Genomic DNA, 69,270 nt, shown 5'->3' with positions numbered 1-69,270 from the left:
GGTAATAATGCTTTCAGAATCAGTGTCATTATCTCTGATTCTGTAACTGTCTTACCATATTTCTCCATATCACTCTGATACCCTTGGAAGGATGCTTAACATTTCAGAAAAACAGTTATTTCTTTGGGCTAGAAGACTACAAATGAGCTTCCACAAGATCAGAGGATTATGGGGTTAATCTTGGTGGTGTGCATGGGTGTGGACGTGCTGTCCTGCCAACTGTCTCAACTTCCCCCCGTCCCTTACCTCTCTCTGTGTTTCTGGTCTCCATCCCTCACGACTTCTTCTCTTCCTTTCATTGCTTCCCTCTGATTCTTCTCACCACAGTGCTTGCTGCTTTCTTTACCTTGACCCTTGGAGGGAGCAGGGGCCCGGACACTTGGATTTCTTGGCCCTTGATGTTGAGAGCACTGAACCTCTGCATCCCACAGAGACTGAGGCTGAGAAATACAGTCAGGTACATGAGTTTCTAAACAGGCCCAGCCCACTGTCCTAATGCCATTAAAACAGACAGTATATTGGTGTATTCTTGGGGCCATCAAAAATCAGAAGAAGCTCTGACTTCCTATTTCCTGCTACCCAGCTGGTTTCAGTTCCTTTACCCCTCCTCCTGTTCCTTGGTGTATGTTTTGTTGCAATCATTAGAGCCTGAGTCACTCTCCCCAGGAGACCCAGACCTAGAACTACCCAGAGCAAGACCACAGCTGGTGAACAGTCCAGGTAAGAAACATATTCTGGGGGACTGAGTAGCTTGACATAGACACACTTAATACACTGGTGAACACAATAGACTCTTTGGTTGAAGAAGGATGTGGAGTTGAAGAATAATTTTTTTAAAGAGGTTCTAAACAGGCCGGGCACGGTGACTCATGCTTGTAATCCCAGCACTTTGGGAGGCCAAGGCAGGTGGATAACTTGAGGTCAGGAGTTCGAGACCAGCCTGGCCAACATGTTGAAACCTCACTTCTATTAAAAATACAAAAATTAGCCAGGCGTGGTGGTGGGCGTCTGTAATTCAAGCTACTTGGGAGGCTGAGGCAGGAGAATTGCTTGAATCTGGGAGGTGGAGGTTGCAGTGAGCTCAGATTGCACCACTGCACTCCAGCCTAGGTGACAGAGTGAGACTCCATCTCAAATAAATAAGTAAATAAATAAATAAACAAATAGGCTCTAGACTTTATTGGGGTCCTGATGGGAATGATGGAATATAGAGACACTATGAGGCTGCAGGAGAGAGAAGGGATAAGTGAAGGAGGGACGTTCTTGAGTAAATGGGGGAATGAGTTTTATGGGACCAGTAGAGGGTAGTTCTTGGATGGAAACACTTGTTTTCTGGTCACTGAGATGAGGGCAGAGAACAGTGATGCAGGAGCCAGCAGGAGGAGAATCTGGTGGAGCAAGAGGCAAGGGCATCAGCTTGAGGGCTTGAATCGGGGTGGGAAAGGATGTTTGGTTTGAAGCTTTCAGGAGAAAGCAAAAGAGCCCTAACAACTTTATGATGGGTCATGGGGAAATGAGTGTAATACAGAAGCAGTCACCTTTCGGATCAGTGATGAGTCTCCACGTGAAGACACTGGTTCTGCATGGTGCATAGGACCCAGCAGCGGAATACAGCCCTGCCCTCTCATGAATCTGCAGACATTGGCTGTCATTTCTCATCAAGCTCCTAGTTTCCTCTTCTGTCACACAGTGATGATGATGTATAATCAATACTGAGTTTGTTGAGATCAGAGGCAAGAAAGTTGAGGATGTGGTACAATGATTATCAAGCATAAAGTCCTTCATCGATGGCAGCCACCAAGGCCTGTGTTCCTTGCAAATCACAGGATTTTTCCCTTGAACCATAATTGGACAAAATTGCACAGGTTTTCCTCTCTGGTATGTTCCAGCTCATTATTGCAGAATCTTCCTCATTCATTGCAACAATCTTCTGAACTGGTTGCCTTAGAGATTCTTGAGGACAAAGAGTCCTCAGGGTATTTTGGTGGTTGGATGGGTGGTAGGGGAGGGAGACATCTCTGAGTTGTTTCTGAGATTGTAGAGTATCAAAGTTCATTAGAAATGTGAGCCACATATGTAATTTCAAAGTGTCAAGTAGGCACTTTAAAAAGGTGAAGAGAAACATGCGAACTTAATTTTAATAAAATATCTAACCTAAATTTGAATAGCCAAATTATTATCATTTTAACATGTAGTCAATATAAAAACTATTAATGAGATGGTCACAATATTTTTTTCATACTAAGTCTTTGAAATCTGATGGGTATTTTACTCCTACAGCCTATCTCCAGTTGGACTAGCCACAATTCAAGTGCTTTAAAACCACATGTGGTGAGTGACTAGTGTATTAGCCAGCTCTTCTGTGCCGGTAGCATGGCAAGGCAGAGGCAGAAAGAGACTTTTGCTGGAATTCGACAGCCTGGGCTGTTGGGTGACTTTAAGGAATTAACTGAAATGCTCTAAGTCGCACTTTCCTCATCTGCAAAATGGGTACCATAAAGACAGTGACCCTCATAGTAACAATTTTGAGGAAGGCTGCTGCAAGCATTAGAAGAGAAGACCAGGCCGGGCACACTTTAGGAGGCTGAGGCAGGTGGACTGCCTGAGCTCAGGAGTTTGAGACCAGCCTGGGCAACATGGTGAAACCCCATGTCTACTAAAATACAATTAAAAAAAAAAATTAGCCAGGCACGGCGGCGTGCACCTGAAATCCCAGCTACTCAGGAGGCTGAGACAGGAGAATCGCTTGAACCTGGGAGGCGGAGGTTGCAGTGAGCTCAGATCACGCCACTGCACTCCAGCCTGGGTGATAGAGCGAGACTCCATCTCAAAACAAATAAATAAATAAAATAAAATAAATTAAAAAAAAGAGAGAAGGCCAGCTCTTGGCAAGAACCTGACATGCACTTTGCATACCTGATCTAATGAAATGTCATATCCAATACATATTTGGACTATTATTTCTATCACGGTCTTCTACATCCCCAAGAGTGCTGAGCCCATCCAATGGATGGAGAAGCACCTCCCATCCATCTGGCCAAGGTAACCGCAGAGACGAGAGTGGAAACAGAGTCTGTTGTTCTGACTTCTTCTAGCACAGAATCCATTGGATATAATACTTGATTATACGTCATTTAGTATCACTCACGGATCCATTTGACCTATGTTGGAAAACTAACCAAGTACTATGCCTTGCTTCCCATGATGAGAGAGGAAAGGGAGATTTCATGACCTTAAAGAGAGAGAGGGAGCAGAATTTGGAGTGGAGAAGTTGCATATCTTTTTTTTTTTTGAAACGGAGTCTCGCTCTGTCGCCCAGGCTGGAGTGCAATGGCGCAGTCTCTGCTCACTGCAACCTCCGCCTCCCATGTTCAAGTGATTCTCCTGCCTCAGCCTCTGGAGTAGCTGAGACTAAAAGCACCCACCGCCATGCCTGGCTAATTTTTGTATTTTTAGTAGAGATGGGGCTTCTCCATGTTGGCCAGGCTGGTCTCGAACTGCTAACCTCGTGATCCACCCGCCTCGGCCTCCCAAGGTACTAGGATTACAGGCGTGAGCCACTGCGCCCGGCTGAGAAGTTGCATACCTTTTAGTTCTTATGCAGTGTCATGGGTGAGAGAAAGTCTTAGTCCACGTTTGTGTGACACTAGGTCACTGAAGCTGTCGCCCACTGATTTTCTGATATCTTATGCTCTTATTTTTTCTTTATTAAACTGATGGTAACATACACATAACAAAAAGTTAACCATTTTAGGCTGGGCACAGTGGCTCACGCCTATAATCTCAGCACTTTGGGACGCCGAGGCGGGCAGATCACCTGAGGTCAAGGAGTTTGAGACCAGGCTGGCCAACATGGTGAAACCCCATCTCTACAAAAATATAAAAATTAGCTGGGCATGGTGGCAAGTGCCTGTAATTCCAGCTACTCAGGAGGCTGAGGCAGGAGAATCACTTAAACGCGGGAGGCGGAGGTTGCAGCGAGCCAAGATCGCACCACTGCACTCCAGCCTGGGTGACAGAACGAGACTGCATCTCAAACAACAATAAAAAAGTTACCCATTTAAATGTACAATTCAATGGCATTAAGTACAACTACAGTGTGTTGCAACCATAACCATTATCTAGTTCCAGAACTTTTTTATCACACCAAGCAAAAACTGCATATGCATTAAGCAACAATTCCCCACTTCCTAGTTTCCCCAGTCCCTGGCAATCACTAATCTGCATTCGGTCTCTGTGAGTTTGGCTACTCTGGATATTTCATACAAGTGGTCTCATACAAAATGTGACTTGTGGTGTCTTCCTTCCTTCTCTCCTTCCTTCCTTCCTTCTTTCCTTCCTTCCTCCTTCTTTCCTTCCTTTCTTTTTTCTTTCATTTTAGACACAGGGTCTCGCTTTGTTGCCCAGGCTGGAGTGCAGTGGCTCAATCATAGCACACTATTAACCTTGAATTCCTGGGCTCAAGTGAGCCTCCCATCTCACCCTTCTGAGTAGCTAGGACTACAGGTGTGTGCCACCACATCCAGCTAATTTAATTTAATTTTGTTGTTGTTGTTAGAGATGAGGATCTTGCTATGTGGCTCAGGCTGATCATGAACTCCTGAGCTCAAGCAATCCTCCTACCTCAGCTTCCCAAAGCTCTGGGATGACAGGCATGAGCCACCACATCCAGCCCTCTTTTGTTGCGTAATGTTTTCAAGGTTCAGCCACGTTGTAGCATATATCAGTGCTTCATTGTTTTTTATGGCTGAATAATATTCCATTGGGTGGATAAACCACATTTTGTTTATCCATTCATCTGTTGATGGACATCTGGGTTGTTTCTACCTTTTGGCTATAGTGAGGAGTGTCTCTATGAACATTTTTGTTTGAATACATGTTTTCTCTATACATCTTTGGCCCCATATTCTCCTCTTGGAGGTCAAGGACCCTATCTTCCTTAGCCATTTAATCTCCCTGGTAGGGGCTTGCATGTTAGCAATTATGAGGATGTGTCATAAGACGCAATCTTGGCCACGTGCGGTAGCTCGCGTCTGTAATCCCAGCACTTTGGGAGGCTGAGGTGGGTGGATCACCTGGGGTCAGCAGTTTAAGACCAGCCTGGCCAACATGGCAAAACCCCACCTCTACTAAATATACAAAAATTAGCCAGGACTGGGGTGGTGCATACCTGTAGTCCCAGCTACTCAGGACGCTGAGGCAGGAGAATCGCTTGAACCCGGGAGGTGGAGGTTGCAGTGAGAGATCACGCCACTGCACTCCAGCCTGGGTGACAGAGCAATATTCCATCTCAAAAAAAAAAAAGATGTAATCTTGCCCAACAGGTACAATAAAAGATTGCCAATGTATAGATGTGGGCATGTGTAAGGGACAGTGGTGAGGATGTTCCGGCTGTTGTGGGAGCTCTAGGGGAAGGTGAGAAAGCTAGGAGTGGGAAAACTGGCAGGGGCAGAAATGAGGGGGTGGGGAAATGGTACGGAGGTTCATAACTGAGGAATGACCACGACTGCACTATTTCAGGAGCAGACAAGATGGAGACAAATTCCTCTCTCCCCACGAACATCTCTGGAGGGACACCTGCTGTATCTGCTGGCTATCTCTTCCTGGATATCGTCACTTACCTGGTATTTGCAGTCACCTTTGTCCTCGGGGTCCTGGGCAACGGGCTTGTGATCTGGGTGGCTGGATTCCGGATGACACACACAGTCACCACCATCAGTTACCTGAACCTGGCCGTGGCTGACTTCTGTTTCACCTCCACTTTGCCATTCTTCATGGTCAGGAAGGCCATGGGAGGACATTGGCCTTTCGGTTGGTTCCTGTGCAAATTCATCTTTACCATAGTGGATATCAACTTGTTCGGAAGTGTCTTCCTGATCGCCCTCATTGCTCTGGACCGCTGTGTTTGTGTCCTGCATCCAGTCTGGACCCAGAACCACCGCACCGTGAGCCTGGCCAAGAAGGTGATCATCGGGCCCTGGGTGATGGCTCTGCTCCTCACATTGCCAGTTATCATTCGTGTGACTACAGTACCTGGTAAAATGGGGACAGTAGCCTGCACTTTTAACTTTTCACCCTGGACCAACGACCCTAAAGAGAGGATAAAGGTGGCCATTGCCATGTTGACGGTGAGAGGCATCATCCGGTTCATCATTGGCTTCAGCGCACCCATGTCCATCGTCGCTGTCAGTTATGGGCTTATTGCCACCAAGATCCACAAGCAAGGCTTGATTAAGTCCAGTCGTCCCTTACGGGTCCTCTCCTTTGTCGCAGCAGCCTTTTTTCTCTGCTGGTCCCCATATCAGGTGGTGGCCCTTATAGCCACAGTCAGAATCCGTGAGTTATTGCAAGGCATGTACAAAGAAATTGGTATTGCAGTGGATGTGACAAGTGCCCTGGCCTTCTTCAACAGCTGCCTCAACCCCATGCTCTATGTCTTCATGGGGCAGGACTTCCGGGAGAGGCTGATCCACGCCCTTCCCGCCAGTCTGGAGAGGGCCCTGACCGAGGACTCAACCCAAACCAGTGACACAGCTACCAATTCTACTTTACCTTCTGCAGAGGTGGAGTTACAGACAAAGTGAGGAGGGAGCTTGGGGACACTTTCGAGCTCCCAGCTCCAGCTTCGTCTCACCTTGAGTTAGGCTGAGCCACAGGCATTTCCTGCTTATTTTAGGATTACCCACTCATCAGAAAAAAAAAAAGCCTTTGTGTCCCCTGATTTGGGGAGAATAAACAGATATGAGTTTATTATTGACTTCTTTTTTGATTTTGGACCTCAGTCTCGGGTGGTCAGGGTGGGAAATGATAGGAAGAAGCTGTCATCTGCATCCTAGTTTGCCTGCAATGAACCCAAATAATACCCATTATTATTAGTCCTGAATTATGAGTAGTGAATGATACCCATCATTCTGGCATCATGATGAGTAGTGTCCACTTCCATTCTGAAAAATGCCCTGCTGTGAAAAATAAATTATATAGTCATCCTAGGTAAATGAAGGAGGAGGGAGAAGTGTGAAAGAGTATGGCTTAAATCAGACAAGATATACAAGAAGATACTTTATATAGGGCAGGAGCGGTGGCTCATGCCTGTAATCCCAGCACTTTGGGAGGCTGAGGCAGGTGGATCACCAGAGGTCAGGAATTCGAGAACAGCCTGGCCAACATGGTGAAACCCTGTCTCTACTAAAAATACAAAAATTAGCTGGGCGTAGTGGCGGGCTCCCGTAATCCCAGCTACTTAGGAGACTGAGGCAGGAGAATCGCTTGAACCTGGAAGGCGGAGGTTGTAGTGAGCCAAGAAAATGCCACTACACTCCAGCCTGGGTGACAGAGTGAGACTCCGGCTCAGAAAAAAAAAAAAAAGAAGATACTTTATATAAAGTCCTCAGCCTCTTATCGGTCAACAACTCAGTAAAAATATAAAGTTATCGAGATGTCAGCTGAAGACCCCTCATCCCCTTGAGATCTACCTGATGCCTAATCTTTTATATAATAAATTTTGGGAAACAGATTGTCCTCCCCACAAGGGAGGGCCCCCAGGGCCCGTGTTTTTACCTGTGGCTCTAAGTCTTGCTTCAACTGAGTTAGTCCAGTTCACACAATGTCTGGTGGTTGCTGCCCTGATGAAATTAACCCAGAGAGGAACTCAGACATTTCCTTCAATTTACTGAAAAGCTACCTGCACAAGGTATTTAAATATGAAACACACTTTACAGAAAGAAGCTTGGAAATGTTAAGAGTATGCAACTGGCCAGCAACGGACAAACATGAAAGCTTCCAGTTGAACTTAAGACATCCTTTTAAAAATCACCCTCCCTCTTATCTCCTCACCTCCAGATTCCTGCTTTTTTTTTTTTTTTTTTTTTTTACAACGCAGAGAAATTTAGCCATCCTACCCTTGACTCTGACTCTTTATCCCTCAGGTCTCCTTTCCTAACTGAAGTCATTTATCAATAACAGCATCCTCCTTAAGAAGATTTCTGGTGCCAGCTCTTTTTTTTTTTTTTTTTTTTTTGAGACAGAGTCTCACTCTGTCGCCCAGTCTGGAGTGCAGTGGTGCGATCTCAGCTCACTGCAACCTCCGCCTCCAAGCGATTCTCCTGCCTCAGCCTCCAGGTTAGCTGGGACTACAGGCGCCCGCCACTGCGACCAGCTAAATTTTTTTGTATTTTTAGTAGAGGTGGGGTTTTGCCATATTGGCCAGGCTGGTTTTGAACTCCTGACCTTGTGATCCACCCGCCTCAGCCTTCCAAAGTGCTGGAATTACAGGTGTGAGCCACCGCACCCCATCAAGAAGATTTCTGTTGTCGGCTCTTGAATAATCATTTAATTACCGTTACAGACATCATCATTTTATTGTATTTTATTTTATTTATTTATTTATTTTTGAGACAGAGTTTCACTCTTGTTGCCCAGGCTAGAGTGCAATGGCGCAATCTCAGCTCACTGCAACCTCCACCTACTGGGTTCAAGTGATTCTCCTGCCTCAGCCTCCAGAGTAGCTGGGATTACAGGCATGCATCACACCCGGCTCACTTTGTATTTTTAGTAGAGATGGAGTTTCTCCATGTTGGTCAGGCTGGTCTCGAACTCTTTACCTCAGGTGATCTGCCCGCCTCAGCCTCCCAGAGTGCTGGGATTACAGGAGTGAGCCACTGCGCCTGGCCATCATTTTATTATAAACAAGAAACAGAAGAGAAATGGAGAGAGAATGAATAGAAAGAAGAGAGATGAAGGAGAAGCTTGGAGCATCCAGAATTAACTTACAGCAGAACCTGTCTTTGGGTGAGGGGCTGGGTGATGAGGGCTAATTTCCTCTCAGTGCAAGGGCAGATTCCTGAGTTTTGATGACATGATGTGGTCCTTGGGAATCTAGCTCTTCTCTAGACTCCCATGATGATTTTTTCTGCACACCCCCCACGAAGCTCTGCAAGCCTTACTCATCAGCATCCAATGCATTTATTTAACCTATGCCACTGACCCCAGAGCTTCTGGAGGGCATCGTGTCATCCTTGCCTTTTCCCTGCATACAAAAGGCTTCAATGAATGATGGTTTAACTAAACCTTTTGCTTCTGTACCTCTTTTATAATTACGCAGGATACTTGCAAATCCTGGAACCCCTTCAGTCACCAACTCCATTAAGTCAGAGAGTTCTTCCTATGCTGACACATGGAGAAATTGAGGCCCAGAAGGAGAGTGTAGTAAAATAGGACCCTGCTACAAAGTTAGAGGGCAGACCCTTCATACAAGACCACCCTCGCTTCTGACACCAGCTGCCAATTTGCAGAATCTCCAGAACACCCTCCGGCTGCATCATTTGCTAGAAAGAGTCACAGAGAGAGAACTGAGCGGAGGATTTGAACAGAGAAAAAGTGAGAGATGATGAAGCCCCAGATTGCAAGGGGTAGGGAGAAGCTACCAGATAATGTTCCAGTTCCTCTAAGGTCTAGACGCACTGTCTGCAGTTGGCTTCCTTTAAATTCCCTTGTGTTCTTCCAGCAAGCAGGTTTAACTTAAGCCAGCTTGACCGAGTTTCTACAACTCACAACTCAACCATCCGTTCCTAAGCTACCTATAATAATCATCAGAATGAATCAACCACTGGGTGGTTCCCGTGACTGAGGCTGAGCAAGAGAATGGGGAGAGACTTGGCTTGCGGGGGATGGGTATTACCCTTCCGGCCACTTACTGGAGGAGCTTCTGGTCTTGCATGAACCAGCAAACAGAGAAGAGGCAATGGCCTATGATGTGGTCAAAGAACGAGAATAAATGATAGCCCCTGTCGGCTCCCAAATCCTAACAATATCCAGCTCACCCTGAATGGTGCCTCTATGGGGAAAAAATCCCTCTTGTAGAATTTAGACGTTAAGAATACAGACCCTCCTAACAAGTTGACTGGATTGGAATCTGGACCTCATCTCTTATAAGCTCTGTGATCTGGGGAAAATCAATAACCTTTTCTCTCTCTCTTTTTTTTTTTTTGAGATAGGGTTTCACTCTTGTTGCCCAGGCTGGAGTGCAATGGCATAATCTTGGCTCACTGTAACCTCCACCTCCCAGGTTCAAACGATTCTCCTGCCTCAGCCTCCCGAGTAGCTGGGATTACAGACGCGCATCAACACGCCCGGCTAATTTTTGTATTTTTAATAGAGACAGGGTTTCTCCATGTTGATCAGGCTGGTCTCGAACTCCTGACCTCTGGTGATCTGCCTGCCTTGGCCTCCCAAAGTGCTGGGATTACAGGCGTGAGCCACTGTGCCTGGCCTCAATTACTTTTTCTGTATCAGTAATGGTCCCCTCAAGAAAAAGGCAGTACACTAAAATGATTTCGTTGAAGAGAGCTGGAGACCCAGGAATGCTGGTGGTGCAGTCCCAGTCCTAGTCTGAAGGGCTGAGAACCAGGAGAGACAATGATGTAGTTCCAGTCCAAAGGCTGGCAGGCTTGAGACCCAGAAAGAGCTAATGTTTCTATTTTATGTCCAAAAGCAAGAAAAAAAACTCATGTCTCAGCTTAAAGTTTGACAGGGAAGGAGTTCCTTTTATTCATAGGAGGGCCAGCCTTTTTGTTTCATTCAGGCCTTCAAAAGATTGGACGTGGCCCGCCCACAATAGAGAGGGTAAGCTGTGTTACTAAGTCTACCTTTTAAATGTTAATCTTGGGTCTGGCATGGTGGCTCACACCTGTAACCCCAGCACTTTAGGAGGCTGAGGTGAGCAGATAACCTGAGGTCAGGAGTTCGAGAATAGCCTGGCGAACATGGCAAAACTCTGTCTCTACTGGAAATACAAAAAGTAGCCGGGTGTGGTGGTAGGCACCTGTAGTCCCAGCTACTTGGGAGGCTGAGGCAGGAGAATCACTTGAACCAGGGAGGTGGAGGTTGTGGTGAGCTGAGATTGGGCGACACAGAGACTTTGTCTCAAAAATAATAATAATAATAAAATTAAATAAATAAATAAATGTTAATCTTATTAAGTTTAGCCTAAAGCTGTATTCTCACTTTTTTTTTTTTTTTTTTTTTTTGAGACAAGGTCTTGCTCTGTCACCTAGGCTGGAGTGCAGTGGTATGATCATAGCTCACTGCAGCTTCAAACTCCCACCTCAGCCTCCCAGGTAGTTAGGACTACAGGTGCATGCCACCATGCCCAACTGATTTATTTATTTATTTATTTATTTATTTGCAGAGATGGGATCTCACGATGTTGCCCAGCCTGGGTGACAGAGTGAGACCCTGCCTCAAAACAAACAAACAAAAACAAAAAACAAAAAACAAAATTATTGCAATGGTTTGGATACAGAAGATAAGAGAGTTCATCTGTCCTTTATTAAACCAGACATTGTAAAAATCTGCAAAGAGGCTGGGCATGGTGGCTCATGCTTGTAATCCCAGCACTTTGGGAGGCTGAGGCAGGTAGGTTACCTGAGGTCAGGAGTTTAAGACCAGCCCGGCCAACGTGGTGAAACCCCATCTCTACTAAAAATACAAAAATTAGCTGGGTGTGGTGACACATGCCTGTAATACCAGCTACTCAGGAGGCTGAGGCAGGAGAATCACTTAAACTTGGGAGGCAGAGGTTGCAGTGAGCCAAGATTGCACCATTGCATTCCAGCCTGGGCGACAGAGCGAGACTCCAGCTCAAAAAAATAAAAACAAAAAATAAAATAAAAACTAGTACTGGATTTTGCAAGAAATAGCAAGTCACCCTGAAGTTATAATTGTATGGCATTTACAATAAAGAGAATTTTAGATTATATTATTATTCTTTGTAAAGTGTGTGGTACATATCCTTTATAATCAGTATAATTACAAAATGTATTATAAACATATGTGTTTATACACAGACATACATTTTTCCCCTTGGAGAGCCAGTTGTTAAACATCTACCAGCGCGTCACAGTGTAGAAAGCACATGTATTTTGGATCCTGTAACAGTCATGTTCAAATCCTGGCTGTCACTGCTTGTGTGACCTCAGACAAATCATTTCCCTCTTCGAATGTCAATTTTCTCTTCTTTAACATGGGAGCAGTAATAGCTGCCTGAGGGAATCTTTTGGTTAGAGCTCATGAACATGAGATGGGAAGCATAGAGCTGAGCATCTGTATCACGGCTGGCCAGGCACAGTGGCTCACACCCGTAACCCCAACATTTGAGGCCAAAGCAGGTGGATCACTTGAGCCCAGGAGTTCCAGACCAGCCTGGGCAACATGGCAAAGCCGAGTCTCTACAAAAATAAAAAAATACAAAATAAAAAAGATCAGCCAAGATTGGTGGCGCACACCTGTAGTCCCAGCTACTCAGGAGGCTGAGGCAGGAAAATCGAGGCTGGGCCTGGGAGGTCGAGGCTGCAGTGAGTCATGATCATGCCAATGAACTCTATTCTGGGGAGTAAGAGCAAGACCCTGTCTCAAAATATAATAAAATAAAAACATACATATCATGGCCACCATCAACATTATGACCATTTCCACCTGCTGGAGACAGGGTTGTTTTCTCTGTCCTCTGCAACCAGAGTGACGTGACACTTCCTGTATGACCCGCCCTCTCCCATTCTCATAGTCTTTTTTCCCCCTTGCACCTCCCTTTGTCAAGCAACAGTGGTAGGGGTCATTTAGTAGGAATTACTCTGAAGTCCCTGCACCTGGGGTTAGGGGAGCGGAAACGCTTCCTCAGTGATCTGCTCTGATCACGTGCACCTTAGAAGCGCATGCATGGTCCCTGTGAGCCTCCCCAGGGCACAGAGAGGAGCTTGTTCATCATACGCTCCACATGTACCCCGCACTGGGCTGGCATGTTAGTTTGCTAGGGTGCTGTAACTCATCACCACAAACCAAGTGGCTTCAAACCACAGAAATGGATTATCTCACAGTACTGGAGGCCAGAAGTCTGAAATTAAAGTGGCGGCAGGGTTGGCTCCTTTTGGAGGCTCTGGAGGAAAATCCCTTCCACGCCTCTCTCCTAGCTCCCGGTGGCGGCTGCCATCCTTAGCATTCCTTGGTGGTAGGGATGTAATTTTGTCCTCTCCACACCCTCCATTCCTACGTTGAAGTCCTAACCCCCAGCCCCTCAGAACGTGTCCTTATTTGGATACTGGATCATGGCAGATGTAATTGTTTAAGTTAAGGTGAGGTCATACTGGACTACGGTGGACCCATAATCCAACATGACTGCTGTCCTTATGAAAAAGGGAAATTCGGATGCAGGTGCGCACACGGGAAGAACGCCATGTGACGAGGAAGGCAGAGGTTGCAGTGAGGCTTCCACAAGCCAAGGAACACCACAGACTGTCAGCAAATCACCAAAGATTGTCAGTGTCAGGCACCAGAAGCAGCCAAGTGCAGTGGCTCATGCCTGTAATCTCAGCACTTTGGGAGGCTGAAGTAGGAGGATTGCTTGAGCCCAGGAGTTTGAGGCCAACCTGGGCAACATAGCAAGACCCTGTCCTTACAAAATATTAAAAAGTGAGCAGGGTGTGGTGGTGCACACCTATGGTCCTAGCTACTTCGGAGGCTGAGGCGGGAGGATCACTTGAGCCCAGGAGTTCCGAGTTGTGGTGAGCTACGATCACACCACTGTACTCCAGCCCAGGTGACAGACCAAGACCCCGTCTAAAAAATAAAAATAGGCAGGGCGCTGCGGCTCATGCCTGTAATCCCAGCACTTTGGGACACCGAGACAGGCAGATAACAGAGGTCAGGAGTTCGAGAACAGCCTGGTCAACATGGCGAAATCCCGTCTCTACTAAAAATACAAAAATTAGCCGGGTGTGGCGGCGCATGCCTGTAATCTCAGCTACTCAGGAGGCTGAGGCAGGAGAACTGCTTGAATCCAGGAGGCAGAGGTTGCAGTGAGCTGAGATTGCGCCACTGTACTCCAGCCTGGGCTACAGAGGGAGACTTCCTCTCAAAACTAAATAAATTAATAAAAATAAAAAACAAGCTAACCAGGTGAGGTGTCTCCCACCTATAGTCCCAGCTACTTGGGAGGCTGATGGGGGAGGATTGCTTGAGCCCAGAAGTTCAAGGCTAGCCTGGCAATGTAATGAGACCTCATCTCTACAAATTTTTTTTTTTTTTAATTAGCTGAGCATGGTGGCCTGTGCCTGTAGTCCCAGCTGTTTGGGAGGCTGAGATGGGAGGTCGGCTAAAGCCTGAGAGGCAGAAGTTGCAAAGAGCTGATTGGGGCTGGGTCAGCTCACTGGCTCAGAGGTTAGTGGGCAGTGAGCTGACTGTACTCCATCTTGGGCAGCAGAGAAAGAGCCTGTCTCAAAGAAAGAAAAAAAAAATCACCAGAATCTAGGCAAGAGGCATAGAATAGATTCTGCCTCACAACCCTCAGAAGAAACCAAGCCTGCTGGAACATCCTGATTCTGGACTTCTAGCTGGCAAAACTTTGAGACAGTAAATTTCTGTTGTTTAATCCCCTGAGTTTGTGTCACAGCCGGCCCTTCATATTTGTGGTTTCTACATGTAAGGATTCAACCAATCACGAATAGAAAATATTTGAAAAAAGTAATAAAAAAATACAAATTTTAAAAATACAGTAGAACTATCATTTATATTGTATTAGGTATCATAAGTAAGCTAGAGATGGTTTAAAGTATATGGGAGCACTTTGGGAGGCCGAGGCAGGCAGATCTCTTGAGGTCAGGAGTTCGAGACCAGCCTGGCCAACATGGCAAAACCCCATCTCTACTAAAAATACAAAAAATAGCCGGGCATAGTGGAGGGTGCCTGTAATCCCAGCCTCTCAGGAGACTGAGGCAGGAGAATCGCTTGAACTCAGGGGGCAGAGCTGAGACTGCACCACTGCACTCCAGCCTGGGTGACAGAGCAAGACTCCAACTCAAACAAATAATAATAAATAAATAAATAAAAATAAAGTATATGGGAGGATGTGCATAGGTTATGCGCAAATACTACACAATTTTATGTAAGTGTCTTGAACTCATCTGTGCATTTTAGTATCCACAGGGTCTTGGAAGCAATCTTCAGAGAATACTGAGGGACAGCTGTACTTTTTTATTACAGAAGACTTAGAAAACTAGTACACTTAGTTTGTGATACATCACTCCAATCTCCGCCTATGTCTCTGCATCACTTACTTTTTCTTTTTGATACAGGGTCTCCCTCTGTCGCCCAGGCTGGAGTGCAGTTGTACAATCACAGCTCACTGCAGCCTCGATCTCCTGGGCTCAAGTGATCCTCCCACCTCAGCCCCTCATGTAACTGGAACTATAAGCGTATGCCACCACATCCAGCTAATTTTTAAATTTTTTGTAGTGACAAGGTCTCACTGTGTTGCCAGGCTGCTCTCGAACCCCCTGGGGCTCCCACCTCAGCCTCCCAAAGTGCTGGGATTACAGGCATTCAGTCTTCTTATTTCACTTTGGGAGGCATTTTTTTTTTCCTAATCAGATGGTTCTCAAACTGTACGTAAGAATTACCTGGGGCATTTGTTTAAATCATTTCCATAGCCCTGAGCTCACAAAATCTGAATAAATGACAGTGAAGACCAGTAGTCGTCATGTTTAGCAAATGCACACAGATGATGTGGATGCTTTGGGCTCCACGGACCAGTTTTGCAGAACACTTGAACTTACGATGACAAGAGCTGATGGCGGAGGCCGTGTCTCATGTGCTTTGGGGCAGCTTCCTTCATCTCTGTGTTATCTCTCAACATTTGGAAAATGGAAATTATCACAAGGACCAGAAGGGTGTTGGCCAGGATGGTATCAGTGTTGAAAAGCCAGATCTCATATCAAAATCCTTAACTTCATGACACCTGCAAAAGCTCTTAAAACCCTTTATCCAAATAAGGTCACATCCATAGGTTCTGCAGGTTAGGACTTAGATGTATCTTTTGGGGGCCACCCGTCAACCCCACTACATGTGGAACCAAGGACACCGAGGGACAGATGTATTTTGTTATTACAGAACCCTTAGAAAACTAATACACTTGGCTTGTGGGTGCATCACTGCAATCTCTGCCGCCGTCTTTACATCACCTTCTTCTCTGTGTTTAGTGTCTACCTCCCTCTGCCTCACTCTTATAAGGACACCTGCCATGGCGTTTGGGGCCGACCTTAAATCTAGGATATGCTCATCTTGAAATTCTTAGTTTTATGACATTTGCAAAACCCCTCTTTCCAAATAAGGTTGCAGTCAGAGCTTCTGGGGGTTAGGACATCCTCTTAAGTAATCCCCTCATGGGAAACCACGGCAGCGTTATTTCCTCTTCATCTTACAGCATTCACTGGGAATGACAGCATTGTGGTTTTGAGCCTCTGGACTGTGGGTGCCTGCAGCCCAGGTCACAGAAAGGGGCCGCCGGACTTCTGCAGCTCTGTGTCCTCTATCTGGAGCCCACAGGTGTGCCCCTTTGATGACACACTCTCTGTGCTGCACAGTCTGGCTGTTCACCAAACTGTTTGGAGCTTTCTGCTATGTCCCGGGTAAGAGGGTCTATTCACCCCATGCTTGAGAGACTAGGAACCAAACAGAGTTCCACTCACCTGCATCAACATGGGGAAGGGTTCTCCTTGTCTGCAGGTGGCTAAGGTGGAGGGGGAGGCTCAGAGCCAGGAGTTGGCTTGCGCAAGGCTGCCTGCCTTGGAACCCAGGGGTGTCTGATGACAGAGTGTGGGCTCCTCCCAGCTCCAACCTGGCTTACTCCTCAGAGGAGAGGTGGGGTATCCAGGGAGGGTGAAGGGGTGGGGTATCCAGGGAAGCATCCCCCTGTTGCCACCTGAGTTAGTCTTGGAGACCTTCAAACTCTGCTCTTTCAGGAATGGCTAAACTCACCGCATATTCCAATGTGCCAGACAGACTCTCTCTCTTAATCTTCAGGGCTATCCTATGAAGGACAAATTGAGACAGTCCCATTTTACAGACGAAAAAAGAGAGGCTCAGAGGAATGAAATGGCTCCACGCCAAGAACAGGCAACTAACGGAATAAGTGTTCGGGTCCCCTAAACTTCATTGTTGAAATCCTAATCCCTAAGGAGATGTTATTAGAAGGGAGCATGTTTAGGAGGTGATGAGGTTATGAGGGTGGAGCCCTCATGCATGCAATTGGTGCTTTTGCAAAAGGAGCCCGAGAGAGAGGACCCTGCCCCCACCACCATGTGAGGACACAGCAAGAAGACCCCATTTATGAATCAGAAAATCCACTCTCACCAGACACCAAATCTGTCAGTACCCAGGTCCTGGACTTGCCAGCCTCAGAACTGTGAGAAATAAAATTTCTGTTGTTTATAAGCCACCCAGCTTAGGGTATTTTGATAGAGCAGCCAGAAGGGACAAAGACAATAAGAAATATATATCTGGGGCCGGGCGCAGTAGCTCATGCCTTTAATCCCAGCACTTTGGGAGGCTAAGGCAGGCGGATCACTTGAGGCCAGGAGTTCGAGACCAGCCTGGCCAACACGGTGAAACCCCGTCTCTACTAAAAGTACAAAAATTAGCTGGGTGTGGTGACACACGCCTGTAATCCCGGCTACTCGGGAGGCTGAGGCAGGAGAATCGCTTGAACCTGGGAGGTGGAGGTTGCAGTGAGCCGAGATTGCACCACTGCACTCCAGCCGGGATGACACAGCAAGACTCTGTCTCAAAAAATAAAAAATAAAAAGAAAGAAATATGTATTTGGGCCGGGTGAGGTGGTTTACAACTGTAATTCCAGTGCTTTGGGAGGTCGAGGTGGGAGAATCGCTTGAGACTAGGAGTTTGAGACAATATAGGCAATATATAGTGAGCCTGGGCAATATAGTGAGCTCCTGTCTCTACAAAAAATAATAAAATTAGCCGGGCACAGTGGCACAGTGGCACAGCCTTTATTTCTAGCTACTCAGGAGGCTAAGGTGGGAGGATCACTTGAGCCTGGGAGGTTGAGGCTGCAGTGAACAGTGACTGCACCACTGCATTCCAGTCTGGGCCACAGAGTGAAAACTTGTCTAAAAATAAATAAATATATATTTGTTTTCTGCCCCTAATTTCTAGCACAGAGCTCCTAAAATTCTTGTAACTTCCTGAGTGAGGAGGTGAGAAGAGCATATTTTGTTATTCATAATTAGCCCCTATCAGCCATACCTGAGTTTATGCTAATGAGGAGGATCTGGGCGGATCGGGGATGGTTGCCAGAGAGACGAACCCTGTGATCCCAGTGGAATTTTTAGCCTCATGCCCTAAATTCCAAGAAGGGAGAGGGGCTGGAGATTGACTAATCACCAGTGGCCAATGATTTAATCAATCATGCTATAAAATAAAAATAAAATCCTAAGGCCCTCCCTCCAGCCCACTCACCACCACCACCACTGACTCAACAAGACCCTTTCTTAGCCAAAGGGATCCCAGAGAAACCTAAAAACTGAGTTCCTGGCCATGACTTTAAGGGAGGTGGGACACGCCTTCTTATGCCCCTTCCCTTTTGGAGTTTAGGAACACAAAAGACCAGCATTATAGTTAAAATAGATGTCATAAGATTGACAAAACAGACTCTTTGTGATGATAAGATACCAAATTACATACAAGACCTAAGGCAAGTGTTAAGTCACTTCTAAGGGCCATCAATCTTGCTACATCCCTCATCCTTATCTTAAAACATTCTTTTTTGCAGACTCCAGGTTTTGCAGACTCCAGGTTTTAAGCAGACCTTACTCCTTTAACCAACTGCAAATTAAAGAAGCCCTGAATCCATCTGTAACCTGTCAGCCCGCCCCTCTTCAAGATATTCTGCCTTTTCAGGCCAAACCAGTGTATGTCTTCCATGTATTGATTTATGACTTTGCCTGTAACTCCTTCCTCCCTAAAATGCATCAAATCAATTTTTACTTTAAGTTCTGGGATACATGGGCAGAATGTGCAGGTTTGTTACATAGGTATATGTGTGCCATGGTGGTTTGCTGCACCATCATCTAGGTTTTAAGCCCTGCATGCATTAGGTATTTGTCCTAATACTCTCCCTCCCTTATCTCCCACGCCCCCTCCCTTGACAGGCTCCGGTGTGTGATGTTCCCCTCCCTGTGTCCATGTGTTCTCATTGTTCAACTCATGATCGCATGAGTGAGAACATGCGGTGTTTCGTTTTCTGTTCCTGTGTTACTTTGCTGAAAATGATAGCTTCCAGCTTCATCCACGTCCCTGCAAAAGACATGAACTCATTCTTTTTTATGGCTGCAACATCAAACCAAACTTAATCTGGCCAACCTTGGGCATACCACAGTCACTGAAATTGTCCCAGAATAAACTTCTTTAAAATATTTTACAGAGTCCAGGTGTGGTGGCTCACGCCAAAAATCCCAGCACTTTGGGAAGCTGAGGCAGGAGGATCACTTGAGCCCAGAAGTTTGAGACCAGCCTGGGTAACCTAGGGAGACCCCATCTCTACAAAAAATTAAAAAAGTAGCTAGGTGTGGTGGCACACGCCTATAGCCCCAACTACTCAAGAAACTGAGGTGGGAGGATCACCTGAGCCCAGAAGGTTGAGGCTGCAGTGAGCCATGATTGTGCCACTGCACTCCAGAGTGAGATCTTGACTCCAAAAATTAATAAATAAATAAAAATAAATAAAATAAAATACTTTATAGAGTTTGGTTTTTCTGTTAACAATGCCCAGGTAAAGGAACATCCACAAAAACCCTAAACAATAGGGTTCCGAGAAGTTCCAGGTTGATGAAGACGTCCACATGACGCCATCGCAGACAGAAGCTCTCACACTTGGAACCCTTCTGGACCTCACCTTATGTTCCCCCTCATCTGGCCACTCACCTGTAACCTTTATAATACTCTTTATAATGAACTGGTACATGGAAGTAAAGCACCTCCCTGAGTTCTGTGAGCTGTGATAGCAAATTATGGAATGTCAGGAAGGGGTTGTGGGACCCCTGATTTGTAGCCGAGTCAGATAGAAGTGTGGGTACCCTGTGGTCCCAGTGCCTGTGACTGGCATGTGAAGTTGGGGGCACTCCCGTGGGACTGAGCCCTCAACCTGTGGGGGCTGTGCTAACTCCAGGGAGTTAGTGTCAGAACTGAAGTGAGTTGTTACACATGCAGTTGCTGTCCAGAGAGTTGGAGAATTGATTGTTGGTGGGAATGCAGCCCGGCCTCTTTGGTGTCAGAAGTGTGGAGTGGAGAAACAGGGTCTTCTTGCATTTATTCATGTTTTTCAAGACACAGTTTCACTCTGTCCCCCAGGCTGGAGTGCAGTGGTGCAATCTTGGCTCACTCCAACCTCCACCTCCCGGGTTCGAGCGATTCTCCTGCCTCAGCCTCCCGAGTAGCTGGGATTACAGGTGCCCACCACCACACCCAGCTAATTTTTGTATTTTTGGTAGAGGTGGGATTTCATCATGTTGGCCAGGCTGGCCTCCAACTCCTGACCTCACATGATCCACCTGCTTCGGCTTCTCAAAGTGCTGGGATTACAGGCGTGAGCCTCCACGCCTGGCCCAGGGTTTTCTTTCAAACCTACTCCTCCCTGGCAGCACCAGAGGTCCAGGCCACCAGCCCTGGGCCCTGGATCCCCACCTTTGGATCTATTTTCTGAATCTGATTGCTGTGTTTGTCCTACAGAGACTCCTCTGCCCTGACTGTGGTGGAGGCCGATGCAGGAGGCAAGGTGGACAATGGGAACTTACAGAGAGGAAGGGGTAACCCACAGAGCTAAACCACATGTGCAAGAGGAACCTGGGCTTGGGAAGTTTTCTGTCAGGGCTCGGTGTTGTGGGAAGCCAGGGACCCCAAATGGAGGGACCGGCTGAAGCCATGGCAGAAGAACGTAGATTGTGAAGATTTCATAGACATTTATTAGTTCCCCAAATTAATACTTTTGTAATTTCTTATGCCTGTCTTTACTGCAATCTCTAAACATAAATTGTAAAGATTTCATGGACACTTATCACTTCCCCAATCAATACCCTTGTGATTTCCTATGCCTGTCTTTACTTTAATCTCTTAATCCTGTCAACTGAGGAGGATGTATATCGCCTCAGGACCCTGTAATAATTGCATTAACTGCACAAATTGTAGAGCATGTGTGTTTGAGCAATATGAAATGTGGGCACCTTGAAAAAAGAACGGGATAACAGCAATTGTTCAGGGAATAAGAGAGATAACCTTAAACTCTGACCGCTGGTGAGCCAGGCAGAACAGAGCCATATTTCTCTTCTTTCAAAAGCAAATGGGAGAAATATCGCTGAATTCTTTTTCTCAGCATGGAACATCCCTGGGAAAGAGAATACGCGCCTGGAGGTATAGGCTTATAAATATCCCCCCCAGGTGCTCCTGTCTCTTATGGTCGAGACTGCAGGGGTGAAATAGACTCCAGTCTCCCATAGCGCTCCCAGGCTTATTTGGAAGAGGAATTTCCCTCCTAATAAATTTTGATCAGACCAGTTGATCTCAAAACCCTGTCTCCTGATAAGATGTTATCAATGACAATGGTGCCCGAAATTTCATTAGCAATTTTAATTTCACCTCGGTCCTACGGTCCTGTGATCTCGCCCTGCCTCCACTTGCCTTGTGATATTCTATTACCTTGTAAAGTATGTGACCTCTGTGACCCACACCTATTCGCACACTCCCTCCCCTTTTGAAAATCCCTAATAAAAACTTGCTGGTTTTTGTGGCTTGTGGGGCATCACGGAACCTACCGACATGTGATGTCTCCCCCGGACACCCAGCTTTAAAATTTCTCTCTTTTGTACTCTGTCCCTTTATTTCTCAAGCTGGCCAACGCTTAAGGAAAATAGAAAAGAACCTATGTGAATATCAGGGCAGATTCCCTGATAGCTCGGAACGCAGTAGAGCTGAGAATCTAGGGGTCCAGGCCTCATCTTGAGCCCACTGGATATGCCAGCCCCCCCACCCCCTCCTCTCTCAGACCCAGGAGTCCAGGTCCAGCCCCTTCTCCCTCAGACCCCAGAGTCTAGGCCCCCAGCCCCTCCTCCCTCAGACCCAGAAGTCCAGGTCCCAGGCCCTCCTCCCTCAGATCCAGGAGTCCAGGTCCAGCCCCTCCTTCCTCAGACCAGGGAATTCAGACCCCAGCCGCTCCTCCCTCAGACTCAGGAATCCAGGCTCTCAGATCTTAGTCTAAGCCCCCAGCTCCTCCTTCCTTTGTGACTGGCAGGGCATAGCCTAGTGACCTAATGCCTACCACCTGATTTCTGTTACCCAGCCATGCTGCCTGTGTGCTGTATCACTTGTCCCAGGAAATGATTCTTCTTGTGCCTCAGTTTCCCTATCTGGAAAATGGGTCTCCTCCTCTCTTGCTTCCCTGGAGAGGATAAACAGCTTTTGCAAAAGGAAGCCCCTCCCTCCCTCTCCCTCTGTCTGGCTCTTACTGTCTCTGTTTCTCTCCAGGGAAAGCGGCAGGAGAGATGGTGCGTGCTGGGTTAGAAAGTGCCTTCAACTGGATACAGGCAGGGCTCTCCCCCTCCAGGCCTTTCTCTCCCTCCTCCCAGCTCTGGAAGTCCTACAGTTTCTCCCAGAGGCACTAGCTGGAGGCAGAAGGTGGATGTAGTCATCATTGCTGGCTAGGCTCCCTCCGTCCCTCCCTGGATTTCGGCAGAATCATGGAAGCCTAGGGGTTTCCCAGAATATGCATGTGGGGGAGAAAAGGTCCCGTCTAACTCCAGCCCATCCAAGGTTCTGAGTTCCTGGAAGTCCAGAGGCAGTCTCTTTACAGACTTGGGGTCTTTGCTGATCCTGGAGTCTTTTTCGTCTAAGGTCCCACCTCCCCGGAGCTCCTCAACCCATCCTCCCAGGACTGGCCACTCTGAGTGGTGTCCATAGAACTATCACGTAAGAGTCGGTTGGGGGTCCCAGCTGCTAGGCCCTTTCTCCCCAACTTCTCTCCTCCCCCTCTTCCCTATCCTTCCCTCTCTCTCTCCTTCCTCCATTCTCCTCCTCCTTTTCTGATCTTCCTCCCCCTCCTTCTCTCTTTCCCTCCCTCCTCCTCTCCTTCCTCCTTCTTCCCTTATCTTTCCTTCCCCTCCGTCCTTCCTCTCCATTTTTTTTTCCCCAGGCAGAGTCGCTTTGTCACCTAGGCTGGAGTGCAGTGGCATGATCTCGGCTCATTGCAAACTCCACGTCCCAGGTTCAAGCGATTCTCCTGCCTCAGCCTCCTGAGTAGCTGGGACTACAGGCGTGCACCACCACGCCCACCTAATTTTTGTATTTTTAGTAGAGATGGGGTTTCACCATGTCAGCTAAGCTAGTCTTGAACTCCTGACCTCAAGTGCTCCACCTGCCTTGGCCTCCCAAAGTGCTGGGATTACAGGCGTGAGCCACCGCGCCCGGCCGCTCTCCTTTTTCTTTCCCCTCTCCATCTACCAATCTGACTTTCTATCCTGACCTCACACATTGTTCAACACATATTTGTTGAGCACCTACCTAGACACAGGTCCAGGCTCTGAGGAATGAGCCATGAACAAACCAGATAAAGACAGCTGCCTGTCTAGAGCTTGCATTCGAACCAGGAAGACACACATTATACAAAAAAGATACTAAACGTATCTTATGCAGGTTATACGTTATATAGGAAGGGGACCAATGCTATGGGGAAAAAGAAAAAGCAGAGGAGAGTAAAGGGGGTCAGGAATCCAGAGGTAGGGCAGTTTTTCGCTGCGGAAGCCAGCTTCTGTCTTTCATTCCTCTCCCTCCCTCCTTTTCTCCTCTGTCTCTCGGTATCTAGATCCCCGCAGTGTGCATTTCCCTGCCCAACCCAGGACACCTGGCAAAGAAACCATCTACTGGGATTCAAGCATTTAATAAAACAAGGATCTCTTCAGGTTACTGCCCAGGGGCCCCTTGCCCTCACTGGTTCCTCATTAGGTACCTGCTTGAGATGGAGCAAAGCGAGGAGCAACTGTAGCCAGAACTAGCTGAGGTTAGGGGCTTGGCAAGTTAGCCCGCCATGTCTGTGTCCATCCCCCAGTCTTCTTGGTCCTGGCTCCTCGGGGTCCTGCACCTCTGCCCAACCTCACTCACACTTCCTCTCTAGCCTGGAAAAGCCCCAGGGATCTCTGATGCAACCCCACCCCCCAGCAACTCATCCTGGCCCAGAGCCCCCTGTCTCTCCCTCCAGTTTGTCCCTTACTCAGACAAAGAGCTGATCCTGCCCCTCCCTTGCTCACAGCCCTTCCATGGCTCCCCATTGCCACCAGAGCAAAGTCCTAGCCTCTGATTCCTGCATTCAAAACCCGACACGTTGCATGTGTTAAATAGCTTGATTTAGCCATTTCACAACGAATATATATATATGTATATAGCAAACGTCATGTTGTATACCATAAATATGTATAATTGTTACTTAGTTAAAAAAAAATTTTTTTTTTGAGACGGGAGGCTGGAGTGCAGTGGTGCAATCTTCGTTCACTGCAACCTCCGCCTCCCGTTCAAGTGACTCTCCCACCTCAGTCTCCTGAGTAGCTGGGATTACAGGTGCACACCACCACGCCCGGCTAACTTTTGTATTTTTAGTATAGACGGGGTTTCACCATTTTGGACAGGCTGGTCTCAAACTTCTGACCTCAAGTGATCTGCCCGCCTTGGCCTCCCAAAGTGCTGGGATTACAGGCATAAGCCACTGTGCCTGGCCAAAAAAATTTTTTTAAACCTAAACGAGTGGACCTCACTAGGGACCCTACAACCCCCCAGCCCCTTGTTTCACCCTTTGTGCTTCACAGCATCAATCCGCCCTTACTTTTTTGACTGGCCACACCATTTCTTGCCTTGGATGCCCCTTTCTTGCCCCACCTTCCACCACCACCCTGACCACGGCTAACGCCTCATCAGCCAGCATCACCTCCTCCAGGAAGCCCTCCCTGACTCTTGGGCTGGGTTGGTGCATCCTTATACTGTTTTGTGGCCCTCTGTTTACACAGCTGTCTTCTCCACCAGATTGGCATCTCCCCAAGGGCAGGGCCCAGGGCTGAGTCATCTCTGTGTGCCCGGCATCGCCCAGCCCAGCCCTGTCCACCAGGGCTCAGGAGATGTCCCCAAAATGAATGAATGTTCTCTCCTCTGCCTTTGCTCCATTTTTGCCTTACCTCTCCCACCCTGTGCTCCTTCTGTCCAGGTATTCTGTAAGCTGTACCCTGAGGTTTCCTGATGATGGCTGAAATGCTGGGAAGGCCACTGTGGACCCAGGGCAGGAACTGGAGAGCAGCCACCACAGGAATGGGGATTTCCAGGAGCCATGGGTGTTAGCGAGGGGTGCGGGGTCCCTACCTGTCCCTCCACCACCAGCCCCGGCCTGCTGTGGGAGTGTGTCCAGCTTCACTGCTCCCTGTCTTTCAGCACTTCTCTGGGCTGCTTCCAGCCTTGGTCATCTCTTCCTGCAAGAAATTCTGGGGGCTGGACATGTAGGTCTAAGGGAGAAGGAAGCTGGGAGTTGAGACTCCTGGGTCTGAGGGAGGAGGCGCTGGGGGCCTGCATCCCTGGGTCTGAGGGAGGAGGGGATGGGGGCCTGGACTCCTAGGTCTGAGGGAGAAGGGGCTGGGGGCCTGGGCCTGGGCTCCAGGGTCTGAGGGATGAGGGGATGGGGCCCGGACTCCTGGGTCTGAGGGAGGAGGGGATGGGGCCTGGACTCCTGGGTCTGAGGGAGGAGGGGATGGGGCCTGGACTCCTGGGTCTGAGGGAGGAGGGGATGGGGTCTGGACTCCTGGGTCTGAGGGAGGAGGGGATAGGGGCCTGGACTCCTGGGTCTGAGGGAGGTGGGGCTGGCAGCCTGGACTCCTGGGTCTGAGGGAGGGGGTGCTGGGGACCTGGACTTCTGGGTCTGAGGGAGGCGGGGCTGGAGGCCTGGACTCCTGGGTATCAGGGAGGAGGGACTGGGGGTCTGGACCCTGGGTCTGAGGGATGAGGAACTCTGAACCTGTACTCCTGGGTCTGAAGGAGGAGGGGCTGGGTGTCTGGGATCCTGGGTCTGAGGGAGGAGGGACTAGGTGTCTGGGATCCTGGGTCTGAGAGAGGAGGGTCTGGGGGCCTGGGCTCCTGGGTCTGAGGAAGGAGGGACATGGGAACCTGGACTCCTGGGCCTGAGAGAGGAAGGGCTGGGGTCTGGACTCTTGGGTCTGAAGGAGGAGGGTGCTGGGAACCTGGACTCCTGGGTCTTAGAGGACGGAACCGTTGAGGATTAAAGCCCTGGTTATCCTTCCTCAACCGCACTCTGGTTTTAGAAACATCTGGTTTTATACAGCTGCTCCACCCGAGCAGGGCGGGGTGGGGGCTGGGCAGCCAAATGCCCCACTTCTGGGGAGGAGCCTGCGCTGCCCCCTCCCACTGGGCGGAGGACTCACCCTCCCCTTCTGCTCTGGGCTGGCCTCAGATCATCTGAGGACCCATCATCCTGACACAGCCAGACACCAGGCGGCCCGGCTCCCGGCAACAGCGTCAGACACAGCCCGGCCCGCCCTGGTGGGTGGGAAGGGCGTTCGAGCTCCTTGGGAATGCACCTTCTCCCTGACAGGCCCAGGCAGAGGCTTGGCCTGGCGCAGCCTCCTCGGGGAAAACCCCAGGGTGTGAGGACTTGGTGTCTGGCAGGGGAGAGCTCCGGGACAGGCTGGAAGAGATGGAACTGCAGGGAGAGACGAAGGTGTAGAAACAGAGAAATGGAGAGAAACTGAATGAGAGAGACAGAGACAGAGAAACACATACAGAGATAGAGCCTTACAAAGAGATAGGTGCGGTGGCTCACGCCTGTAATCCCAACACTTTGGAAGGCCAAGGCAGATGGATCACTTGAGGTCAGGAGTTGGAGACCAGCCTGGCCAACATAGTGAAACCCCATCTCTACTAAAAATACAAAAAATTAGCCGGGTGTGGTGGTGGGCGCTTGTAGTTCCAGCTACTCGGGAGGCTAAGGCAGGAGAATCGCTTGAACCCGGGAGGCGGAGGTTGCAGTGAGCCGAGCTCACGCCACTGCACTCCAGCCTAGGTGACAGAGTGAGACTCCGTCTCAAAAAAAAAAAAAAAGAGAGATGGGGATGCAGAGAGACGGAAGGAGGATAGAGACAGAGCTAGAGAGGGAGGGAGATAGAGGGAAAAAGAGACAGAGAGAAAGAGACACACATACATGGACATACAGTGAGAAAGTCAGGGAGAGGCACTCAGAAAGAAAGACAGCCACACAAGAAGAAAGTCAGGGAGACTTCAGAAATGCAAAGGGACAGACACTCCCAGGTAAAAGCAGAGAGAGAATGGCTGTGAGGGGGGATGAGGAGGAGAAACAGACAGGAATACACAGAGGCAGAGACCCAAATAGAGGGACCGAGAAACAGAGATGGGGTGACAGATACAAAATGACAGAGATTTGGGGAGGGACAGACGAGGAGAGAGAAGCACGGGTCTCTCTGCTGCTCCATGTCTTTCAGCCTGTCCTGGAGCTGGCCCGTGCCAGACACCAGAGGTTGTTAGAGTCACAGGCAGGGAGAAAAGAACGAGGCAGCTACCAAGGCAGAAAGTGAGAGATCAATAGTTCACAGTAAGAGGAGCAGAGAGAAGAACAGAATTAGATACAGATAGTTTTTTAAAAAAATTCATGGAAAGAAGGGCATGTAAACAGACATTTATCACCGATCTGGTCCTGAGGGGCTGGGGTCTGGGCACCCCAGGTCCTGCATCTCTTTTCACCCTTCCTCTGACTCAGTTTCCCTGATGGGTGACAGCACCGACAGACCCCGGCTGGCTCCCCAGGGTCAGCTGACCGCCAACTCTCTGTGTTCATCCCTGAGTCCCTGGGGATACAAATCCCAGCGCCCCAGCTCTCCACCCCAGACCCTGGTGCACACACGCAGACCCACGTCAGTTAGGCGCTGAATGGACAGACGTTCACTCACAGCTCCGGTCCCAGGCAGCCGTGCCTCGGGCCAGCGTACACACAGGCACACCCACAGCACACACGTGTGTGTGTTTCGTTCCATCTACCAGTTGCTGAGACATGTCCCTGGGGGGGCCCAACCCAGAGATGGATTCTGGGGACAGGAGAGGCGGCTGTGGGGAGAAGCAGGGCGGGGGTGACTGGGGAAGGTGAGAAGGGGGAGGTGGGGAGAGCTTTAAAGCAAGAAGAGAAAGAAATGAGGGTGAGAGGAGGCAAGAGAAGTGGAGAGGAAGAAAGGGATGGAGAGAAAGACAGAAACTTGGAGAAATGTGGTAATGGGGAGAGAGATGAGGGTACCAACAAAGAGATGAGGAGAAATAGTGGGTTAGGGAGAAAGAAAGGGATGGAGGGAAATACAGGGATAGGGGATGGGGGGATGAGGGGAACCCCCAAAATGCAAGTGAGGTGGAAGAGAAAAATCAGGCGAGACAAGGGACGAGAGCGGGGAGGAAGAGAGAAGAAGACATAGAGGAGAGAGGGAGAGGAGGGGGAGCGATGGCAGAGAGGACTAGAGGAGGGGCGCGGGTAGACATGGGGGCCTGGGAAGGGAGGCCCGTCTGGCTGAGGGGGGTGGGAGTAATAGCGGGAAGCGGGTGGAGCTGCCCGGCTGGGCCGTGACCTCAGAGCCCCTGGCCCAGCTTAGCCTGACTGACGTCAGCGCTCGCTCCCGCCCCCGCCTGCGCTGGTCTTCAAATGACCCCCCTCCAGCTCTCTGGCCACAGAGAGGCTGGGAGAGCAAGCCGGAGAGAAGAGAGAGCCCGACCAGACCCACTGCGATGAGACAGGTGTGTGTGTGTGTGTGTGTGTGTGTGTGTATACAGCCATGTGGGGAAAACTACTGCCATATGTGTGACCACGTGTGTTGGGGAACTGTGTGTGCATGATTTCATGTGTGTATCCATGTGCCTGACAGTGACCATATGTGTGTAGGGGACAGTGAGCATGTGAGGCTGAGTGTGCAGGTCTGTGTATACATTGCCCTGTGTGAGCGGCCATCCCAAGTACATGTAGGTGAGACGTGCCATGTCCGTATTTCTGTATCTGCGTATCTTGCTACAAACTTGTGTATGTCTATGTTCCCTGGGAGGCAGAGAGAAAGAGGGAGTGAGACTGTGAGCGAATGAAAGAGACTGAGTGAGAAAGAGAGTTGGATTTGCCTGTGGCACGTGGGAATGGATTTCTGTTTCATGCGTTCAATAGCTATTAAGTTGAACCAAATGAAATCGCCGATACTGAGCCACTCTAAACTTGGAAGAATAGCAATTTCATCTGGTTCAGTATCAGCTTGACAGCAACTACTATTTCTCTTGAAATCTTCCCTGTGCGTCCCATTGCCCCAGACTCTCAGCTGGGGCTGTGTGTGTTTGTGGCCACGTGGACATCCTTTGCTGGTGTTGCTTTTTCCTGCTGAGGGGTGTGTGTCTGCAGGTTCACCTGTGTGGCCGTCGGTGGGGGTCACGGGATCGCTGTGTTTGGCCTGAGTGGGTGTCTCGGGTCATCCTGTAGAACACGAGTAATTTCATTCTGTGTGTCACTCATCATGTGTGAGTTCACGTGTGGGGGAGTGTGTCTACACATGTGTTCATCTGTGTTTCTGGAATCAACTCTCTGGATCCCCAGCATGAATTGAGCCATCCTTAGGAACTCAGGCAAGGCCAGGTTTGAAGCAAAGGAAGAGAGAAGGGGGATTCGAGAAGAAAGAATAATGTTTAATGTTGAGAGTTTAAAAGCTGTACCTCAGTTTTGTCCTCTAGAAATGTAACGAAAACCACAATATCTAATTTAAAATTTTCTCGTGGCCACAGTTGAAAAAGTAAAAACAAACAGGTGAAATTAATTTTAATAATATATTTTTATTTAACCCAGTGTGTCAGGGGCCAGCACATTTTTTTAAATAAAGGGCCCAATATTAAATATTTGAGGCTTTTGGGGGCCATCTGGTCTCTTTTGAAAGTACTCAACTTCGATGTGGTAAATGTAGAATCAGCCACAGATGATGTATAAACAAATGAATGTGGTTGTATGCAAATAAAACTTCCTTTAAGGACACTGAAATTTGAATTTCATATTTTTCATGCTCCACAAACTATTATTCTTCTTTTGGCTTTCAAAAACCATCTAAAAACACACACACGAATTCTTAGCCTGCAGGCTGTAGCAGGTCTTAGCATGCCGACCCCTGCTACATATAAGATATGATCATTTCAATATGTAATCAATACATAAATGTTAATGAGCTATTTTACTTTCTTTTCCCCAGACTTGGGCTTCAAAATCCAGTGTGTTCATAGCACTTCTCACTTAGATGCTACCTTTTCACTGGAAATACCTAATCTGTGTTTAGATTTTATAAGATTTACAATTATAAAAGGGGCATCGTAGATGCAACTTGTTCCAGACATATTTAAAAGCTTTCCAATAACTGAATCAAGTAAGAGTTTTTAAATTTAAATGAATTAAAATTAAATAAAATTTAAAATTCAGTTCCTCGGTGATACTGGCTGCATTTCAAGTACTCGGTAGACACATGTGGCTGGTGACCCCTGTGTTGGACACAAAGATCTACATCTTAACGACGCATTTAAATAACCCACAGTAAGCCTTGAGGCAGGAACTGGTGGCATAGGAGGCAGTTTAGCGTAGAGGGGACGCCAGAGCCAGACTGCCTGAGTTTTACTTCTGACTCTGCTTATTACCTGAGTGACCTTGGGTAAAAGTATTTGCCTCTCAGTGTCTCAGTTTCCTCATCTGTAACAGAAGACAGTGAAGGTACCTGCCTTATAAGATTGTTGTAGAGACCGGGTGCAGTAGCTCACGCCTATAATCCCAGCACTTTAGGGGGCCAAGGCAGGAGGATCGCTAGAGCCTGGGAGTTCGAGACCAACTTGAGCAACACAGCAAGACCCTGTCTCTATTATTATTATTATTATTATTATTATTATTATTATTATTTCAAGATGGAGTCTCACACTGTCACCCAGGCTGAAGTGTAGTGGTGCCATCTTGGCTCACTGCAACCTCCACCTCAGGGGTTCAAGCAGTTCTCCTGCCTTAGCCTTCTGAGGAGCTGAGACTACAGTCGTGCGCCACCAAGCCTGGCTAATTTTTGTATTTTGCTTTCGCCATGTTAGCCAGGCTAATCTCGAACTCCTGACCTCAGGTGATCCACCCGCCTCCGCCTCCCAAAGTGCTGGGATTACAGGCGTGAGCCACAGTTTCTGGCTCCCTGTCTCAATTAAAAAAAAAAATTTATATATATATATTAAGGTTGTTGTACAGTAGTGTCTGGCACACAGAAAGTACTTTTTCCTCTGATTCTGGGCTCTTCCAGCAACATTTACTGGGGCACCTGGCTCTGCTGGGGAGTTGGGCAGTGGAAAAGGAGAACCAGGCTATGCCTCTGGAAAGTCAGAGAGAAGAATCCTCTACCATGGGCTGCTGATCTTGTGCAAGCCACTCCTTCTGGCCAATCAGTCCTCAGTTTGGCCACCTGTATGGTGGCAGAGCACTATCTGTCCCCCAGGGCTCTCCCGAGGGCTAGAGGCTTAGAGATTCAATTCCTAGGGTTCAAATCCAGGTTCCTCTGCTTTCCAGGGACAACCTTAGGCAAATTGCTGAACCTCTGTGTGACTCAGTTGCCTCATCTGTAGAACGGGGATAATAATAACAGTACCTACCTTACAGTGCTGTTGTAAAGATTAAAATAAATTCATTCATCTTAAAGGCTTAGAGCAGGGACTGGTACATAGCATTTTGGTTTTTTAGTACGTGTTATTATTATTACTGTCTCAACCCTAAGAAACCTTTGATTGGGAGATAAATCCTCATTGTATGTGCCACTAAGAAAGAGGAGGGAAACGCCCTAGTAATTAAATTGTGACACTGCATCGCATGCAATCATCCTCACGGATTTAAGAGATTTCAAAACGTGGAAAAAAGTTGTATTGGAAGAAACAAAATCAGGCTGGGCTTGGTGGCTCATGCCTGTATTCATAGCACTTTGGGAGACTGGGGCCTAGGAGACATAGTGAGACCCCTCCTCTAATTGTTTTTTTTTAGTTAGCAAGGCATAGTGACTCCAGTCTTGTGGTCCTAGCTTCTTGGGAGACTGAGGTGAGAGAATCGTCAGAGCCTAGGAGTTAGAAGCTGCAGTGAGCTATGATGGTGCCACTGCACCCCAGCCTGGGCGACAGAGCAAGACCCTGTCTATAAAAATAAATAAATAATAATGAAAAGAAGGAATCTAATCAGCATGAAGCCTAGATAGCTATTTGCTCCAATTATTTTCGTTAATGAAAATAATTTTGAGGCCCGGCGAGGTAGCTCATGCCTGTAATCCCAGCACTTAGGAAGGCCGGGGCAGGCAAGTCACTTGAGCCCAGGGGTTCCAGACCAGCCTAGGTAATGTAGGGAGACCCCCGGCTCTACCAAAAATTTAAAAATTAGCCAGGAGTTGTGGCACACTCTTTGTAGTCCCAGCTACTCGGGAGGCTGAGGTGGGAGGCTGCGCCTGAGCTCGGGAAGCTGAGGCTGCAGTGAGCCTAGATGGCGACACTAGGCTGGAGTGAGACCCTGTCTCAAAAGAAAAAAAAAAAACAAAAAAAAACGAAAGGAGAGAGAGAGAAAGGGAGAGCGAGAGCGAGCGAGAGAGACACAGCGAGACAGACACAGAGAGAGAGAGAGAGAGAGAAAGAGAGATAAAGAGAAGGAAGGACGGAGGGAGGGAGAAAGGAAGTGAGGGGACGGAAAGGGAAGGAGGGAAGGAAGGAAAGGATTTTTAATCTTCTCTCGGAGGAGGCTCATGCGCCCGGGACTCATGCCCCTTCCTTTCCCCTCTCGCTCCCAGCAGGACGCGCCCAAGCCCACTCCTGCAGCCCGCCGCTGCTCCGGCCTGGCCCGGAGGGTGCTGACCATCGCCTTCGCCCTGCTCATCCTGGGCCTCATGACCTGGGCCTACGCCGCCGGGGTGCCGCTGGCCTCCGATCGCTACGGCCTCCTGGCCTTCGGCCTCTACGGGGCCTTCCTTTCAGCGCACCTGGTGGCGCAGAGCCTCTTCGCGTACCTGGAGCACCGGCGGGTGGCGGCGGCGGCGCGGCGCGCGGCGGCGCGGGGGCCCCTGGATGCAGCCACCGCGCGCAGTGTGGCGCTGACCATCTCCGCCTACCAGGAGGACCCCGCGTACCTGCGCCAGTGCCTGGCGTCCGCCCGCGCCCTGCTGTACCCGCGCGCGCGGCTGCGCGTCCTCATGGTGGTGGATGGCAACCGCGCCGAGGACCTCTACATGGCCGACATGTTCCGCGAGGTCTTCGCTGACGAGGACCCCGCCACGTACGTGTGGGACGGCAACTACCACCAGCCCTGGGAACCCGCGGCGGCGGGCGCGGTGGGCGCCGGAGCCTACCGGGAGGTGGAGGCGGAGGATCCTGGGCGGCTGGCAGTGGAGGCGCTGGTGAGGACTCGCAGGTGCGTGTGCGTGGCGCAGCGCTGGGGCGGCAAGCGCGAGGTCATGTACACAGCCTTCAAGGCGCTCGGAGATTCGGTGGACTACGTGCAGGTGAGTAGAGGCGCCTTCAGCCCACTCGTGACCCGAACACCCAAATCCCACTTTCCTGGGGTCTTTCCTTCAATGTACAGATTTGAATGCCTCTCTCCCTTTCTTTATTCTTTCATCCATGCAGTGGAGAGATTCTTCCCTTCACTCGTTCTTTCATCCATCCATCTATCCCTTTATCCAATATGGAGATCATTCGTTCATTTATTCATTCATTTACCCATTCAATGTAGAGGCGTTCTTTCCTTTCTTCATTCACCTACGCATTCCAGGAAGAGACAATTTCACTCATTCTTGACTCATCCATTCATCTATCCATCCATTCAATATAGAGATTCATTTGTTCATTCATCCACTGATTCAGTTATCCATCCATTCAATGTAAAATTAAGCCCTTCCAGCCGGCCACTTTGAGAGGCTGAGGTGGGCGGATCACCTGAGGTCAGGAGTTCTAGACTAGCCTGGCCAACATGGTGAAACCCTGTCTCTACTAAAAATACAAAAATTAGCCGAGCATGGTGGCGAATGCCTGTAATCCCAGCTACTCGGGAGGCTGAGGGAGGAGAATCTTTTGAACCCGGGAGGCGGAGGTTGCGGTGAGCCGAGATCGCACCATTGCACTCCAGCCTGGGCAACAAGAGCAAAACTCCGTCTCAAATAAATAAATAAATAAAAGTTCTTCCTTACTTCATTCAGTGTAGAAATTCTTTTTCTTTACTCACTCATGGATATACCATCTGTCCATCCAATATGGAGATCATTTACTCATTTATTCATTCATTTATCTATTAAATGTGGAGATTTGTTCCCTTTCTTCTTTCCTTCTTCCCTCCTTCCTTTCCCCTCCTTCAGTGTTGAGATTCTTTCATTCAACCACTCAGCCATCTATCTATGTATTCAATATACAGATTAATTTCATTTATTTACCTCATTCATCCATCCCATTTGGTGTAGCAATCTTTTTTTTTTTTTTTTTTGAGATGGAATCTCACTCCGTTGCCCAGGCTGGAGTGCAATGGTTCAATCTCGGCTCACTGCAATCTCTGTCTCCTGGGTTCAAGTGATTCTCCCACCTCAGCCTCCCCAGTAGCTGGTATTACAGGCACCTGCCATCATGCCCGGCTAATTTTTGTATTTTTGTACGAACAGGGTTTCACCATGTTGGCTAGGCTGGTCTCAAACTCCTGACCTCAGGTGATCTGCCCACTTCAGCCTCCCAAAGTGCTGGGATTACAGGTGTGAGCCACCACACCCGGCCTGGTGTAGCAATTCTAATGCATTATATTAGTTTTCCATTGCTGCATAACAAGTTACCATATGTTTGGCAGCTTGAACAAAACACATTTATTATCTCATAGTTTCTATGAGCCCAGAGTCAGCACAGCTCAACTGGATCCTCTTTTCAGGATATCACCAGGTTGCAATCAAGGTGTCAGCTGGAGCTGGGTCTTTTTTAAGGCTTGGGGTTATCTTTCAAGCTTATGTATTTGTTGGTTGGCAGAATTCACTTTCTTGCAGCCACAGAACTCATGGTAGCAGTAGCTGGCCTCTTCAAGGCCAGCAAGGAGACTCTCGGACTTCTAGGTCTGCTTTTAAAGGTTCTCCTGATTAGGTCAGGCCCACCCAGGATAATCTCCTTTTGATTAACTTATAGTCAAGAGATTTGGGGACTTAATTACATTGCAAAATCTATTCACCATTTCCATACTAGGTAATATAATCATGGCAGTTATATCCCATAACTTCTGCCATATTCTATTGCTTAGTAGCAAGTTAGGGGTCTCACTCACACACCAGAGGAGATGGTATATGTCTTATTGTTCATGTTCATACAAGGATGTGCATCTTGGAGTACATGTTAAACTGCGATTACACATTGAAAATGACTTTAAAAAATCTCAAAATTACGTTCAGATCGGTTGCAGAGTGCCCCAGCTGCATTGCACCCCTTGGTGCCTTCCTCTCAAGCATCAGCCTGATGCAGGGGTCTGTGCTGACACTGGCCCGTTCCACCTTACAGGTCTGTGACTCGGACACAAGGTTGGACCCCATGGCACTGCTGGAGCTCGTGCGGGTACTGGACGAGGACCCCCGGGTAGGGGCTGTTGGTGGGGACGTGCGGATCCTTAACCCTCTGGACTCCTGGGTCAGCTTCCTAAGCAGCCTGCGATACTGGGTAGCCTTCAATGTGGAGCGGGCTTGTCAGAGCTACTTCCACTGTGTATCCTGCATCAGCGGTCCTCTAGGTAAGCAGGGGCAGAGATTGGGAGGGCTGTGGATGGGGTGGAAAGGGAGAAGGGAAGCCGGATGGGGCTGAGGATGTGACTGGGGTTGGGAACAAAGATGCAGCAGGGCAGGAATTGGGGATGGGATAAAACTGGAAGCTGGCGGTGAGGATGCTGCTTGGGCTCAAGCTGAGTTTGGTGTGGGGAGTGAGGTTGGAGAAAGGATATGGATGACGATTGGGGCTGGGGCTGGGGAAGAAGATGGGATAGGCTTGGAGTCAAAGACAGAGTTGGAGCCAGGTTTGAGGTTGCAGTGGGTTTTGGATGGGGCTGAGAATGGATATGGGATTGTTGATGAGACTGGGGTGGGCAGGTTTGCAGTCACAGTGGGTATAGTTCAATGACAGGCACGTTGGAGTGCGTATGAGGTTGAGGACAGGATTCGGGCTGGAGATGGGATTGGAGATAGTGCTGAGATTGAGATTATGATGACTGAGGATGGGGTTGGAACTGGAGATGGGGTTGGGGCTGGAAACAGCATTGGAGTTGGTGTTGGTGACAGCAGAGGCTGACAGTCTTTCACACCTCCCCTCCACCCAGGCCTCTATAGGAATAACCTCTTGCAGCAGTTTCTTGAGGCCTGGTACAACCAGAAGTTCCTGGGCACCCACTGTACTTTTGGGGATGACCGGCACCTCACCAACCGCATGCTCAGCATGGGTTATGCTACAAAGTAAGCTGAGGGGACCAGGTGGTCGGGTATGTGTGGAGGCCAATGAATATCCTAGCGTGTGTGCATGCTGAGAGTTCTCCAAATCCAAAGTAACTCACCAGACAATGGGCTCTATCAAGTGAGACTTTAGAGGAGAGAGGAGGATACCATAATGGGCAGAGGGGCCATTTGCATTGAGCCAATGGACTCTACCAAGTGAGATATTAGGGAAGAGGGGAAGATACTATAAGGGACAAGGCTGGCATTTGCATTGAACCATGGAATGCGGTGAACTCTACCAAGAGAGGCAAGGTGAGGGTAGAGAATTCCACCTAGAATTGAGATAGGGTGAGTTGGTTCTGTCATGGAGACCAAGGTAGCACAGTGGGGAGTGAAGTAGGAAGGGCAAGAGACAAATGGATAGAGTGGGATCTAACTAGTGAGAGAGCCATGGAGAAAGAATCAAGTGAGAGAAGAGGAGCACCTGAACTCTAGTAAGTTCTTCAAGAGAAGACAAGTAATTCCATGAGACTCAGGGGAGGATGATCTAGACCAAGTGAAGTTCAGGGGAGAGTGATTTCTGCAAAGCCAGGTCCACTGAAAGACCCAGAGGAAACTTGGGATAATCCAAGGGAATCCATGCATTAATTCACTCAACAAATATTCACTAGGTGCCTAGAATGTTTAAGCTGCGGGGATACAGCAATAGGCAGACAGGACACCAATTGATTACATCAGTTGGGGAGACACACAAGAAATAAATAAGTAGAACATACAGTATGTTCATGATATGTGTTATGGAGATAAATAATGCCAGGCAAGGGTGGTGGATGGGAAGTTTTGGGGTTGGGGGTGAAGTATTAAGTGGAGTGCCTGAGGTAGGATGGGGCTCAAGGCTGAGAATAGTGTGGCTGGAGCACTGAACTGGGGGAGTATTAGGAGAGCAGGATGGAGAGTTAAGGAGTGGTCCACTCATGAAAGGCTTATAGGTCTAAGGACTCTGACTAAGATGAGGGAGCCATGGGAGGGTTTTAAGCAGAGAAGTGACACGTTGTAATGGGATCCCTCTGGCAGCCGTTTTGGGTACAGACTACAAAAGGCAAGGTCGGAAGCAGGGAGGCCACTGAGGATGCCAAGTGACACAGGGGAAGGAGACTGGACACTGTCAAGTAATGCCCGGGATTCTAGTCTTGTGTGGGCTTGGCTGGAAACCATGCAGGGATTGATTAATGATGTCTGCCACAAAACAGGAAGGAGGCCTGATGGTTCCCTTGAGAAGTTCTAATACATAGACTACCCTGGGTAGCAACCACGCCCATCTTGCTCCTCCCTATAGGGCCTGCCAGTAATAGTAAGCATGGTAGTATTAGTAATATGTTAGTGATAGTATTAGTAATAGTGTCAGTAACCAACATGATTTTAGTAACAGCAATAGTAATGGTATTAGTCATAGTAAAAACGGTAGTAGGTAACATTTATTGAGCAAATAGTATCTACTGGTCCTAAGCACTTGGCGTTTAATTTCATTCAATCCTTACAGTATCCTTGTCTTATGAGAGCCTTTTTTTTTTTTTTTTTTTTTTTTTTTTTTTTTTTTTTTTTTTTAGATAGAGTCTTGCTGTGTTGCTCAGGCTCAGGCTGGAGTGCAGGGGCACGACCATGGCTCACTGCAGCCTCAAACTCCTGAGCTCAAGTGATTCTCCCATCTCAGCCTCCCAAATAGCTGGGACTACAGGCCACCACGCCCGGCTAATTTTTTTTTTTTTTTTTTTTTTTTTTTTTTTTTTTTTTTTTTAGAGATGGGGTCTCACTATGTTGCCTAGGCTGATCTCAAACTCTTAGCCTCAAGTGATCCCCCTACCTCAGCCTCCTAAAGTGCTGGGATTACAGGCATGAGCCATTGCAACCCACCCATTGGTGCTTATTTATTTATTTAGTAGAGATGGGGTCTTGCTATGTTGCCCAGGCTGGTCTTGAACTCCTTATCCCTCAGCCTCCCAAAGTGCTGGGGTTACAGGAGTGAGCCACCGCGTCCAGGCCTAGGAACCATTATCCACCCTATTCTACACATGAGAACACTGAGGCCTAGAGAGGTTAAGAAACTCGCCCCCAGTGGCCGTCCACAGTGGTCATTTCTGCCTCCAGAATCCTGCCCAGGCCCCAGGGAGCACGCGATGATGCCCTCATTCCTCGCCCCCGTGCAGGTACACCTCCAGGTCCCGCTGCTACTCAGAGACGCCCTCGTCCTTCCTGCGGTGGCTGAGCCAGCAGACACGCTGGTCCAAGTCGTACTTCCGTGAGTGGCTGTACAACGCGCTCTGGTGGCACCGGCACCATGCGTGGATGACCTACGAGGCGGTGGTCTCCGGCCTGTTCCCCTTCTTCGTGGCGGCCACTGTGCTGCGTCTGTTCTACGCGGGCCGCCCTTGGGCGCTGCTGTGGGTGCTGCTATGCGTGCAGGGCGTGGCACTGGCCAAGGCGGCCTTCGCGGCCTGGCTGCGGGGCTGCCTGCGCATGGTGCTTCTGTCGCTCTACGCGCCCCTCTACATGTGTGGCCTCCTGCCTGCCAAGTTCCTGGCGCTAGTCACCATGAACCAGAGTGGCTGGGGCACCTCGGGCCGGCGGAAGCTGGCCGCTAACTACGTCCCTCTGCTGCCCCTGGCGCTCTGGGCGCTGCTGCTGCTTGGGGGCCTGGTCCGCAGCGTGGCACACGAGGCCAGGGCCGACTGGAGCGGCCCTTCCCGCGCAGCCGAGGCCTACCACTTGGCCGCGGGGGCCGGCGCCTACGTGGGCTACTGGGTGGTCATGTTGACGCTGTACTGGGTGGGCGTGCGGAGGCTTTGCCGGCGGCGGACCGGGGGCTACCGCGTCCAGGTGTGAGTCCAGCCACGCGGATGCCGCCTCAAGGGTCTTCAGGGTAGGCCAGAGGAGACCTGCTGGGCCCCGAGCCACGAACTTGCTGGGTGGTTCTCTGGGCCTCAGTTTCCCTCCTCTGCAAAACGAGGGGGTCAGCCCAAGATTCTTCAGTCTGGACTATATTGGGACTGGGACTTCTGGGTCTCCAGGGAGGGTATTTATTGGTCAGGGTGTGGGATTTGAGGAGTGGAGGGGAAAGGGTCCTGCTTTCTCCTCGTTCTTATTTAATCTCCATTTCTACTGTGTGATCAGGATGTAATAAAGAATTTTATTTATTTTCCCCCAGCCTCCTCCTTTTTGAGAACTAACGGGACTGGATGATTGAGAATTGGGGACGCTGGGCTCAGTGCTGGGTGCTAGCCGTTTGAACCTGGACAAGACACTCTCCTTCCTTGGAACCTGGGGTTCCCTCTTTTGAAAACAGGGATTATTAATCCCATGGGGCAGGGTTGGTGTGAGGGTTAAATTACTCAACTCATTCACGGGTACTTACCAAGCACCTGCCACCTGCTGCACACTGGCAGGTACTGCAGATGGTGCTTTTGTCTCTGGTCCGTCTACTTAGAAAGGTGACACATCCCTTTTCTCCTCAAACCTCCAGCACCTCCTTCCCCAGCCTCTTAGCTGGCTTCCTATCTCACTGAGAAAATAGGGGTTAAAAAAGAAAACTTTTGCTGGAGTCCCCATCTCCACATCTTCCCACTCACTTGCCCCTGTGTCCATACACTCCACCTTCTTCCTGTTGCTGAGGGTGACCTGTCTGTGCTCCAAGCCAGTGCCAACCTCTTCCATCAGGGCACCAGACCCTATGTCCTCTTTGTCTGCTCAAAGACTTCACTCCAGCAGTTCTTCCCACCTGATCCTCCGTCAGTTCTCCTTTCCCTTCGGAGCCTTTCCCATCAGCATCTGAACGTATTGTTACTCTCCCATTTTTCAGACCCCCACTCTTGACCTCAGTTTCCCTGTAAACAACTGTTCCGTTTCTATTTCGGTTAATAGCAAATTTCCTTGGGAGAGTTGTCCATATTTGTCTCCAATTTATCTCGCACAGAGTTCACTCACTCAAAGTGTACAATTTGGCTGGGCGCGGTGGCTCACACCTGCAATCCCAGCACTTTGGGAGGCCGAGGCAGGGAGACCACTTGAGGTCACGAGTTTGAGACCAGCGTGGCCAACATGGTGAAACCCCATCTCTACTAAAAATACAACAAAAATTAGCCAGGCATGGTGGCATGTGCCTGTAATTCCAGCTACTCAGGAGGCTGAGGCAGGACAATCGCTTGAACCTGGGAGGCAGAGGTTGCAGTGAGCTGAGATCGTGCCACTGAGCTCCAGCCTGGGTGACAGAATGAGACTCCATCTAAAAAAAAGAAGTGTACAAGTCAATGGTTTTTAGTTAAGTTTACAGGTTTGCACAGCCACCACCATAATCTAATTTTAGAACATTTTCATCACCCCACAAAAGGAACCCCATATCCATTGGCAGCTCACTTCTCCTTTCTCACCCCTTTATCCCCCTAAGACCTGGGCAGCTGCTCATCTGCTTTCTCTTTATAGATTTACCTATTCTGGCTATTTCATATCAATGCAATCCTGCAGTATGTGCTTTTTTTGTGACTTCCTTCACTTAGCATATCAAGGTTCATCCATGTTGTTGCATGTATCACTGATTGATTCCTTTTTATGGCCAAATAATATTCCACAGTATGGCTATATTGCATTGTGTTTATGTATTTATCAGTTGATGGACATTTGGGATATCTCCACCTCTTGGCTGTATGAATGATGCTACTATGAACATTCGTGTGCAAGTTTTGGTGTGGGCACAGCTTTTTAATTTTCTTGGGTATATACTTAGAAATTGAATTGCTGGGTTTATGTTAATTCTATGTTTAATTTTTTTGAGGAACTGCTAGCCTGTTTTGCACAGGGACTGTACCGTTTTACATTCCCACCAGCAATGTATGAGGGTTCTAATTTCTCTACACCCTTGCTACATTTTGTATTACCCGACTTTTTGATTACAGCCTTCCTGGCAGGTGTGAAGTGGCTTTCATTGTGGTTTTGATTTGCCCTTCTCTAATGACTAATGATGTTGACTTCCATTAACTCTTAAACCCAAGCCAATCAGATGGTCATGCTTTCCCCTAGCTCTCCATAGAAACTGCTCTTGTCAAGTTCATCAATGATATCCACGTTGCTAAAACCAATAGCCAATTCTCAGCCCTATTTCATGATTTGGCTGTGTCTGACACAGTTGATCACTCTTCCTTGAAACGCTTTCTTTACTTGACTTCCTTTTTTTCTTTTTTGAGATAGGGTCTTGCTCTGTCGCCCAGGCTGGAGTTCAGTGGTGTGAACTCAGCTCACTGCAACCTCTGCGTCCCAGGTTCAAGCAATTCTCCTGCCTCAGCCTCCCAAGTAGCTGGGATTACAGGCATGTGCCACCACACCCAGCTGATTTTTCTATTTTTAGTAGAGATGGGGTTTCACCATGTTGGCCAGGCTGGTCTCAAACTCGTGACCTCAAGTGATCCACCAGCCTCAGCTTCCCAAAGTGCTGGGATTACAGGTGTGAGTCACCAAGCATAGCTACTTGGCTTTCAGAAAGCCACAGTTACCTTGATTTCCTCCACCTTGTTTTCTTTCCTGGATCCTCTCATCTTCGTCTCTTACCCATCTATACCCATTTCCCTTGTGCCTCCAGTGTTATGGCTCTGAATACTTCATTCATGCTGCCTGTATGGAGACGGGACTCCCAAACAGATCTTCAGACCAGACCTCACCCTTAAATTCCAGGCTTGTATATCCAACTGCCTCCAAGACATTTCCACTTGGATGCCTAATAGGCATCTCAAACCAGACTCCTAATATCTTCTCGCCTTCCTCCCTGCTAATCCCCGTGAAACCTGCTCCTCCATCAGTCTATCTCAGTAAACAGAACCTCATCCTCCCAGCTGCTCAGGCCAAAAAATGCTAGAGCTGTAACTGTCCATCACTAGCCACTACCGCATGGAAGTCTAAAACATTTTTTTCCCATTCATGCATTCTTTGATTCATCAGTCACCAAAACATTCACCAAGTACCTGCTGAATGCCACACACTCTGCCAAGTCTGCAAGTATAGAAACAATTAAGAAGCTTGCCTTCAAGGAGCTCTTAGTCAAGTAAACAAAGAGTTAAGAGTGATCCACAGGTAAGAATACTCACATAGGCCTCTATGATGCTGTTGTCATAGAGCAGGAACTATGTAATGTTAAAGTAATTAAAGCTACCTGAGTTGATTTTTTTCTTACTTTTATTTTTTTTGACACCCTTTCTTGCCTGAAGAGCTACCTAAGATTATGGATTCAGTTCCTCAGTTGCACAGGTCACCTTTCACATGCTTCACGGCCACATGTGGCTGGTGCTGTGCTACTGGACGGTGCAGATCTAGAATGTTTCCAACATGGCAGAGGGTTCGACTGCACAGTGCCACTGTGGTTACTCTTGGCCTCTCTCCTTCTCTCATCCAACATTCTGAACCATCAGCAAATCCCACTGATTCTACCTTCAAGACATATCTAGAGCCACTGCTCCTCACGACCTTGTTCCCCAGGGCTGCATCTCGTCCCTGGATTACTGCAGCACCTCACAGCGATGCCTGCTTCCACCTTGCCCCAGTCTCTTAGCCACACAGTAGCCATGGAAATCAAATCATGACCTGCCCTTGCTTGGCTCAAAAGCCACCCGTGATGCTCATCTTTTATTTCTTTCTTTTTTTTTTTTTTTTGTGACAGAGTCTCGCTCTGTAGCCCAGGCTGGACTGCAGTGGTGCAGTCATGGCTCACGTCATCTCTCTCTCTCTCTTTTTTTTTTTTTTGCCTTTTTTTTTTTCTGAGATGCAGTTTTGCTCTTTTTGCCCAGGCTGGAGTGCAATGGCGCAATCTCAGCTCACTGCAACCTCCGCCTCACGGGTTCAAGCAGTTCTCCTGCCTCAGCCTCCAAAGTAGCTGGGATTATAGGCACCTGTTACCACACCTGGCTAATTTTTTATTTTTAGGAGAGATGGGGTTTCACCACGTTGGCCAGGCTGGTCTTGAACTCCTGACCTCAGGTGATCCGCCTGCCTCGGCTTCCCAAAGTGCTGGGATTGCAGGCATGAGCCACTGCACCTTGCTCTTTTTTTTTTTTTTCTGAGTCAGGGTCTCACTCTGTAGCCCAGGTTGGACTGCAGTGGTGTAATCATGGCTCACTGCAGCCTTGACCTCTCAAGCTCAAGCCTCAGTCCCGCAAAGTGCTGGGATTACAGGTGTGAGCCACCACACCCAGCCGACCCTCATCTCTTACAGAGGTAAGTCTAGACTTTACAGCAGCCAGCAGCACCATCTGGTCCCCATGGTCTCTGACTTCACTGTGTATTCACTTCCTAAGGCCCTGTTCCAGCTACACTGGCCTCCTGGATGTCCTCCCAGCTGTCCTCCCATGTGCCTGGCACTCCTGCCTCAGGGCTTTTCCCTTTTTAAATTTTTGCCTGGAACAGTATTTTTTTTTTTTTTAGACAGAGTCTCACTCTGTTGCCCAGGCTGGAGTGCAATGGCACAATCTCAGCTCACTGCAACTTCCGCCTCCCAGGTTCAAGCAATTCTCGTGCTTCAGCCTCCTGAGTAGCTGGGATTACAGGCATGTGCTACCATGCCAGGCTAATTTTTGTATTTTTAGTAGAGACAGGGTTTCACCACGTTGGCCAGGGTGGTCTTGAACTCCTGACCTCAGGTAATCCACCCGTCTCGGCCTCCCGAAGTGTTGGGATTACAGGCATGAGTCACCTCGCCTGGCCACCTGGAACACTCTTCACACAAATATCCATAATGGCTCATACCGTCATCCCCTTCAAGTTTTTATTCAAACGTCACTTTCTCAGTGAGGGCTTCTCCACAGATCCTACTGCTACTTCCCCCGGCCCCATATTCCATTTCTCTGCTTATCTTCTCCATCACACATATTACCATATTTCGTATTTTACTTTGTTTTCTTATTGTCTGTGACATAGTAAGAAATACATACTTGGTGTTTGTCCCTGGTTTCTGACAGTCTTAAACCCTTGTACTTTCTGGAGTGATGTGGGCAACAGAAGCGTCTTACATAGAGCTCCTAATCTCTTGAATTTCCTGGGTGATAACAGCATCGTTTGTTCTACTCAAGTGACTCTTGGTGGTCTCCTGGATGAGCGCTGGTCACCAGCAAGACTAGGCTATGATTAGGAGCTTGGAGCTTTCGGCCTCACCCGCCGCCCCCTCCAGTCCTTGGGGAGGGAAGAAGGGGTGGAGACTGAGTTAACAAGCAATCACGCCTACATGGTGCAGCCTCCAGAACAATCCCTAAACTATGGAGTTTGCAGAGCTTCCAGGCTGGTGAGTGCATCCACGCACTGACAGGCCGCTGCATCCCAGCTCCCATGGAGACAGAAACTTCCGCACTTGGGACCCTTCTGGACCTCACCCTATCTACCTCTTCATCTGGCTATTAACTTATTTCCTTCATACTCTCCTTTATAATAAACCAGTAAATATGTTTCCCTGAGTTATTCAAGCTATTCTAGCAAATTACTGAGCTGGGGGACTGCAGGTTGCAGGAGCCCCTGGCTTGCGACTGGTGTCTGAAGTGGGGGCAGTCTTGTGGGCCTGAGCTCTTAAAACCTGTGTAGTGTGACGCTAACCCTGGGTTGTTGATTTTAGAATTGAATGAATTATAGGACACTCAACTGGTGTTCGGGAGAGTTGGGGAACTGGTTGGTATGGGGGCAGGAGGTAGAATCCCATACATGTAGTGTCAGAAATGTTGGGAGTAGAGAAACAGTTTTCTGGCCAGGCGCGGTGGCTCACGCCTATAATCTCAGCACTCTGGGAGGCTGAGGCAGGCAATCACTTGAGGTCAGGAGTTTGAGACCAGCCTGGCCAACATGGCGAAACCCCGTCTCTACTAAAAATACAAAAATTAGCCGGGCATGGTGGCACACGCCTTTGTAGTCCCAGCTACTCGGGACACTGAGGCACGAGAATTGCTTGAACCCAGGAGGCAAAGGCTGCAGTGAGCCAAGATTGTGCCACTGCACTCCAGGACTCCATCTCAAACAAAACAAAAAAAAAAAAAAAAAAGAAAGAGAGAGAGAAACAGTTTTGTTTTACTGTCCACTAGAATGTAAGTTCCATGTGAGTACTATACAAACTTTTTGTCTCTTCTGATTTCTTCATTGGGATCTCTACAGTGCCTTGAAAATACATGACAAAATAGTAAGCACTCAATAAATATTTGCTGAATGAACAAATCAATAAAGGGAAATAGACCAGTGAACAAGAATGAGTACATGCTCAAAAGGAGCTTCCCTTTCAGGTAGGAAAGGCAAAACCAAATTAAAAAATGAGTTAACGGCCGGGAGCAGTGGCTCACGCCTGTAATCCTAGCACTTTGGGAGGCTGAGGCAGGTGGATCACCTGAGGTCAGGAGTTTGAGATCAGCCTGGCCAAAATGGCGAAACCCTGTCTCTTCTAAAAATACAAAATTAGCCAGGTGTGGTGGCGCATGCCTGTGATCCCAGCTACTGGGGAGGCTGAGGCAGCAGAATCGCTTGAACCCGGGAGGCGGAGGTTGCAGTGAGCCGACATCGCGCCACTGCACTCCAGCCTGGGCAACAAGAGCGAAACTCAAAAAAAAAAGTTAACGTTAGGTCCAGATGAGCTCAGTGAACAAGGTGAAACTGGGCAATGTCAAACAGGGAGAGAGAGGTAGTTAGAGAAGGAGACATTTGATCTGGGATCTGTGCAATGAGAGAGGTGGGTTTGTGATACTCAGAGGAAAGTCATTTCAAGTATGAAGCACAGCAAAGGCCTGGAAATGGGACTGAGACTTGCATGTTCCAGGGACCTAATAAGGAGGCCACTGGGGCTGGAAAGTAGCAAGGGGCCTGAGGGAGAGGTAGAGTCAGTTAAGTCAATACAGTGCCAGCCGTGCAGACTTGTCAAGTGGATTAGCGGGGTTAATAGATGTAATGGCTACTCAGGGGAAATCAGGAGTTAACTAGACAAAAAAAAGGAGAAAATATCATTCTAGGCAGGAAACAGTGTGAACCAAGACCCTAGAGAGGGCAAGAAGTATCATGATGAATGCAAGGAAGGAGGAAAGGCCAGAGAAAAACCGCAGGGTGGCAAGATCAAGAAGGAAAGGGGTATGGGACAAGGCTGCTGGTGAGGTCAGCAAAGGCCAGACCTGTGGAACCTCTGAGGCTTTGACAAGGAATTGGATTTTGTCTCAATGGCAACAGGGAGTCACTAAAGGATTCTGGGCAGAGGAGTAACCCAATCTGACACACTTGAAAACCTAAGTCCTTGGCCGGGCTCGGTGGCTCACGCCTGTAATCCCAGCACTTTGGGAGGCCAAGGCGGGTGGATCACTTGAGGTCAGGAGTTCAAGAACAGCCTGGCCACATGGTGAAACCCTGTCTCTACTAAAAATACAAAAATTAGCCGGGTGTGGTGGTGGGCGCCTGTAATCCCAGCTACTTGGGAGGCTGAGGCAGAAGAATCGCCTGAACCCGGGAGGCGGAGGTTGCAGCGAGCTGACATCATATCACTGCACTCCAGCCTGGGCCTTGGAGTGAGATCCTGCCTCCAAAAAAAATAAATAAATAAAATAAAACAAGTCCTGCTGGTATGCAGAGAATGGGCTACAGTGGAGAGAGGCCAAGGAGGGCGGGGGGCTGCTCCAGTGATCCAGACATGAGGTGGGGGTGACTGGGACCACAGAGAAGGCAGCTTCATGAGATATTTAGGAGTTAAAAAGTCTGAGGGTTGGAAATGAAAATGAATTGGAAGTAGAGGAGAAGTTAGATTCCAAGGTTTCTGGTTTGAACTGCTAGGTGGATGGTGTTGCTCTTTCTGGTAGGAGGAAAGCCTTGGGGAGGAACAGCCTCTGAGGGCAACATGGAGGACTCTATTTGAGGGTGCCTTCTGCAGATGGAAATGTCAAGGAGACAGCCAGTAACCTGAGGGGGTATCTGGGTTCCCACCTAATTTGCACTGGGATAGCTATGCCTATCACTGTCATTATGCGGGCCATATTCATCTGGGCATGTGTGGGCTTGCTGCACCTCCTCCTACCTGAGTTAGTAGTGACCACCTTCAGAGATGAAACAATCTAGAGTTGAAATATATTCTTTATTTTCAGGATGGAAATAGGATAGGGAAGGAGGAAAGAGATACCTTTGTTAGTTGCCACTGCAGTACCATCGAAAGAACATCCTGGGGAAACAAAGAGGTATGTGTGTTACAGGAGGGGTTGGTGACTAGAAACTTAGGTCCCGGAGGCCTGAACACCAGGGTCGAAAAGGTGTACAGGGCCCGGACTCCTGGTTCTGAGGGAGGAGGGGATGGGGGCCCCGACTCCTGGGTCTGAGGGACGAGGGGGCTGGGAGCCCAGACTCCTAGGTCTGAGGGAGGAGGGGGCAGGGGGCCTGGGCTTTTGGGTCTGAAGGAAGAGAAACTTGGGGGTCTGGACTCTTGGATCTGAGGGAGGAGGGGCTGGGGACCTGGACTCCTGGGTCTGAGGGAGGAGGGGGCCTGGGGGCCTGAACTCCTGGGTTTGAGGGAGGAGGGGCCAGGGGCCTGGATGGAAACCTGGGTCTGAGGGAGTAGAAGGCTGGGGCCTGGACTCCTGGGTCTGAGGGAGGAGGGTCCGGGGCCTGGATGGAAACCTGGGTCTGAGGGAGGAGGGGGCTGGGGGCTTGGATTTCTGGGTCTGAGGGTGGAAGGACTGGGGGCCTGGATTCCTGGGTCTGAGGGAGGAGGGGCCAGGGGCCTGGATGGAAACCTGGGTCTGAGGGAGGAAGGGGCTGGGGTCCTGGACACCTGGGTCTGAGGGATGAGGGGCTAGGGTCATGGATTTCTGGGTCTGCGGGTGGAAGGACTGGGGGCCTGGACTCCTGGATCTGAGGGAGGAGGGGCTGGGGGCCTGGACTCTTAGGTCTGAAGGAGGAGGGGCTGGGGCCTGGGCTTCTGGGTCTCAGGGAGGAGGAACCTGGGGGCCTGGACTCTTAGATCTGAGGGAGGAGGGGCTAAGGACCTGGACTCCTGGGTCTGCAGGAGGAGGGGCTGGGGGCCTGGACTCCTGGGTCTGAGGGAGGAGGGGGTCCGGGGGCTTGGACTCTTGGATCTGTGGGAGGAGGGGACTGGGGACTTGGACTCCTGGGTCTGAAGGAGTAGGGGCTGGGGGCCTGGAATCCTGGGTCTGAGGGAGGAGGGGCTGCGGACCTGGACTCCTGGGTCTGAGGGAGGAGGGGCTGGGGGCCTGGACTCTTAGATCTAAGGGAGGAGGGGGCTGGGGACTTGGATTCCTGGGCTAGTAAAGAGGGGCTGGGACCTGGACTCGTGGGTCTGAGAGAGGAGGAACTGAAAGCCTGACCTCCTGGGTTGGAGGTTGCTGGGAACCCAGACTTCTCGTTTGGATCTGAGACAGCGGGGAGCTAGATGCTGGGGCTCCGGAGTCCCCAGAACTCACCACGCCAACACTGTCGCACTCGCTGATGCGAGGGCCCCAAGGACTGCAATCAGGAACAGGTTGCTGGGCGTCAGAGCCTCGGGCCTGGCCAGCAGCTCGCCCAGGCTGGGCCTCCAGGGCTCGATCAGCTCGGCATCCCGCGGCGCCCAGCGCAGCACTTCCCGGAACGAGGCCTGCAACTCTGTCTCCGCCCGCGGGGGCGGTCCCGTCACTGCGGGGGCGCGCACGTCAGCCAGGCACGAGCCCCACCCCTCTCCCCACCCCGCTCACTCACGCCGCCGCGCCCCGCCCCACCGTTAAGAAAGAAGTAGAGCCGGGCCAGGGGGCGCTGGTCTTGCTTGATCACGCAGGAGAACGTCCCGCGGTGCGTGAGCTGAGCCGGCCGGATCCGCGCCAGGTATCCTTCGGCCCGCGGCATATCTCGGAAATAGGACAAGTCCTGAGTCCGGAGCTGCGGGACACGCGGGTTTAAACGCCTCAACCCCGGCTTGCCACTGAGTAACCTACAAGCCTCGCCCCCCGAGCCGACCACGCCCCCTGGAGTCCTGGCCCTGAGCCTTGAGCCCGCCCCCGAGCCTTCTCGCTCCCCTGCCCTAAACGCACCCCTTCCCCTCACTCCTTAAACCCTTACGCATAACCTACCCCTAGAAACTGCTTTTATTTATGTATCTTTTTTTTTTTCTTCCAGACAGGGTCTCGTTCTGGCGCCCAGGCTGCAGTGCAGTGGCGCGATCATAGCTCACTGCAGCCTCGAATTCCTGGACTTAAGCAGTCTTCCCGCTCAGCCTCCCCAGTGGCTGGGACTATAGGCGTGCACCACCACGCCCCGGCTGTTTTTAACATTTTTAGGCAGAGGAGGGGTCTTAATGTTGCCGAGGCCGGTCTCAAACTCCTGGGCTCAAGCCATCCTCCCGCCTTGGTCTCCAAAAGCGCTGGGATTACAGGCGTGAGCCATCGCCCCAAGTCCTTGGTCCTGCATTCTGATCTTCGAGCTCTCCCCTAAATCCCGCGACCCTCCTCTTGCTGATGCTTGTGTCTAGACGGAGATTCTCGGAGTCCCGTCCCCGCAAGCTGACTCCCCAACCTCTAGTGAAGGCTAACTCGCCCGTCTGAACTCTTCGCGCCGGCCCCGCCCCGACTCACACCTCCTCCTGCGAACTTCCAGGAATAGGTGATCTCCTCCTTTGGCAGCTGGAAGTTTACGATGCAAGAAAACATAGCCTGGTCGCCCCGAGTCACTGTCACATCCTGAACTGAAGACGGAGCAGGGTTCACTCGCTGGGCCCCGACCACGTCTGGCCTCGCCACCAGCTTATGCCCCTCGGTGCTCTGGTCCCGTTTCTCAGGTTGGCCTCCTGCACCCCGAGGCCCCGCCCCCTCACCTGGGCAGTCCAGCGGGAGGTCGCAGACCCTAGAGTAGCACCCGCTGCAGAGGAAACGCCGGGCGAACTCCTGGAGACCTGTGGAGCGGGAACGCTGGGTCTAGGCGCCACCTGCCCTTCCAAGCCCGGGGCCCTTGGCCCATTTGAGATCCATGCAGCTTCCCGGGGTCCATCGGCCAGGTGGCATCTTGACCCCGCCCTCCCTGCTGTCTTTGGCCGACTCTCACTCCTCTCCGCCCTCTAGGATTCCTATTGGTTTGCTTCGGCTCTCACACACACCTTCTGAGGATTTAGAGCAATACTTGGTTTCCTTCCTTTTCTCCAGGGATCTTATTGGCCTCCTAAGGATGTGAAGCCCACCCGCTTTCCCACAGTTGATGTCGTACGTTTCGTCCCCGACCGCCTCCCTTACCCCGCAATTCCAAGTTTTAGATGAAGTCCTTACCGCAGGGAGGGATGCAAGCCTGGGCTGTGGAGGAAGAGGAAACATCACTACCTTACAGTCATGGGAAGAACCCTGCCCGATGCTCCCCTAGCAAATGTTACAAGGCCCGACGCATTGCTCCGAGGGGGCGGGGCCAAGCTTTCGTCATAACCTGGGGGCGGGGTCAAGCTGGCTGGGTTCCACCTGGGGGCGGGGCCAAGCCTGAGCATTCCACTAGGAGGTCAGGCCCAGGACTGCTGCCAGCCTTCTACTTGGGGTTTAGAGGGAAACACACTGGTTTTCTGTAGGCCCTGACGGGGATGGGCAATCCAGGTGTATTCCACCGAGGAGGCGGGGCTAGATCCTGGGCGATCCTTGCAGGAGACCAAGGCTAAGGTGGTGGCCCAGTTAGAGAAGAGGCGTGGCCAGGCTAGTAGTAGTCCCGGAAAGGGGCTCAGTTGGAGACGAAACCTTTCATCGAAGGGGCGAGGCCAGATCAAAAATGGTCCACGCGGGGAAATAGTCGTTCCTCAAGGTCTGAGGCTCAGAGATGGGGCCAGGGGATTGTACGGGGAGTGGATGGGGGGGTCTCAGGAGTGGGTTTTGTTTTGAGATGGAGTCTTGCTCTGTCACCCAGGCTGGAGTGCAGTGGCACGATCTCAGGTCACTGCAACCCCGCCTCCAGGGTTCAAGCAATTTTCCTGCCTCAGCCTCCTGAGTAGATGAGATTACAAGCATGCGTTACCACGCCCAGCTAATTTTAGTATCTTTAGTAGATATGGGTATCACCATGTTGGTCAGACTGCTTTTGAACTCCTGATCTCAAGTGATCTGCCCGCCTCAGCCTTCCAAAGTGCTGGGATTACAGGCGTGAGCCACCATCCCCGGTCAAAAGTGGGGTTTTCTAATTGTGTGTGTGTGTGTCTGGGGAAGGAGAGATGGAGTGTATTTTACCTTCTTTAAGCTGTGTAATGACCTTCTTCATTTTCTCCGCAGCATCAGGGAAGGCAACCTCAAAGGATCCTGGAGAGTGGAGAGTGGAGGGGAGGACGGCCTGTGTAGTAAAGCCCTTCCCTCTAGGGCTTGGTCCTTGGTCCTGCATTCTGATCTAGCCTGGCTAGGGCTAGGCTGGCCCTAGCTCACAGGACGTGCTGTCATGGTATCTGCCCTTCCCTGGCCTCTCTTCACCCCTCTCATTACCATATTCTCTGCTCCTCTTCTCATCACCCGCCCTCTGTAGTTGAAGGCTAACAAGTCCCTAAGTCTCCTTTCTTCTGCCTCCTGAATCTCTCCAGGATGGAAGCCCTCCTGGACATCACCTGCATGTAGCTTGTTGGGGGGAGAAGGGGAGGATAAAGATCAAATTCCTCACCAAGGCCTATTAGGTCTTACATGGTTTGGCCTAGTTCCCCCTCCCTCCCTGTCCCATCCCTACTGCCCACCTTTCATTTCCTTTATTTTATTTTATTCAGACAGTGTCTCACTGTCACCCAGGCTGGAGTGCAGTGGCGCGATCTCGGCTCACCGCAACCTCCGCCTCCTGGGTTCAAGTGATTCTCCTGCCCTAGCCTCCCGAGTGGCAGGGACTGCAGGTGTGCACCACCACTCCTGGCTAATTTTTGTGTTTTTAGTAGAGACGGGGTTTCACCATGTTGGCCAGGCTGGTCTCGAACTCCTGACCTCAAGTGATCCACCCACCTCAGCCTCCCAAAGTGCTGGGGTTACAGGCATGAGCCACCATGCCTGGCCTCATTTCCTTTAATATGAAAACAACAACATTCCCTAGCACCTCAGGGCCTTTGCACATGCTGGCTTGTTTTTAGCACATTTTTCCTTCTCCTAGTCATCCTTTCATCACCACAAATCTAACCAAGTTCCCTGTTTTTGTCTCTCATCGCAATCATTTCATTCCTAGCTCTCATCTGTCTGCAATTACATATATTTATATATAGATGATGATCACTTATGTCTGTCTCGTAAGTAAATAAACATGTTCTTCTGTAGCACTGTGTCCTCTGGATCCTGGAGAGGGCCCTCAGTCTTAGAAGTGCTCAGTAAGTATTTGTACAATGAATTCCAGGATCCAACTTGAACTGGAGACCCCAACTGGTGGCCTATGACCCAAATCCATCCCTGGGATGTGTTGTATTTGGCCTGGAAAGTGTTTAAAAGAAAATGAACCAGTTGCCAACATATAAAATTTGGAATGTCAAATAAAACGTTTGGCATCTCTTTTTTACAAAGTTGGAAGAGCTGTAACACAGAGATCGCATTTCCATAAGGCAGCAATTAGCTGGAGATGGGTAGCAGTCACTCCCTTGAAATGGGGCACACACCGGCCACTTCTCCATAGTCCCCAGCCTCTATTCACTTCTATATTTACCCATCTTTTACTCTTTTATGTTCCTTGTCTTTGTACGTGTTTGTTTTGTTTTGAGATAGTCTCGCTCTGTTGCCCAGGCTGGCGTACAGCGGTGTGATCTTGGCTCACTGCAACTTCCACCTCCCAGGTTCAAGCGATTCTCCTGCCTCAGCCTCCCCAGTAGCTAGGATTACAGGCACCCACCACCATGCCCGGCGAATTTTTATATTTTTAGTAGAGATGGGGTTTCACCATGTTGGCCAGGCTGGTCTCAAACTCCTGACCTCAGGTGATCCACCTGTCTCGGCCTCCCAAAGTGCTGGGATTACAGGTGTGGGCCACCATGCCTGGCCTTGTGTTTTGACCACTGCAATGGCCTCCAAATTGTATGGGTTTGTGGCTTGTTCCAGTGGAATAAGAATAGACAGCTGACTTGATCTCGTGGTGATTTGTGGAAATCAGAAATGTGGCAAGGTTTTATGGGCTAAATCGTGCCGCCCACCCCCCACCCCCTGCAACCAAACTTGTATGTTGAAGTCCTAACTCCCAGTACCTCAGAATGTGACTGTACTTGGTTCTTAAAGAGGTGATTAAGTTAAAATGAGGTCATTAGGGTGGGCCGTAATGCAGTATGATTGGTGTCCTTATGAGAAGAGGAAATTAGGACACAGAGATGCACACAGGGACATATGAAGGAAGGCATCTACAAGCCAAAGAGAGAGGCGTGAGAACAAACTAACCCTGCTGACACCAAAACCTTGGTCTCAGACTTCTAGAAGGCAGAAACTTCTGTTGTTCGAGTCACCCAGTCTACGGTACTTTGTTACAGTGGTCCTAGCAAACCAACACACAGGAATTGTCCACTGCCTCCAAATACCTATATATCTATAACCTATATCCACAGAACACAGATAAAAAGCTTCATCGCCCAGCCTTCCTTGCAGTTGTGGTCATGTGACCAAGTTGTAGCCATAGGATGCAAATGGATGTGTTATGTGAGTCACAGGAGGTGGCCTTAAAAGGGAGGTGGTACCGCACCTGGAATCACAGCTACTCGGGAGGCTGAGGTGACAGGATCACTTGAGGCCAGGAGTTCGAGACAAGCCTGGGCAACATATCCAGACACCATCTCTAAACAAATTTTTATAAATTAGCCAGGTGTGATGGTGTGCCTGTAGTCTTAGCTACTCAGGAAGCTGAAGTGGGAGGATGGTTGAGCCCAGGAGTTCGAGGCTGTAGTGAGCTATGATTGCACCACTGCCCTCCACCCAGCCTGGGCAATAGAGCAAGACCCTGTCTCTAAAAAACAAAGACAGAGAAGGTGGTGCCATCTTATTGTTCCCCTCATCCATCCTGCTGCCTGAAAATTTGTTTTGATGGTTGGAGCTCTAGCAGCCACACGGGACCATGAGGACAAGGGCTACTCCCTGGGATATTAAGTCTTGAAGGAGCTTGGATCCCCAAGAAATGGAGGTGCCATACTAGCCTTAAGTGCCTACCACAAGACTTACTTTATATAGGAGAGCTAAACTTCCTATGGACTTAAGCCATTGCAGGGACAGGGGAAAGCGTCCTCTGTGATTAAAGCCATACAAAAAGGGAGGGAACTGAGGATATTGGCAAGAGAGTGCCTGAAACAATGATCACTGGAATATACACTTGGAGAGAGGAAGCACTGATGCCCAGAAGTGGGTTCCAAATGAGGACCCAGTGGTCTCTCCTTGGCCACAGAGCAGGAGTGTGGTCTCAAGATGGCAGGATGATCAGGAGCATGTGGTCAGACTGGGGTGCACAAATGAGAGGCCAGGATGTTGGAGGAGTCATCCAAAGAATTTCTATGGGCCAAATCAAATGACTCATGGGCAGGGTGAGCGTGGGATATACCAAGTAAGCCATGGTGGCGGGGTGGGCTTATAACCCACCAGGGGAGTATAAGTGGAGTGAAATGTTCCAAACAGGCCAAGCGGCCTGGGTTATAGCAAGCGGGCCATAAAGCGGCATGGGTGGGTGTTGTAAAGTCTCCCCCAGAGGAGTTGCATATCGTCAGGAGCTCTGACCCTGGTTCAGATCATCTGGGTCTGAGTCCTGGTGCTTCCGTCTTGAGCACACCTGTCTCAGATCTGAGTATCAATCACAAGCCCTCCTCCCCATATGACCTTGGCCAAGTGACTTCACCTTCCTGATCCTCAGTTTCCTCATTCATCAAATGAGGATGATAGCAGTGTCTGTATCACAGGATTAGCGGGAGGATGAGACGCCATACAACCATGAAAGCATCCTCATCCCCACTCTTCCGTGGCATCGTTTAATGATTGTATGAGATGGTGTCACTAAGTGTGTAGAATGGCTCCTAGCACGTAGTGAGTGTTCGAGAAGGCTGGCAAACTTAGGATTGCCATCTCCAAGTTTGAGATGGGGAAACGGAGGCATGGGGAGATTAGAGAAGTGGTCCAAAATCACATGGCTACATTTGACCCTGGTGGTCAGGCTCCAGAGCCTCCACACCTAATCGCTGCATACATAATCTCCACACCTAATACTGCATCCAGTCTGTACCAGGTCATCTACTCCATGGTTTATATAAACATATATACAAATAAGATCACCTGGGATCACCAAGAGGCAGTCAGCCTACATCAGCTCCTCCATCTCCCTGCTGCTCCCTCTGGAGGAGACGCAAAAGTCATCCTTGATTCTTCCCATTGCCCTCACCCACCTACATCTGGTCCAGTCTATCTCCAAATATATCCTGGGCCTACTGTTCTTGTCCAGAAGAGCCCAGCATTCCCGTCTGATAAGCGGGGCTATAAAACCCAGCCTCACAGGGCCGGTAGAGCATGTCCTTTAGGAAGATACTTAATATGAATGACTCTGTGTATGGCAAACACAGCCTTTTGCACGCATGGGCAAGCCTGGCACACGGTCAAATCCTTATGCCCACCCCACTCTGCTCAGACCTCATCTGGGCCCCCGGACCACTGTGACTGGTCCAAGCCACCATGGGCCGGCCTCTCACTGGAAGTCTTCCTGCCTTTGTCCAGGCCCCATACAGCTGCCAGAGAGATCTTGTTAAATCCCAGTTCAGATCCTGTCTCTCTGTGTAAACTCCTCCAATAGCTCTCCCATTTCAAGAGCAAAAAACAAAAGTCATTCCAAGGGCCTACAACAGTGATTCTCAAAGAGTGTTCCCGGAGCAGCAGCATCAGCATTCCCTGGGATCTTGACAGAAACGTCCATATCTGGGCCCTACCTTGGACCTCCTGGTCAGAGGTGGTGAAGCCCAGAAATCTGCATTTTAAATAAGCTCCCAGGGGATTCTGATGTACACTGGGGCTTGAGAACCCCCTGTCTATGAGGATCTACAGGAGGTGGCCCCTTGCTATCTCTCTGATTTCACCTTTACTCCAGCCCCACGGGCCCCAGGGTCTTGCCCTGGCTATTCCCCGTGGCCTGAAAATCTCTTTCCACAGATTATCTGCATGGCTGTCACTGTCACTGCCACCTTGCTCAGGTCTTTGCTCAACTGGACCCTGTCATTTCCACCTGCCCTGACCAACCTATTTAAAATTATCACCCAGCCAGGTATGGTAGTTCATGCCTGTAATCCCAGCACTTTGGGAGGCTGAGGTGGGAAGATCACTTGAGCCCAGGAGTTCAAGACCAACCCATGCAACATAACAAGACACCATCATTACAAACTATTTAAAAAATTAGCCAAAGATGGTGGCACACACCTATAGTCCCAGCTACTTGGGAGGCTGAGGCAGGAAGATCGCTTGAGCCCAGGAGTTTGAAGCTGTAGTGAGCTATAATCACGTCACTGCAATCCAGCCTGGGTGACAAAGTGAGACCCTATCTCAAAAAAACAAAAAAACAAAAAAACTATCACCCCTTTCTCTTCCCCTTCTCTGTTTTCCTCCACGGCAGGGATCACCAACTGACATACTAAGATACTAAGATATTTTATTGATTATGTTTCTTGTCTGTCTCCCCAGACTCCACCCCAATATAAGCAACCCGAGGACAGGTGGTTTGCAGTTTTGGTCACTGCTGTGTTCCCAGGGTTGTTCCCGGCACATTCAGTAAATATAATTGAACGTATTGCACCAGCTTCTCCCGGCCTCCAGACTCTCCCTCTGGGTTCTTTCTACACCCAGAGCTGCCCCTACTTCTTCACTGCTCACACTCCTGCTGCAGCTCCCCAGCGCCCTGAGGACAGAGACTCAAAACTCTCTGACTTTTCTGCTGAACTCTGCACCTAGGTATCTAGCTGCCTCCTAAATGTCCCTGGGACCCCTCAAAGTCACTACCTTCTAACCCAGCTTATCATCTGCCCCCGGCTCTTTCTCTCAGGCTCCTCATTTCAGTGATGACCCACCGCCCAACAGGCACAGAGCAGGACCTGTCTCAGATGCTGTTCTCTATGCTTCCCAAAACAGCCCAGCAGACCTAACTCTCTGGCCCTGGCCCTTCTCCACCTTCATGGCCCCAGCCCCCACTCGGGCCTCCGCTCTGGCCTGGACCCTCACCCAGCCTCTTCTCTCTCCCCTCCAAGTTTGTCCCCCATGCGGCCCCACAGAAGGCTTCCATTCCCAGATCCAAAGGTTCCTCATCTTTTCAAAAGCTTCTGTAACAAGGCAGCCTATGTGGGGAGAAAGGGCATTTCTTGGAATCCTGCACACCCCCACATGGAGAGGTTTAGGGCCTCCGGTCTCCCTTTAGGGTGGAGATGGGGGGAGCCACAGCTGAGGCCTTCTCCACGCTGGCCCTGGATGCCCCCTGGGTGGATGGGAACCTTCCCTCTTCCGGGATTGTTGACAAGACGCTTGGAGGGCAAAGCAGGAAGCAAAAGGAGCGACTGTGGGTGTGGGAATAAGCCCTGAGCTCCTGGACCTAAGAGGAAGCTGGTTTATTCTACAGCGCAGGGCTCTGTAACTCCTGCAACTCCGAGCCTCCACAGTTCCAGGGTCTGGCACCTCGTCGGGATCATGGCCGTGGTGATCAGGCATGATTACTGCCCATGCTGCCCATCGGCACTGCGCGGCCCCCAGCCCTGAGGTCTCTTCGCACAGCCACACACCTCAAGTCTGTCACATGTGCCTGTCTCACCAGGACAGTCACACCTCGTCTCTTTTCACTGCTGTCACCTGAGTGATCCACTCTGCTGTTCCTGTTTTCCTGCCCTCTAATTGCCTCACACCTCAAAAATGTGGAATCACTTTATAAGAAATCTGTGTGTGTGTGTGAGTGTGAGTGTATGTCTCTGAGTGTGTCTGTGTGCGAGTGTGTGTGTGTTCTATCCTAGAGGAAGATGCCTTCCCTGAGATCAGGCTCATCAGGCAGCCCCAACCCCCGCACTGAGCTCCATGGCCATCCTAGGAGGCAAGAAGATTGTCCCACTTTACAGATGGGTAAGTTGAGGCCAGGAGAGGGGCAGTGACCCACCCAGAACTTCATAGCCAATAAGAGTGTGAGCCATGCAGCCATGGCAGAACCTATGCCTACCCGACCCCACCTGGACTTCCAGCTCTAGGCAATTTCTGCAGCGTCCCTTCCCCCTCACCACCTTCAGCCCCTGGCTCTTAGAGCTGCCTTCAACCTTCATTTGGACAAGTAGCTGAGCTCAATGGCTTCCCAGCTTTCCCCTCCCAGATCACTGCCCAACTCTGGGGGCCTCCTTCCTCTGCCCTGGGCCCTCCCACATACCCATCTCTTGGGGGCTCCAAGTCCACATCTCCCATCTCCCCATCCCCACCCACTCACCCTGGGCAGCAGCCAGCTCCTGCAGGGCATGGGTCATCTGGGTGAAGGTGTCATGCAGGTGGCTTCTCTCATCATAGTCTGGCGGTGAGGGAGGGAGCAGGGGCTGGGGGAGGCAGCTCCCCACAACACCATGTTCCTAATGGGAACATTCTGTTTCTGAGTCTCTGCCCTCCCAAGTCTGTATCCTCCCCTCTCTGACTCTTTGCCCCACAGTCGCTATGCTTCCTGAGTCCCTCCCAAGTCTCTATCCTCACCTCTCTGTGAGTCTCTATCCTCCCTGAGTCTCTGCCCCTGACCAGTCGCTATCCTGCTTCCCCTAGTCTCTGCCTCATCTCTATCCTCCCCTCTCTGGGTTTCCATCCTCTTTGAGTCTCCGTCTTCCCCCTCTGAGTCTCCATCCTCCCCTCTCTGGGTCTCTATTCCCTCTCCAGTCTCCAACCTCTCCTGACTCTCCCTCCTCCCCTTTCTATGAGTCTCCATCCTCCTGACTCTCCATCCTCCCCTGAGTGTCCATCCTCCCCTCTCTGACTCCCCATACTCCTGAGTCTCCATCTTTCCCTCTGAGTCTCCATCCTCCCCTCTCTCTGAGTCTCCATCTTCCCCTCTCTGACTCTCCATACTCCTGAGTCTCCATCTTTCCGAGTCTCCATCCTCCCCTCTCTCTGAGTCTCCATCTTCCCCTCTCTGACTCTCCATCCTCCCCTCTCTGAGTCTTTGCCCTGCTGTCTTCCCCTGTCTGTGTCTCTCTGTCCCTAAGTCTCTGTTGTTCTCATGGTCTTTGAGCCTTTCTCCTCTGACTGTTTCTCTCTGTCTGTCCCTCAGCCTGACCCTCTGGGCCTCTCCTGCCCTCCCTCTGCACCTTCCCCAGGACACTGATGAAGTGTGGATAGTCTCCTCACTGATTTCGGTGTCAGAGAGGCCCTGGAAGGCGGCCGTGAAGGCCTCCTCACACTCTTCAAGCTTGGGGCTCCGCATCCCAACAAACATCTGGCAGATGCGGAGGCGCTCAGAGTAGGTTGTGAAGCAGAGGAGACAGGCCCAGGCGGGCACCCTGAAGACAGCCAGGGCCAGCAGGGCAGACGGGACGGCACTGGCCAGGGCCAGCAGGGCCATCGTGTGGGTCTCAAGGCCAGGGGAGAAGCTAGTAACCTTTATGAAGTCACCACAGGGCGGGGGAAGGGCCAGTGGTCTGGGGTCAGAGGTCAGGTTTCAGTTGGTGGTCAAATGTCATGCTCTAGAGGAAGGGTATGAGGAGTCAGGGGTCAGAGGTCAGGCCAGCAATTCCCCAGGTGTGTGGTTGGGCCAGACACCAGGCTCCCAAGAACCTCACCTGTGACCCTGGATGTCCTCACAGGTTAAAGGGTCTCAGGGACCTAGAGACTGGCAACATGGTGTGCGGTGGCCCGGTAGACCCTGGGGTGGGGGTCAGAGATGGAGATGGGCACAGAGACATTCTGAGAGCCAGGACAGAAAGACCAAAAACGACAGAAATAGAGACACAGAGAGATATCGGGAGGGGCAGAGACCTAGAAAGCCAGAATAAGAGGGAGTCAGAGGATCCACTGTGAAAGAGACACAGAAGCCACAGAGACACAGCAGAGATGGAGAGACAGACAGGGAAGGAAAACAGATTTCAGGGGAAGGAGGGGATGCAGGGACAAGGACAGAAAAGAGCCCGGCTCTTCCTCCCAGGGTCCCTGGGGCAGCCCAGTGGGGCTAAGGGTCCCCGAGTGGGGCTGGGGGTCCCCGCCGGGCCCCGTCCCGTGCAGGGCGCAGCCTGGGGAAAGCTAGGAGGCCGTATAGTGATCTCCTTGGGTGTCCTCCTCAACTATACAACCTCCTACCTCAGCCCGGGGGGCGCGGCAGGTGGACAGACCCGACAGACAGACAGACAGGGACCAGGAGGACCAGGGATGGGGGGGAGGGCCGGGGAGGCCCCAGCCGCGATGGTGAGCCCCCGACACGGACCCACAGACACGAGCTTGTGTGCGGCGAAGGCCCCGCAAGGTCGGTTCTACGGGTGGGTGCCAGGACCCAGGAGTCCGGGCCCCCGGCCCCTCCTCCCCAAGGAACCCAGGAGTCCAGGCCCTCAGCCCCTTCCTCATCAGGGACCCTGGAGTCAAGACCCTCATCCCCCTCCTTCCTAAAGAACCCAGAAGTCTAGGCCCTTCCTCACCACAGACCCAGGAATCCAGGCCTCTGGCCCTTTTCTCCCCAAATGTTCCTGGAATCCAAGGACTCAGCCCCTTCCTCCCTCAGACTCATGAGTCCAGATCCAAAGCCTCCTTCTCCCCAGAGACCCAGGAGTCCCTGCCCCCAGCCCCTCCTCCCTCCGGCCAGGCAGGCCTCCTGGGGAAGGCATGGCCTGATAGAAAACCTGGCTTCCTGGGTGCCAGCTGGGAGGGAACCTCATTTGTCTTGTAATTTGGCCCTTTGGGCACACCTGCTTCCTACCTACCCTCCTGTCAGTCTGCAGAGACTCCACGCCCAGGGCTAAGGAGGCCAGGGGCTAGCCAACCATCAGAGCCTCCCTAGGTGCTTTCTTTCCTCTCTCCTCCCTTCTTTGGGTCATTTACAACTATGACAGCCACAATCTCCCAGCGCTGACCCCATACCAGGCCTTGGGCACCAGTCCTCTCCCTGACACCTCCCACTCCAGAGAGCGAGGTGCCCTCAGCATCCCCATTTGGCAGGTGAGGGGGCTGAGCCTCAGAGAGGGGAAGAGGCTCCCAAAGTCTGCCCAGCCCCATCTCTGTCCTCCCTCTTGAATCCAGGAGGTGTCCCCAGCCTTCTCCAGCTTCTGGACCCCGGGACCCAGCACCCACCCTCCCCACCCCTGGGCTCAGAGCCCCTCCAGCTGGGGTCTCTCCCGTGCCCAGCCCCTCCTCCTGGACTGTCTGGTTCTCGCTGCCCCTGCTCCAGGCGCACCTTCCCGTTCCTTTCTGGCAGTCCAGGTCTCTCTGGCCCTGCCTTTTTCTCTCTCCCTCTTTCTTTCCACCTTCCCTGGTTCCCAGCCTCCTCCTGCATCAGGACATCCCTCTCTGGCTCTGCGCTGGCTTCTCTCTCCGCCCATCGCCTCTCTCCTCTCCCCGCTTCTCTTTTCTTCCTTCTCTCCCCCTCTTTCTCCTTCTTTTCCTCTACCTTCTGTCTTTCATCCTCCCCTTCTCCCCCTTCCCCCTCTTTGTCTCTCTCATTCTCTCTCTGGCCCTCTCTCAGTCTCTCTCTCTCCTCTTTCTCACCCTTCTCCACCCCCTTTTCTCGGATGTCTTTCCTCACTTCCGCTCCCTCCGCCCCTTCCCTCTCTCCATCCCTCACCTCCGTCTCCTGCTCTCTCTCAGTCTCTGTCTCTCTCCCTCTCTCTCTCCTTCCCTCCCTCTTAGGTCTCTCTCTTTCCTCCCCTCCCCCTTCTCTCTTTGGGTCTCCCTCCCTTCTCTCTCTCTCTTTTCTCCTTCCCTCTCTCCCTCCCCCTCGCAGCTCGAGCCAGGTCTGGAGCTGGGGGTGGGGTGGGGGTGGTTTGAGAAGGGGCCCAGGGCTGGGGTAGCGATCTGCTGAGGAGGGGGAGGAGAGGCGGGAAAGGGGCGGAGAAGGAAAGGGGGGAGGCGGGGGCCGGAGACGGGTCTACGGTCCCAGCTCTCTTCCCCCTTCCCTCCTTCCCAACCTCCCAGACCCTCAGGCGGGGGCGAGAGTCAGGCCAAGGTGGGGAGGAAGGGGAAGGGAGGAGGCTGCCCCCGCCCCCACCCCCCCACACCAACCTGGCCCGGAGCCCAGGCCTGGGTTCCCAGCATGCCCCGGGGCTGCCTGGGGCCTGAGGAGGAGGGTGAGGGGAGAGGGGAAGCCGAGAATCTCAAAGATTCCCCGGACCTAAGCATCTCCCCGACCCGCCAACCAGTGTCTCCTTGGGGAAACTGAGGCGGAGAGAGAAGGGTCAGGACTTGTTCAAGGTCACTGGACAAGGCGTTGGTGGAAACGCGAACTCCCTGGGCCCATAGCCCGGCTTTGGGGAAGGGGTAGGCTCTGGACTTCCCCCAGGCCTAGGTCCCCCTCCCCCTCTCTGCGGACCCTGGGGAGCCCCCAAGGGTCAGAGAGCAGACCCAAACAGTCTGGCACCATGGCAACTAGCTGGTCCCGCCCCCTTAACCCCTGGAGGGCTGGACTCCAGCTGGGGCTAAAGAGGAGGTAGGGACTCCTGGGTTCCGGAGGAGGAGGGGCCTGGGGATCCCCAGAACTGCAGGCTTCAAAGGGAGAAAGATGCCGGAGCCTGAACGCTTGGGTTCTAGAGGAACAGAGGGTTGGGGGCCGCGCTCCTTGGGAAGAGGGGCTGAGGTTCTGAACTCTGGGGTTTTGAAGGAGTTAGGGGCTGGAGTGTGGATTCCCTGGTCTGAGAGAACAGACTGGGGGCTCAGACTCCTGGATCCTGGAAAAAAGGGGGCTGGGGGCTCGGATTTTGGAATGGGTGGGGGACTGGGTGGTGTACTCCCAGATCTGAGGGAGGAGGGGTCTGGGACCTGGAATCCCGAGTCCCCGAGGGAGCATGGATGCTGGGCCTCTCCTCCTCCAGACATCTCCTGCCCCCGCCGCTGACCCTGGCCTGTCTGGCAGCCCAGACAACCTCCCCCTCCTCCTCGGCCCCCTCCCACTGGCACGGCTCACCCTTGACCCCTCAAAGCCCCGCAGCCCCATCCCTGCCCCTCCCCCTCCCCTCCAGCCAGACGTTAACCCTTCCGCTGCCGCAGGCACTCCAAAGCCAGTCTTCCTCCACCTCCCCCGAGGGCTCGGGCAGCTCGCCCCTAGTCTCTTCCAGCCACGATCCTACCAGCCCCAGCCCCCATCTCTGTCCTCCCTCTTGAATCCAGGAAGTGTCCCCAGCCTTCTCCAGATTCTGGACCCCGGGATCCAGGTCCCAGCCCCCTCCTTCAAGGAGTCAGGAGTCTGGGCTCCCAGCCACCCCACCCCCCCCACCCCCAACTCCTCCTCCAAGAACCCTGAAATCCAGGCCCCCGGGTGCTCCTCCCTCAGGGACCCAGGAGTCCGGGCCCCAGCCCCCCACCCTCCCTTTCCGCAGACTCACGGCTCCCGCGGCTCCCGCGTCGCAGGGAAGGGGTCTCCTCCGCCGCCCCGGGCCCGCAGGCCGGGCCCCACCGCCGCCGAGCGCTCTCCATCCTCTCCCCGCCTTCGCCGCACGGCGGCCTCTCCCCTTCCTCCCGCCGTCCCCGCCATCCTCCTTCCCTTCTCCCCGACTCCCTCCGGCCGTCGCCTCCTCCCCGGCTCTGCGGTCCGGGGCTCCCCCTCCCTGGACCCCGCCGGCGGCGCGGCCGTCGGACCAGCCCCCTCCCCAGGGGGCCCCCCGCCCCGGCCCCTCCCCACCGCCCAGCCCAGTCCGGCCTGGCTTCCCCCCTGCCCCGGAGCTGGCCCAGGTCCAGGGGAAAAAATTCCATCCAGCCCCGGGGAGGAGGAGGGAGCGGGAGGGGGAGGCCGGGCCAGGGGAGCCTGACGCAGAGGAGGGAAGGGACAAAAGAGGCCGGGAGGCGGCGGCGGCCGGCGCTCCCGCCTCGCCCGCCCTCCTCCCTCGGCCAGTCTCGCTCCTCCCCGGCTTTCCCTAGCTCCCCTCCGCCTCTCCGCCCCGTCCTGTCCCTCGCTGGCCTCCCTCCCTCTTCTCTCCTGCGCCTCCTCCTCGCTCTGTGCGTGCTCTCTCGCTCTCTCGCTCCCTCTCTCCCTCTCTCCCTCCCTCCCTTCTCTCTCTTTCTCTCTCTCTCTCTCTCCCTCTTTCCCTCGTCCTCTCTGCTCCTGTCATTCTTGGTTGCTTTTGCTGCCTCTCTGTGTCTCTTTCCGTCTGTCCTCCCTTCTGTCTCTGCACATCTGTCCTTCCTGTCGCCCTCTCCCTATCTCCATCCTCTTTCTCTGCCTGTGGGGCTTCTGTGTATCCCATTTATTCTTCCCTTTTCTCTGTTTCTCTCCCTCCCTTCCCGTCTCTGTGTCTCTGTTCTTCCTCTCTCTCGCTTTCTCCTCCTCTCTCTCCCCGAGCCAGTCAGGGTCTGCCCGTCTCTCTCTCCCCCTTCCTGCTCTCCCAGCTTCGCCCCCACCAGCTTTAGTATCTCCACCCCCCCACCCCCACCCACTGGGGACTCAAAGGTGAATCAGACCCGAATCTGCCCTTGCAGATGGAGCTCACAGTCTGATGGAAGAGACAGAGCCAGCCGCAGACAGTCCCAATCCCGGGTGATCTGGGTATGACACAGGGAGAGGCCAGAGGCTGTGAGAGCCCAGGGCGGGAGGAATCCTGGCAGCTGGAGACGGCAGAGAGGACCTCCAGAGAAGGCGTGGTTGTGGCATGACCTCCACTAAGGCCCTTCCAGGCAGAGGGCACAGCTGAAGCGAAGGCCCAAGGCAGGAAACCAAGGAGGTGCTGGGAGGACAACAAAGCCCTTAAGTCTGACTAGAGCCTCCGAAGCCAGGAGCCAAGGAGCACAGGAGATGAGGCTGGTGGGGCGAGCGGGCGGGGTCAGATTCTTAGGGAGTTTCAGGCCAGGCTGGGAACTTAGCCTTCTGAGGGTGACAGGGAGCCCTGGAAGGTTGTGAGCAAGGGGCGGGGACACGGTTATAGCTGAATGTCAGACCCCGCTGAGGCTGTGTGGAGTGGAGGGGGAGAGACGGGTGGAGGCTGGGGAGGAGGCCCCCTCCCTGCAGTTTGCGGGCTAGGACCTGGGGAGAGAGGAAGGGGTGGGGCAGGAATGTGAGGAGCTGGAGATGGCTGGAGACTGCTGGGCACTGGGGGGCAGAGAACAGGAACCTGTGGGCGGGAAACAGGTAGGAAAACTACAGCTCCCTGAGTCTGGCCCAGGAACGGATGGGGCAGGAGTTGCTTTCAATGGGGAACTAGGAGGAAGAAGAGGGTAGAGGAGAGAGATGTTGTGGGCATCTGAGAACTTAGTGGACATTAAGAGCCAGGGAAAACGTTCAGGGAAACGTTTTAGGGAAAACGTTCAGGATGCATGGTGCTGGGCTTTCAACAGTGCATCTCCCTCCCTCCCTATCCTCCAGCCACCCAGTTCTCCTCTCTGGGGACAGCATATATTCACTAATTTCTTACGTATCTTTCCAGAGGAATTTTATACATCTATGCACATATATACCACCCTCCTCTTTTCTGTCCCCTGATAGGATCACATTATTCTGCACCTTGTTTTTTTTTTTTTTTTTTACATGATATCCAAAGATCCTCCCATATCTAGGCTTATAGAACCTCCTCATTCATTTTAATAGTGATATAATATTCCATTGTATTCATCTATTTATTCCTAGTGTATTCAGTTAATTGGGAGATTGGGAGGTTTTTTATGTCAAGAAACTAATGCTTATGCATATTGATATTTACAGATTTGCTTATGTATGTATGTATGTATGTATGTATGTATGTATGTATGTATTTATTTTTGAGACGGATTGCCCAGGCTGGAGTGCAGTGGCATTATCTCAGATCACTGCAACCTCTGCCTCCCAGGTTCAAGCCATTCTCCCACCTCAGCCTCCCACGTGGTTGGAACTACAGGCCTGCGCCACCAGGCCCGGCTAATTTTTGTATATTCTGTAGAGATGGGGTTTTGCCACGTTTGCTGGACTGGTCTTGAACTTCTGACCTCAAGTGATCCTCCCACCTTGGCTGAGCCACCACACCTGGCCCAAATTTGCTGATTTTTAAAGTGATTTTGTCCAATGCTTTTAAGCCTCTAAACCCAGATATTCGATAAATGCTTACTTCTAGAGCCTTTAAATTTTTTTGTTGATAATTACTAACAATGGGATAATAATAATGACAACAGATACCCTTTATTGAATGACTACTTGGAGCCAGTTCCTGGGATGAGTATTTGTTATACATTATATCATTGATTACACAGAAACCTTATTATTAGAAACTATTATTATCCCAATTGTAAGGATGGAATACTGAATAGGATGCAGTTCTGAATAGCGAGTTGCCCAAGCTCACAAAGTATGTGATGGAGCTAGAGATTCAAACCCGGACCTCTCTGGCTCCTTCTTTGGGGTGGGCTGGCTCTGGGAAAATATGCTATTTCTAAGGATTGACACTGGGTACATTTAAACTTGTCATGCACACAAATTCATGTATGATTAAGAAGGACCCTTTGTCAGACCCCTCACTTTCACTTACGATCTAGAGTTACTGTCATTCTACATTCACCCTGGATGCCCTGTAGACAGATCAGGACAGGCACCGCATCACAGTCCTTGTCCTGGCCCTGATCCTGTTGTGTTGTGATTTTCTACGTCTGGGTCTGTCTTTGGGAATTTACTGAGGGCACGGTCTGGGTCTGAGTCATCTCTGTGTCCTCGATATCACTCCACCCAGGCATGGCTCAGAGCAGGGGCTCAGGAAAATGTTTGCTAAGTGAATGAATGAAGAGATGAGTGAATAATAAATGACTTGTGGATTAGTCTGGGACTTGCTTAAGCCCCCAGGAACAGTGACCATAATTCCCATTAGTTTCTGAAACATAAGGCCTCTGTTCTCATCAGTTAGCAAGTCACAGGGACCACTGGTTCCTTCATTCTGTGAAATACGGGGCTCCAAATCTCTCAGCACATAAGACTCATCTACTGCAATTCCTACAAATATCCAGAACTCAGGATCCATCATTCCCTTCACTCCCTGAGACAGGGGGCCACCATTCCCATCAGACATTGGAACACAAGTACAGGTTGAGCATCCTTAATGCAAAAATCTCGAATCTGAAATGCTCCAAAATCAAAAACTTTTTGAGCACCGACATAACGTCAGAAGTGAAAAATTTCATTCCATCACTTGATCTCATGTGATAGACTGCAGTCAAAACTTTGTTTCATGGGGCTGGGCACAGTGGCTTATGCCTGTAATCCAGCGGTTTGGGAGGCTAAGGCAGGAGGATCACTTGAGCCCAGGAATTTGAGACCAGCCTGGGCAACATAGTGGGATTCCCATCTCTACAGTAAAAAAATTTAAAACTTAGCAGGGCATAGTGATGCATGCTTCTCCCAGCTACTAGGGAGGCTGAGGTGGGAGGATTGCTTGAGCCCAGGAAGTTGAGGCTGCACTCCAGCCTGGTTGATAGAGTGAGACCCTGTCTTAAAACAAACAAACAAAAAACCTTGTTTCATGCACAAAAATATTGTATAAAATTATCTTCAGGCTATGTGTAAAAGGCATATATAAATGAAATGAAAACAAATGAATTTTGTGTTTGGACTTGGGTCTCATCCCCAAATATCTGATTTTATATATATGAAAATAGTCCAAAATACAAAATAAAAAAATCAAACCTCAAACACTTTCTGTCTCAAGTATTTTGGATAAGGGATGCTCAACCTATATCACCATCCTTATCAGTCTCTGCTACCCAATATTGTAATTCTCATACTTCTTAGACACAGGGGCCACCATTCTCATCAACTGCTGAAACTCAAGTTCCACTATTATTACCTCTTGGAACAGCACTTCAAAGGAAAATAGAAACTTCCTACCCTTCACAAGGTCATCCCAAGTTCCTGAAACAGGAACTGGTAGACAGGAGGACACCTTAACCTACCTTGAATTAGGTCTGAGTCAAGGACTTACACGTTGATACTATAGAACAGGCGGCACCAGGTCATGAGGAGCATCAAAGTAGCAGAGAATCCTTCCATGTGAGGGATCAACCCTAAAACCAAGATAATCCGATAGCACCACCAGACAATCCTTCCATGTGGGGGGATCAACCCCAAACCCAAGATAATCCTAGAGCACCACATAATCCCTGCAGGTGGGATAATCCCCACACTGGCAGAGCCTAAAAATCATGAGATGATCTAAATCAAGCTTGTCCAACCCACAGCCCATGGGCCTCATGTGGCCCAGGATGGCTTTGAATGTGGCCCAACACACATTCATAAACTTTCTTAAAACATTGAGGTTTTGGGTTTTTTTTGGCAGTTTTTTTTAAGCTCATCAGCTATCATTAGTGTTAATGTATTTTATGTGCAGCCCAAGACAATTCTTCCAATTTGGCCCAGGGAAGCTGAAAGATTGGACACCCCTGAACTAAAAGCAGCAGATTCTCCTATTACACCATTAAATAACCCCAAATGGTAACTTGCCCCTGGTGGACTTGTAGGAAGTAGAGACAGGGTCCCCATTTTTGTCGGGTCTGGGCCGGGGGAAGTGGGGAGGCAACAGATCTCATTTCCACTATTAATTATTTTCTGAACAAAGGGCATGGGAAAATGGGTGTGATGTTTTGGGGAGGGTTTCCCTATAGCCTTTCTCTTCACCTTGGGCCATACCTTCTTTTTGTTTGATGAGTGAAGGACCTTCAGCTGCTCTGCTGTTTACATCTAAGAAAAAGGTAGGGAAGGTTACACCGAGGTTCAAGGAGACAGGACTAGTTATAGTTTTTGCAACTCCATCAGCTGCCATCTCCTCCTACCTCTGATAATAGATCATCTCTTTCCTTTAAGTAACCCACTCCACATGACTCTGACAAGAATGTCCAAGCA

General features: G+C 50.6%; 4 protein-coding genes and 2 non-coding genes across 8 annotated transcripts in view; 2 read left to right on the top strand and 4 right to left on the bottom strand.

The window, feature by feature from the left end:
- FPR2 (formyl peptide receptor 2) overlaps positions 1 to 367 on the bottom strand; it is an 18,397-nt gene extending 18,030 nt beyond the window's left edge. The window contains 1 exon segment of the mRNA XM_055103569.2: positions 247 to 367. The gene's annotated coding sequence lies outside the window, so the exon portion shown is untranslated.
- A 62-nt stretch (positions 368 to 429) lies between these two features.
- Positions 430 to 6,750, top strand: FPR1 (formyl peptide receptor 1). Its single transcript, XM_003813667.5, has 2 exons — positions 430 to 720; positions 5,521 to 6,750. Exon 2 carries the CDS (start codon positions 5,532 to 5,534, stop codon positions 6,582 to 6,584), a length of 1,053 nt encoding a protein of 350 aa, XP_003813715.1. The 5' UTR covers positions 430 to 720; positions 5,521 to 5,531; the 3' UTR covers positions 6,585 to 6,750.
- Positions 6,751 to 28,589: 21,839 nt separating this feature from the next.
- On the top strand, positions 28,590 to 39,562 carry HAS1 (hyaluronan synthase 1). 2 transcript variants are annotated; one of them, XM_003813663.5, is made up of 5 exons: positions 28,590 to 28,663; positions 32,728 to 33,432; positions 35,450 to 35,675; positions 36,255 to 36,387; positions 38,571 to 39,562. In XM_003813663.5, exons 1-5 carry the CDS (start codon positions 28,655 to 28,657, stop codon positions 39,244 to 39,246), a joined length of 1,749 nt encoding a protein of 582 aa, XP_003813711.3. In that variant the 5' UTR covers positions 28,590 to 28,654; the 3' UTR covers positions 39,247 to 39,562. The 2 variants fall into 2 exon arrangements, with proteins under 2 accessions (XP_003813711.3, XP_008964470.3); XM_008966222.4 differs by lacking the exon at positions 28,590 to 28,663 and having other exon boundaries at positions 29,740 to 33,432.
- Positions 39,537 to 64,022, bottom strand: SPACA6 (sperm acrosome associated 6). 2 transcript variants are annotated; one of them, XM_034944919.3, is made up of 10 exons: positions 63,812 to 64,022; positions 58,744 to 58,821; positions 51,573 to 51,641; positions 50,640 to 50,663; positions 50,195 to 50,272; positions 49,956 to 50,065; positions 49,107 to 49,263; positions 48,813 to 49,023; positions 47,519 to 47,557; positions 39,537 to 40,642 (listed from the first exon to the last, which is right to left on the bottom strand). In XM_034944919.3, exons 1-9 carry the CDS (start codon positions 63,900 to 63,902, stop codon positions 47,524 to 47,526), a joined length of 852 nt encoding a protein of 283 aa, XP_034800810.1. In that variant the 5' UTR covers positions 63,903 to 64,022; the 3' UTR covers positions 39,537 to 40,642; positions 47,519 to 47,523. The 2 variants fall into 2 exon arrangements, with proteins under 2 accessions (XP_034800810.1, XP_008964468.1); XM_008966220.6 differs by lacking the exon at positions 63,812 to 64,022 and adding an exon at positions 59,643 to 60,049.
- On the bottom strand, positions 60,055 to 60,115 carry MIR125A (microRNA mir-125a). Its single transcript, NR_163126.1, has one exon. It is a non-coding gene; the product is annotated as a microRNA mir-125a (primary transcript).
- Positions 60,525 to 60,591, bottom strand: MIRLET7E (microRNA let-7e). Its single transcript, NR_163100.1, has one exon. It is a non-coding gene; the product is annotated as a microRNA let-7e (primary transcript).
- Positions 64,023 to 69,270: the final 5,248 nt, after the last annotated feature.

Source organism: Pan paniscus, chromosome 20, assembly GCF_029289425.2.
Source record: "Pan paniscus chromosome 20, NHGRI_mPanPan1-v2.0_pri, whole genome shotgun sequence".
NCBI lineage: Eukaryota > Metazoa > Chordata > Mammalia > Primates > Hominidae > Pan > Pan paniscus.
The sequence above is the reverse complement of the archived record's forward strand: the minus strand, read 5'-3'. Positions and strand labels throughout refer to the sequence as shown.

What these genes read in the sequence shown, in the direction of transcription:
- HAS1 (XM_008966222.4), top strand. Translation starts at nt 32,680, where the DNA reads ATGCGCCCGGGACTCATGCCCCTTCCTTTCCCCTCTCGCTCCCAGCAG. An exon ending in ATTCGGTGGACTACGTGCAG is followed by an intron (nt 33,433 to 35,449) that starts GTGAGTAGAGGC and finishes TCCACCTTACAG; the next exon opens with GTCTGTGACTCGGACACAAG. An exon ending in CTGCATCAGCGGTCCTCTAG is followed by an intron (nt 35,676 to 36,254) that starts GTAAGCAGGGGC and finishes CCCTCCACCCAG; the next exon opens with GCCTCTATAGGAATAACCTC.
- FPR1 (XM_003813667.5), top strand. Translation starts at nt 5,532, where the DNA reads ATGGAGACAAATTCCTCTCTCCCCACGAACATCTCTGGAGGGACACCT.
- SPACA6 (XM_008966220.6), bottom strand. Translation starts at nt 59,856, where the DNA reads ATGGCCCTGCTGGCCCTGGCCAGTGCCGTCCCGTCTGCCCTGCTGGCC. An exon ending in CCTCTCTGACACCGAAATCA is followed by an intron (nt 58,822 to 59,642) that starts GTGAGGAGACTA and finishes CCTCACCGCCAG; the next exon opens with ACTATGATGAGAGAAGCCAC. An exon ending in CCTCCCGCTGGACTGCCCAG is followed by an intron (nt 50,066 to 50,194) that starts GTGAGGGGGCGG and finishes CTCCGTCTTCAG; the next exon opens with TTCAGGATGTGACAGTGACT.